The following is a 72,089-nucleotide window of genomic DNA, read 5'->3' on the forward strand; positions in this document are numbered from 1 at the left end:
TTTAAACATGAAACTCAGTAACATTAGATAGGCAGGGGGGTACTACTGCAATATACGCGCCACGTAGCTTACCAGTAATAGGCCAAGACCCGAAAGTAAACCATGACACAGTACGTGCCGATGTCAGACGTCTGACGTCATCCCTTATACTTACACAGCTCACAATATGGCCACTGTAAGAAGCAAAAGCCGGCAGCGGTGTTCACAAGGTGCACCTACAATGCAGCCTTTTCAATGACCTAAAGAGGACAGGTAAGCACCATGACAAAGGAACATCCAGAGTTTTGGATTGCCAAACGTATAACAAGTATCAAGTGTATGCATATTTGTGTTACTTTGATGTTGCAATTCGCTCACGACTTTGGCATTTATATATTTATTAACTGAGAAATTAAGGTATACTGTTAAGCATAATCACCATATAGTCAATACACAGGATAACTTTCTATCTAACAGGCACTAAATATTCATAACATTAATGTATTTACAGGAAAAATATCATGATGCTCAATGTGGGCTATATTTAATTGAGGGAAGAACGATTTCCCCTAATCCAGGGAATGTCCAGATGTTTACCACCAGGAGACAGTTGCTTTGACTTAACATGAAGAAGAATATGGACAGAAATATAAATAAGTGCACTTTTACTAAACTTCCAGAGGCATACAACCAGTAAACACTGGGCAAGAATGATCATTTCAATTACAAGCATAATGGCATTGGATTTACCTTAAAAGGTTTCAGTACAGGGGGGCATCCTACCCTTTGTAGTACAGTGTTTGTCTTCATTTAAGCAAACAGACTCATGTTTTTGTCATATGTGTACACCTTGGCTTCAGTGAACTATGCACATTATTTGCAATATTTCAAAGCGAACAAACACAATTGACTCATTCAAAGATGCACCAACATTTATTATTTTGCTGTAGATTTTCTTTTAGTTTTGCCTAGCTTTAGGTCTTATTTTAATTATTTTCATGATTTAAATGAAACACTTAACAGTAGGATACATGTTTAAGTTTGGATCTTTACCACAAGTTTTATAAAGTCAGTAATACGTAGTGAAATTTGTGATGAACCTTCACCTCCAGTGACTTGTGAATATAAACAATTGTACAGAATTCCATAACAGTCACATTTCCGCAATCTATGTGGATATATAGTTGCAATGCCAGACACATAAGAGTGGCCTAATAATAGGTCTCCGTCAGGAATCGAATCAGTAATTCAGGTGTGGTGGGAAGCCTATACATAAAATAGTAATAGGTCGCTGGACGTTTTGGCAATTTAAGTTGGTGAGCCTTCTTTGGTGGACTGGAAAAGGTCTCCCTAGAGGAGGAACATATAAAAAGACTAGCATTAGTGGTGTCTAATGTATGTTTGCTTAAAAGGGTTATATATACATGACATTAAAAGGAAAAATAAAGGATAAATCTAGTGACACTCAGAACATTGGGGTATACTGGTAGTCAGGCACTAACCTTCAATGTGTTCTCACTAGGATCTCTCTCTGTGTAGTTCTTCAACTAACTGACTTCAGGGCTTAATCCTAAAGGACTCACTCCACTGCATTAACGCTGTAAGGAGACATATGGAGGAGTAGTGCAATAAAGCCATCTGTAATTATGTATCAGAATGTCTACTACGGGTATTGAAGATATAAAAAGTTATTACCTTATAAGTAGACACTTGCAGGTAGGTGTTGGCGAAGTGAGGTTCTAATCTGGGGATTTAGCAAGCCCCCCACCCCCCGACATCATCACTGTGCTAGCAAGCTGCCAATGGCCGGTACGATTCGTGATGGTGCCTCACGGGTGATGACAGCTATTACGTTGTGGAGCAGTGATCCCAGGGTCCTGGAAGGGAACCTATATGAGTGTAAGAGGCGGCGGTTTCATTTAAAAAAAGGGCTGAATAGGATCACGTTCAGGGCTCTTACCTATTCAGGCAGTACTGTCTCCCCGAGAAGGTGGCTTCTGCAGTGTGCTTTCTCAGTGCGGCTTAAAGGGAGACGCAGTAGAGAAATTTAGTTGTGTCATGGACCGCAAGTACGCATGTGTCTAAGCTTGGAGTATCCATGTTGCGCGCATGCGCACTGTTCCCAAGTCATGTTGCTATGGCGATGTCTTCCACTCGTATAGAGATGGTCGTGTTCGTAAGGGCTAGTGGCAACTGCAGTGAGGCAGTGCTCGCCCTAAATCGTATAATAAAACAGATGTGTACCAGAAACTAGGTGGGCAGGCTGATTGGGTGCTCGATGGGGCAGGCAGCTAAGCGATGTAGGCTAAATGGAGGCTGTATGTATCGTAAAAGGGAGGCTTAGTATGAGAAATGGGCCCCAGTGTTTAAACTTAGTCTGTCACAGTTTGAGGGGGAAGCAGAATGTGCTGGTCACATTAAAGGTAGTATACCCATGAGGGGCTGAGGGTGGAGAGCGTTAGTAATTTAACCATATGGACCACTGGGTTATGCCTCATTGAGACCATTGGTTATAGAGTTTAGCTTAAACACCCACCATGCCTCCTTATGGTTAAGGGCACTGGGTGTGTTTGAGGTGGAGGGCAGAATGTCAATGACCCACCAAAGTATGGCATCTGGGCCATGTTGGAATTCAACGAAGTGAGCAACTAAGGGGGCAGAGAGAGTTCTACCTTAAAAGGTCAGCACAAGTGCTAAGGGTCAGCTCTAATTAGAAATGTATTGATTACATAATAAGGATTGTTGACACTAGGCACAATGTACTTATGAATAATCTTGGGTCATGGTTGCATGATGTGGCATCACAGTGTTGACCCAGTGTCCCAACACTTACTTATAAATAGAGCAAGCTCACGGCATGTAAGGTATGTAAGGTGAAAAGGTCTAAAGATTAAGATGTATCAGATTCACCCTCACTTGCAGTAGTACGATTGCATGGAGCAGTGCACCAATGCCAATGGACATTTAATTTATATGGTTAAAGGGTTAAGAACACTAAGACTACGTGTTAGGATATAGTTGTGTTATCATGCCAGCTGATCCTCCCAGCCTAACCAGTGTTTGTTACTTTCTATTTTGTAACAAGATTGTTCGCTCAAGTTCCATTTCTTAGAGAACATTAACACTTGTGAATTTTAGAATATATGTGATTACTGGCCCAGCCTTGGGAAAGAACTACAGCATAGTTGAAACACATGTTGGGTGAAGGGCAATATAAGTATAGGTACAAGGGCAATCCAAGCACATTGATATCAACATTGGTAATCATGTATAGAGCAATAAATTAATATATTATGACACCCCCATCTATTATGTGAAACACTGATATGAATTTGTATGAAGCCAACAGGCTTAGAATCTATATTTGACTGCTGCAGACTCATATGTGATAAATTGTTGTATTATTTGGATACATATGAGAACAACTCATAATTAGTGTTTGTACAGGCAGGCGGAGCTGCAGTCAACAGTTATGTGGCAAATTCCTCATGTTTGATTTGGTTATTTAAGTAATGTTTATGTAAACCTATGTATCACACAGAATATTAGTGATACCCAAGAAATGATATGATATATATGATACAATATGATATTTTATTTTTATCACGCTCAATGCACAAGTGTTTTTCAGAGCACGACCAAGCAAAGGGAGGGGAACAAGGGAGAATAAAAACAACAAACTTACTGGGGGTGGTTCTCCTCAAGTTTCAAGGTGGCCGGGAGGCCGTTCCAAAAGGAGGCCCCCACTGAAGTCAGAGATCTACCCCCAGCTTGTTTCTTTGAAAAACGACTGACCCTGTGGGAGTTAGAATTAGAGGAGCCAAGGGCTCGAAAGGGGAGGTATTTATGGTGGATAGTTGAAGGTATTTTGGACCCAGGCCCCAGAAAGCCTTGTGGACAATACAGAGGGTTTTAAATGTAATCCTTGCGTCCACTGGGAGCCAATGTAGGGCTTTCAGAGATGGAGAGACACAATTCCAGGGCTTGAGGTCAAGGACAATGTTTGCAGTCCTGTTCTGGATTAGTTGTAAAGGGCGGAGAGTGGAGGCAGGTAGATTTAGAAAGAGGCTGTTACAGTAGTCCAACCCAGAGAGAACCAGAGCTTGTGAGACAGTCAGCTTCTGGGTGAAGGAGAGGAAAGGAAGAGTACCTCTAAGGAGGTGCAGTAGGAAGTTTGACATTTTAGAGACATCAGAGATGTGTGCAGAAAAGGAAAGTGTACAGTCAAAGATGACCTCGAGCTTCTTAGCCTCGCAGGTAGGGGTAGGAGGAGGGCCAAGGGAGACCGGCAAGTGAGTGAGGAGAAAGGATGGTGAAGGTCTACCAATGAGGAAGATCTCAGTCTTGTTGGCATTTAGGCAAAGAATGTTGGCGGCACACCAATTTTAATGGCAAATAGGCAATCAGAGATGAGGGAGGGAGAGGAGGTGTCAGAGGGATGTCTGAAAATGAATTGGGTGTCATCAGCATAGCACTGGAAGTTTGATCAGAAAATGGAAATGCAGTAGGCGAGAGTATCCAGGTATTGGTTGAAAAGCCAGGGCGAGAGGTTAGACCCCTGGGGAACACCACAGGTAGAGAGTGAGATAGATGAAAGGAAGGACCCAAGTTGTACCTGGGAATATCGATCCGAATGGAAAGAGGTCAGCCAGGCCAGAGCATGATCGGTGATACCCAGGTTGTCACGGAGACGGTTGAGCAGGATGGTATGGTTGATCGTGTCGCAAGCAGAGGAGACATCAAGTAGGATGAGGACAGAGGGAATGTTAGAGTCAAGATTGGAGAGCAGGTCTTTACGGATGTTCAGGAGAGCAGTTTCCATGCTTCTGGCAGCTCTGAAACCAGATTGGTGGTCATAGAGAGAGCCAACAGAGTCAGAATGAAGATAAAGCTGCGAGATGGCAAGCTTTTCCAGGAGCTTCCCCAGAAAGGGAGTAATGGCCATTGGGCGATAGTTAGCAGGAAAGGTGGGGGGATCAGCTGTAGGTTTGAGGAGAGGATGCACAAGGGAGTGCTTGAGAGGGGAGGGGAGATATCCAGAGGCAAAGGAATGGTTACAGAAATCGGCAAGGGCTGGAGAAAGGGCATCAATGTGGTCCTTAATGGTTTTAGAGGAACAGGGAGGTACCTGTTTTGAAGAGGCTTTCATAGATCGGAATTATCTAGCAACCTCATCCGTGGAGAAAAAAGGAAAGGAGGAGAATGAAGGTGAGTGGGGTGTCTGAGTGAGGGTCAGCAGGCTAGGAAGGAGAGGGGAGAGGAAGATGCATGGAGGATAGTGAGGACACGATGTCCTGAGTTTTGGAATTAAAGTGAGAGACAAGAAAGTTGCAAAGAGCCTGACAGGCAAGAGGAGGTGTGAAGACTGCAGCAGGGTTGGCCAGTTCATTGCAGATTTTAAAGAGTTCAGCTGAGTTGTTGGATTCCGCAGAGATGCAGGCTTGAATGTGGCCTATCTTTTTAGAGCAGACAGCAAGACGGTATTCCCTTGGAGCAGGCAGAAGGCCGGTTTGTCTGAGGATGAGCAGGAAGCCCTACATTTCCTCTCACCTGCTCTACACTTACGTTTAAGTGTAGCCAGGTCATACCAGGAAATACACTTGGCTTTGGACTTCAAACGTATCCTCATGATGGGGGCAAGAACATCAAGAGTAGCAGAGATAGAGGAATAGCACCGGGACAGGGCTGTGTCAGGGAGTGAGTCAGCCTAGCCTGAGGTGGAGTAGGGTGGAAGAAGGTGGCAGCAAAAGCATCGATTGACACACGCTTCATGGGCCAGATGTCCGAGAAGGTTGGTGGAAGTCTTGGGGTAGGGTTGGCCTGGGGTGAGGAGATGGAGAGATGAGAGGAGAGGAGGCAGTGATAACTCCAGGAGAGAGGAGTTGTCAGGGGAGCAGAGAGGGGGAGGCCGCAGGAGATCAAGATATCAAGTGTGTGACCGGCAGAATGAGTAGGACCCAAGGGGAGGATGGAGAGGGAGATTGAATTGCAGAGGTCACATAAGAGCGCAGATGAGGAACAGGGAGTATCAAGATGGATGTTGAGGTCACCTGAGAGGATGAGCTGAGTGGTTGATGCCAGGAGGGAGGAGGAGAGGTCTTCCCACACTGAGAGAAAATAGGTCATTTGGCCAGGGAGCCAGTAGAGAGTAGCAACAGTGAGAGAACGGCTAGGCAAGAGGGAGAGCCTGCAGACAAGGCATTTGAAAGAAGAGTAAGTCTGAGTGGGATTGACAGAGGCAGAAATCCAGTCATTGAAGATCAGGGCTACACCCCCTCCAGGCAAGTTGGATCTGCGGGCTGAGAGTATCTTGTAGCCGTCAGGGAGGAGAGTGTCAAAACTAGTAACAGAGCTGGCCGTGAAGCAAGTCTCGGTAAGACCAAGGACATCAAGGTCAAGTTCTTTAAGGGGGTGGCAGATGCAGAGGAGTGTTTGACAGCAGAGCGAGAGTTGAGAGTTGCAAGATGAAGAAGGTTGCCAGCCTTAAAAACCTTCATGGGAAGGGTACACATCAGGGGTACGCCCTGCGGAGGTGGGGAGGGAGCTTGAGATGGGCAGATGCGGAAGGAGAGGAGGGCTAGGTAGCCAAGGGAGGAGGTTAGGCGACAGCTGGAGATGAGAGATGAGCGGAAGTTGATGAGGCGTGGGAACCGTCTGTCAAAGAGAAGGAGATTTGCCTGAGGGCCTTGCACCATGACAGTGCCATTCAAGTAGACATTAATGATGACTCTGGAGGAGTCATAGAAAGCCATGAGGACTTCCCAGCATGTGCCACCATTAATGGGAGAGGAGGCGACAGGACAGAGCACAGAGATCGTATGAGGGGTCCATAGATCTGGCAAAGGAACGAAAAAGAGAATGTCAGTGAGGGTTTGTCTGGTAGATATGCTGGAATAGGTATCAGCGATGGGGAGGCCTGGGTTGGAAGCCACAATATCCTTTTTGAATTTCTCCTTGCCAGACTTGGAGTGAAGGGAAGGATAGTTAATAGAAAAGCAGTTAGAGTAGATAGGAGAAAGAGATCGCGCCATGAGCAAGTAAAGAGAGGAGGCAGTAGGAGAAAATATGCAAGTACAGCGGTATTGAACAGTCACTGGGCTAGCAGGTACAAATGAGGGCCTAGGTAATGAGAAAAACAATCCAAATTTGAATTACAAAACACACCCAAAGTTTCAGTTACAGAAACAACCCAAATTTGACTTTCAAAACACACCCAGATTTGACTTGCAAAGGCAGTACCAGGGGAACATAAGTGAGGGAAGTGAGGTATGAGTCAGAGGCAGGTACTGAGACTATGGTGTTTGAGAGCAACCAAGGAGACCAGTTGTAATAAGCAGAGGAAAGAGTAAGGGTCAATGAAAGGGTAGGCAGCCGGACGTAAACTAACCCATGGAGAGGGAAGTTCAAGAGTCTTGGTAGTCCAGAATCATGCTTGAGTAAACTGGCAGTGCATGATATTATATTACAATTAAAGCTTCATAGTGGCACCTATAAAGGTTACTTGTGATTTAATCGAATCCCAAAAAAAGTATGCAATTACAGCAAATACAAAACAAGGAATTCCAACATAACAAATTCTTTGTTGTTTTCGGGGGGTTCTCCCCAAACCCCCCTTTTTGACTAATAATTTTCCCCCACACCCAAAACCACTATTCCCACTCCAAACCCCAATTTAAATGTTTTCCCCAAATGTGTTATTTTAGTTTGTATTCATTTGTATTTGTTGTAATTGCATTAGTTATTTTGTGATTCCATATAATCACTGCATACCCCTAAAAATATCTGGCCATATTAGACTCTTCCTTGACAAAACACAGAGCTGCCTAAGTACAACTTACATTAGGCTAAGGGCTGGGTTTATATTTCATTAACATACTTTAGTATATCCCCTTCTTCCTGGTAATCCGACAACACATGTCTGCTCATAATGTCAGCAACGTCCTTGCAGCATCTCTCTAAGCTCCTCTCTCTCTCTTTATTTCTGTTCCTGCTTCCTATCTCTTTCTCTGCCTGGGAGGACATGTCACCTAATAATATCAACTTCTTTTTGTAGCCTTTCCACATCGCGTTGTCTCTCCCTTTCCCTTTCTTCCTTTTTTCCTTTCTCTTTCCCTCTCCTCACTTCTTAGTTTCTCATTCTTCCTTTCTTCTTCTTGCCTCTTCTATCTTTTTCTTTCTGCTCCTGTGCCCTTTGCTCTTCTTCCTCTTTATCCTGCCTTTCTCTAACTTCCCTTTCCCTTTCCTTAAAATCATCAATGCCCTTTCCATTTAATCTGAGCATTTCATGTCCTCATACTACCCTATTTGGTACAATCACAATCTCATACCTGTTACTATGCCTGCCTCTCTCTTTCTCTGGATCTCCTCCTCTCATTCTGTCAGTTGTGCTTGTAAATCGCGGCACTCATCATATTCCATGTTTGTGGACACTGGTTGTTCCTTACTTATTTTTTCTCTACTTATAATATATTTGGTACTGTACGCGGGGGGCACATATGTGGGATTAGCGTATCCTGCTGCTGCTTTTAATTCTCATATTAGATATAATCCCTATGCTTCCGAAGACAGATCACTAGTCTGAGCCAGAGGAGGAGGAGCTGTGGGTGCTCTAGCCCCTTTGTCACATTCATTATGCATCCATTCCTTCTCAGGTGTCTCCTCTACCTCCTCTCCATACATTTTCTATAGTTCCATTGAAAGACCAAAAGAAATATTGAGGCTTAGTACCACCCAAATGAAATACGCCAATCACGATTTCAGAGTACATGTATATTCCTAGTCAGATACAGATAGCTATCTCGCTCCCAACACCTCACAGTGTGTACCTGTAGACACCGTGAGGGGAGAGAGTGCTGGACATCACAAAATAGGCATCTTTTATACACAATCCCGGTTACATCATCCAGCCTCTTTTCAAATTAAACATTCGCTAGGGTTCGTACCCAGGTTACATGACAAATACAGCAATATTGTTTATAAACACTTAACATGTTTTTCCTACACATAAAATACAATGGTGTCAAACTTTGTTCTGTCTGGTCATGTTGAGTTTTCCTTGTTCTCAAGCTTAAAGTAAGTCCAGTTTCAAGAAAAGAACACAATGGGTTTCTGCAGGAGCACACAGTTTTAGTTGTTCAGCATTCCGTTCCACTATTTGAATAAGGATGAAGCTATTGGTGCAGACAACACCTAAATTGCAGTTCATTTCAGCTCCAAGGTTTCGTGACACAGGACAAACATTCTGCTCTCGTCAGTCACAACATGTTGACATAGTCTAGAGTTCAATTTGCTTTGCTGGAGCCAAAAAACACATTGGGCCTCATTACGACCCTGGCGGAGTGGGTTTACGCCAGCGGTATTCGCGGCGGACCCGTCCGCCCTACTACGAGTTCCCGTAGCGCCATGGAGCGTTTTCCGCCTGGTTTTTCCGGGCGGAGAAATCCATGGCGCTACGGGACCTTGTTGTTAATTACGCCACCGTATTTTACGGTGGCGTAATTAATGCCTTCCCCACTCCCATTATACCCTATGGGGCAAAAATGGGAATGGGGAAGGGTAAAATGGGGAATGGGGATTTACCGCCCCGCCAAGGTCGGAATGGGGCGGAAAATCCGCCAACCCCCATGGCGCTATCGGCAGCTTTCCGCTGTGCTCCATGGTGCATTTTGCACCACGATTTCCGCCAGGGTCGTAATGAGGGCCATAGTTCAATTTGGGACAGAAGGCAAGAGTAAATCAAAATGGCGGATGTTTCTAAAAATGCAGCGAAGTTGGCTTTGATTCAGGTTTATCCAGACGTAGTTTTTTAGTGCAATGCAAATGAGCTTAGGCCAATGTTCATTATAAAATGGAATTATGCAAATATGGTTTAACACCATAATGGCTAGTCGAGTATGTAAATGTTTTCCCTCATACACAGTATGTAAATGGTGGGACATGTGTTGCATTACTCTCCTTGCGTGAGTGCCTTCTTGTTGCCATGGCAAAAACATTTTGCCTGCCGTGACCCGAACCCAATGTGTGTGGTATTCAAGGATTTTGTCCTTATACAATGGTAATGTTTTGCACACATGAATAGTGGGAGTATCCCCCATAATAATGTCACACTAACTTACCAATACCTACACATTTTTATTTCAATACTCACTCACACTCTTTTACCTCCATGTTAAACCCTTCTGCAATAATACTTATTTTCAATTAATACTTATGTGACTCTCTCTGAGACTATACCTCCCTCCAATCTTTCTGATTGACACCACAACCGTCACTCAAGCTCTGAACAGCACCACCTCACTGCTACAACACCAGACCACACTCCTTGGTCCACATCACAACTTTGTTTTCCACAATACACACAAAATTCCACTTCTACAAGCCCCAAGTTATCTTACGTCATGAGGCTGGCACCAGCAGTTGCTGCACAAATAAATACACTCCAGCCATCTTCTGAACTCCAGGTGAGGTATTCATCTCTTTTGTTATTGCCCTGTGATGAGGCTTACCACATGATCTTTCCTGGCCCTTGTCATGAGCTATCTCTATATCATTTATCTCTTCATTTCATCACAATCCCCAATATACAAACAATCCCCTCCCCCATTTTGCCAGCCCAATGTCATATTTTCTTCCATAGATCTGCTGAAGGTCTTCGGTGTCAGATTTCACCCATCAGCCTAATGACCCTTCACGCCCCACCGAGCTGCTTCGGGTAACCGGCCAGGACTTTCTCCAAAGGGGGCTCCTGTTGACCTCTAGGTGTTGTGTGCAATCATGTTCTACACAGGTCATCACCACAGGGTCCAGGGACGCTGCAGGACTTCCTCAACACTGACACCTTCCAAACCATCTTCCGCTACCCATCAGTTGAAATGGCCCAAGAAATTTCCAGATTACACAGAAGATATAGACTAGGCTAAATGATGAAAGTAGACAGAGTGCAGGGCAAAACCAAGCTATACTGACATCTGAAATAAAACAGGGACAGCATACAAGCATAACGCTCTCAGTGGTTACATAAACAGCAATGGATTAAATACTCAAAACCCATCATTGCTGACAATAGAACAGAATCTCATGATACAAAATATACGGGAACTGGAGATTGGACAAGGGAATTGGCTATATTCACTCTAAAGGTGTTAAATGTTTCATCGGGTGACAATAATCTGATGGCTCCACCTGGGACCACCTCTAAATTGATAAGGTTGAAACTACATAATTTCTGCAATTAATTATTGATTGGCCTAATATGTAATGGCCGCCAAACACCAGGGGTTTTGATTGGTTGGTTTTCAGCTACCCAACCTTGGAGAATTGACAGGTCATCAAGACACGAGCCAGACAGGAGTAGGGGGAAAGAGGTGTACGGACTGTTTTCCTTTAATTTATAAAAGATACCATCCGTTATTCCTAGGCAATGTCCCAGGGTGAATTCTTTGTATTTTGCCTCTGTCTGGGTGTATGTGTAGGGAGTATAACAGGTGTTTGATCGGTGTTGGTTCCAATGAATAGACAGTGTTCGACAATTATGGGTTTGTGTGAAGGGACCATGGTTGGAATTATTTTACCCTGAATTTATTAGGATTTTAGCTAATATTTAATGTGAGTGTTATGGTTTATTTTACCACTGGGGATACTATTGAGTTATTCTGTGTGGACTCTCTTGGCTTATAGTTTACGTAAACCTGGCTAAAAATGGTTGGTTGGGCTCTTCTAAACTTTAATCAGGGATTACACCACTTGGATCATGGAAATTGCTATCTCATGCCTTCTTTGCAACGTTATGACCCTCCCTTGTTGTGCAGCAACCTTGACTCTAGTCGTCAACTCCTGTCCAAGCTCTTCATGGGTCTGTATGTCAATGAGTACAGCATTTTATATTCTCTCAAAGTCTTGAGGCCTTGGTATATTTAAAAACATGCTGCTGCTTCCATTTTGGAGATGATGAATGCCCATTATACTTGTATTTCTATGTTAGTGGGCTATATTCATTTGCCGTTCATGTTGCATTTAGCTTATATATTGCTTATGTTAGTATTCTTCATGTCTTGTGGTTTCTATGTTAATATTCTTTATGTATAAATGCATATATTACGTAGTCTATGTTTTCTTCATGTTAAGTGCACATGTGTCGAATTCATGCATATGTATGGTTACAATGTTAGTTTGGCTGTTCTTCCCATCTTTAACCTTAAGCTTTCTCTACGATTCCCTGTACCTGCATGGAGTAAGGGCGGTACGGATGTCTCAAATGGTAATGCTTCTCACCTGTGTGGTAGTTGGCTGGAGGAGGTGCAGAAGCTATGGATGATGTATTCATCTGCCTCCCAACATCGCTCTGCTATGAGTGCAGTTACCTGATATATCAAGTCGGACTCTAACAGAAGTTTCGTTACACAGCATTTTAGTTCAATCTATCAATGTATCTTCAAGACCACCTTAGCACAGCTTATTCCATAGGCAGTTATAGCAAATTATTTGAAAAGCTGCAGGGAAATCTATAAATCCCACATAAATGGGAAAGTGTTTTTTTAGGCAGGGTTTTTTAGTCAGTATATTAAAGATCAATAGGTTGTGAAGTAGAGCAGTTTCCTTTTAAGCCTTCCAATTGCATTGGGAACAGGTTGATTTCTCTACCCTATTTTTTTAATCTATTCAGGAGTATAGTAGCAAAGATTTTACTGACGCTGTCTATTAGGTTGATGAGTCTGTAATTGTTGGACTCGGTTCTTAAGCCTTTTCTAAAGATCAGGATTAGCATTGCTGTTCTCTAGGTTTCTGGCATGATTGTATCTGTTATATGTGTTCTGTACAAGGAAACAAGCTATTCTGCCCATAATTCTGAGTTGGCTTTTAAAATCCCATTAGGTAGACCATTGTTCTGACTTGAGAGTCGTGTAGACCGATGAGACCTCCGTCCCCAAGTGACGCACAGGGGAACAAATAGAAACCCGCTGTGCGACCTTTGAGGCCACAGGTGAGAGATGTCTTCCCAGATCCACGGAACCTCTGGAACACCGAAGCTGCTATCAAAAGGGAATGAGGTTAGGTACCTGGCAATTACAATACAATCAGATAAACAATAGGATCTAAAGAGTCTTACCTATCTGGTGTTGGGGAAACCCAGGTAACCTAGTAGAGAGGTTCGAGACTCAGATGATGCGACGGTCCCAGGAATAGTAGAACCGCAGGTGAGCGTGGATGTAGGGTTAACCACCTGTAGGAGAGAGGGCTTGACTTGAATCCCAAGGAGGGAATTGGCGTAGAAGCTCAGCAAGGTATCAAGGGATGATCCAAAGACAAGTCGAAGTGAAGTCCAAAAATCCGGCAACAGGTAAACAGTTCCAAGCAAAGGTACAAAGGGGTGTCCGAAGGAGTCCGAGGTAGAGTTCCGTGATCAAGGTAACAAGGAGTAATTCGTAACGCCAAACAGGGTCTGAAGACAGCTGAGAAGCAATGAGCATTCTGTCTCTCAGACCTTTATACTGTGTGTCTCTGGGTCATGTGACGTCCACCAAGGTCACGTGAGGAACGCCACACTGGATCACGTGACCGACGTGAAGACGTAACGCCGCCCTTTCTGCTATACGTTCTCCAAGGCAATTGCCAATGCAGAAAGGGTTGCAATCGAGCCCGTACACCAAAGCTGGTACGGTGCTTTCGGTCCTTTGGGTTCACCGAATCACTTGAGCCTCGAACCGTGGGAGGAGATGTTGGGGGAATGTGCGCAGTGTTCTGATGTGGAGTGGACTGGTGTGCAGAGGATTGCCTAACATAGCCCCCCCCCAACGGCCCACGACCCCGTGGGCAGGACGGATGATCCTTATGGAAGCGGGCCACCAACCGAGGGGCGTTCAGATCCAAGGCGGAAACCCATTAACGCTCCTCCGGGCCGTAACCCTTCCAATCCACCAGATATTGGAGCCTACCCCTAAACCATCTGGACCCTAAAATGGCCGACACCTCAAAGACATCAGGAGAGATCAGGGACACCGGCGCAACAGGGGCTCGAAGACGGACGGAATCAGGACAAGGTTTGAGGAGGGAGACATGGAACACAGGATGGATACGCCAAGAACTAGGAAGTACTAGAGGAAAACCACCGGATTCACCACCTGAGAGATCACATACGGGCCGACAAAACGAGGTAGCAATTTCCGGCAACCCACTAGGCGAAGAAGACGTGAAGACAACCAGACCCTAGAACCCACCACCAGAGGGGGAGCAGCTCGACGTTTGCCATCCACACGGGCCTTCATAGAAGCCTTTGCTTCAGTGAGATGAACCACAGTACTAGCATGTACAGCAGACAGATCCCTAAGACATGTCGCGGCCGCAGGATTCGAAGAACTAGAAGCATCAGGGACCGGCAAGACCTTGGGATGTTGGCCGTAGAGGGCGTAAAAGGGAGAATAACCAGTAGCTGAATGAGCCGCATTATTGTACGCGAACTCAGCAAGCCGTAAAACGGCCAACCAGGAGGTCTGATGTTGCAATATAAGGCAACGAAGGTACTTCTCCATAGATTGATTCGTCCTTTCGGTCTGCCCATCGGTCTCAGGATGATAGGCCGAAGAATACCTGGTATCAATGCCCAGTAATTTCGTCAACGACCTCCAGAACCGAGAGGTGAACTGTGATCCTCGATTGGATATAATGACCGAAGGAAGGCCGAATAACATGAACACATGTTCAAAAAACAAGTCCGCCAAGACCGGGGCCGAAGGAATGCCTTTACAAGGAACAAAACGAGCCATTTTTGTGAACGTGTCCACCACTACCCAGATGGAATCAAAGCCTTTTGACTTGGGGAGATCGGTAACGAAATCCATAGTCAACGTATGCCAGGGCCTGGGAGGTACCGGAAGCGGAAGTAACAACCCAACCGGTCGACCCCTTTGATGTTTAGCCTGAGCACATACTGCGCACGAATTGACATAACATTCTACATCGCGCTTCATAGAGGGCCACCAACACCAACGCTTGAGAAGATCTAAAGTGCGCTCTTGACCGGGATGGGCATTAAAGGGAGCATCATGAGACCACTCAAGTGCCAGATTACGAGTGTCAGGTGTGGGAAGGAACAGACGTTCATGTACGAAAGGTAATCCATCAGAATACACTGGGTCCCATTCTCGCAACTGACCGGAATGTTTGCTAGTCCAGGATCGGACCGAGTCTAATAATGACAATGAGGGTGTACAAAGACAAATCACATGACTCTTTCCGAGGACAGTGTCAGGGAAGGTTGGTAACTCGACCCCCCCCGGGGAACGTGACAAGGCATCTGCTTTTCCATGGGAAGTGCCAGGACGATGCATAATATGAAAATCAAAAGAGGAAAAGAAAAGATGCCATCGGACCTGTCTGCTATTAATGCACTTCAAAGAAGCCAGATCCTGTAAATTACGATGATCCGAGTATACAGTGATGGGATGTTTGGCCCCCAGAAGATGATGTCGCCAAACACGAAAGGCATCCATGACAGCCAAGAGTTCCTTCTCCGTAACGGTGTAATGAGTCTCAGTACTGGAAAACTTACGGGAATGGTATGCCACTGGGTGTAACTTGCCTGTTGTAGGACATGTTTGAGACAGTACCGCACCGAGAGCAAAAGAAGAAGCATCCGCCTCAACTATGAACGGAAGATCAGGATTGGGATGCTGGAGTACCGGTGCGGTAGTAAAGGCGGTTTTCAAAGCCTCAAAAGGCTCCTGATGTTCTCTCTGCCACCGATAGGGTATCTGAGGACTGGTCAGAGCCGTGAGCGGGGCAACAATCGTGGAAAAGGAAGAAATGAAACGTCTATAAAAGTTGGCGAATCCCAAAAAGGCCTGCAAGGACTTGAGTGTTTGAGGTACTAGCCAATCTAATACTGCTTTGACCTTAGATTCGTTCATGGATAACGCCCCAGGGGTAATGTGGAAACCCAGAAACTCAACAGACGTTTTATGGAACTGACATCTCTCAGGTTTGGCGAATAAGGAATGTACTCTCAGACGGGTTAGTACTTCTCGGACATGCTTTATATGGTCATCAAGACTACGAGAAAAGATTAAGATGTCGTCCAAGTACACAACCATGTATACATCCAGAATATCCCTGAATATGTCATTCATGAATCGTTGGAATGTGGCCGGGGCATTACATAGGCCGAAGGGCATGACTAGATATTCATACAAGCCGTAACGAGTACAGAAAGCAGTTTTCCACTCGTCTCCCTCGCGAACGCGCACTAAATTGTATGCGCCGCGTAGGTCAAGCTTGGTGAAAATAGAAGCATGTGATAAGTGATCTAGAAGTGGTGTGATTAACGGGATTGGATATCTGTCCTTTTTTGTGATAGCGTTAAGACGCCGATAATCCACACAAGGACGTAAATCCCCCTCCTTTTTGGGTACAAAGAATATAGGGCTTGCCGCTGGTGAAGTAGAGGGGCGGATATGTCCTAAACGAAGGGCGTTCTGTACATACTCTTTCAAAGCTTGTTCCTCCGAAGGGGACAAGGAATAGATCCTGCCCGAAGGAATAGTGGAATCAGGGAGTAATTCGATTGGGCAGTCATATGGTCTATGTGGAGGAAGTACCTCGGAAGAGCCACGATCGAAAACTGATTCGAATGCTTTGTACTCAGGTGGAATTCCAGACACCAAGCCCCCAACAGTATGTGAATGCACAATCTCTGGATCGTCAACAGTCAGCGTGAGTTGAGCTAAGGCTCCCAAGGCCCGAGAAGGTGTGTCAGTGGTTTGATGGACCGGGAGACAATAATTCTGACAGACCTCGGACTCGAAGAGCACAGTGCCTGACTGCCAATCGATCAGCGGATTGTGTTCGCGTAACCATGGAATCCGTAATATGATACCGAATTGAGGTGTGGTAATCAAATCAAAACTTAAGATCTCTGTGTGAATTTCTTGTATGTTCAACAAGAGAGGTGCAGTTTGGTGTCTAACAGGACCAGAAACTAACGCAGAGCCGTCTACGGCTTGGACATGTTCAGGTCGTGTTTTTACCACTAGAGGTAGGTTGAGGGAATGGGCCAAATCAATGTGTATGTAATTACCAGTAGCACCTGAATCAATGATGATATTGACTGCATGAAGGAGGCCTGTAGAGGGACATAAAGTAGCCTTTACAGAGATAGGTTGAACACGAGCAAAGGCAAGAGGGGAACCCGGAGAGGATGACGGAACACTCGATCTGTTCTCCGGATCTAAGGTCGAGCTGTCCGAAAAACCTGGCTCTTCTTGGGACGTCGAGGACACTCTTTCACAAAATGTCCAGTGGTACCACAATAAAAACAGGCATTATCCACCCTCCTACGTTCCCTCTCAGATGTTGTAATAGGACTACGTAAACCTCCCACTTGCATAGGTTCTTCTGTACTGGGAGCAGGAGTACTAGCAAGAGTAGGATGGGAAGAGACCCCCAATTCGGCCCCTCGCTCCGATCGCCGTGCATCTATCTGCAGGGCGAAATCAACCAATTCCTGATACTGAGTGGGCACAGAAGGGATTACTGCTAAAGCATCTTTCATGGTGTTACTCAACCCCCTATAAAAGACCACCGCCCGCTTGTTTTCTGGCCATGATGTTTCAGCAACTAGTTGATTGAACCGGGTGATGTAGTCTATCAAAGTCTTTCTACCCTGAGTTAATTCTAACAACTCCAAATCCCGAGACTGTGCCTTGTGTCGGGTATCGAATACTCGAGACATTTCCTGAACCATACAGATCAAAATCATAAAGGACTGGGCTATTATTCTCCAGCAGGGGATTAGCCCAAGCGGCAGCTGTCCCGGCTAAATGGGAAAGGGCGCAAGCGGCTTTAGCAGTGGAAGTAGGAAAGGCCAAAGGTCTGCATAAGAAATGTAACTTGCACTGATTAACAAAGGTTCTGAATTTCATGGGGTCACCTTGATAGCGTTCAGGAGCAGCCAGGGGGGAAGGGGCTGGGAGGACCACTGGAGTTGGGACTGTAGTAGTAGCCAAGGGAGGGGGTGTAGTTGAGGGGCTAGCATCTCCAAACTCAGGGTCTGTGGGAAGAGAATGCTGAACACTCTGTATGGAATCTAACCTTTGGTGGATCACCGTGTTCGCGGCGGCCATATCTGCCCTTAATATTGTAATTGCCTGGACTAAGGCAGCTATGGGTTCTTCCGTGGATCCCTGCATCGTCAAACACGACTAAACGGCTTCTCAGTCTGTTCTGACTTGAGAGTTGTGTAGACCGATGAGACCTCCGTCCCCAAGTGACACACAGGGGAACAAATAGAAACCCGCTGTGCGACCTTTGAGGCCACAGGTGAGAGATGTCTTCCCAGATCCACGGAACCTCTGGAACACCGAAGCTGCTATCAAAAGGGAATGAGGTTAGGTACCTGGCAATTACAATACAATCAGATAAACAATAGGATCTAAAGAGTCTTACCTATCTGGTGTTGGGGAAACCCAGGTAACCTAGTAGAGAGGTTCGAGACTCAGATGATGCGACGGTCCCAGGAATAGTAGAACCGCAGGTGAGCGTGGATGTAGGGTTAACCACCTGTAGGAGAGAGGGCTTGACTTGAATCCCAAGGAGGGAATTGGCGTAGAAGCTCAGAAAGGTATCAAGGGATGATCCAAAGACAAGTCGAAGTGAAGTCCAAAAATCCTGCAACAGGTAAACAGTTCCAAGCAAAGGTACAAAGGGGTGTCTGAAGGAGTCCGAGGTAGAGTTCCGTGATCAAGGTAACAAGGAGTAATTCGTAACGCCAAACAGGGTCTGAAGACAGCTGAGAAGCAATGAGCATTCTGTCTCTCAGACCTTTATACTGTGTGTCTCTGGGTCATGTGACGTCCACCAAGGTCACGTGAGGAACGCCACACTGGATCACGTGACCGACGTGAAGACCTAACGCCGCCCTTTCTGCTATACGTTCTCCAAGGCAATTGCCAATGCAGAAAGGGTTGCAATCGAGCCCGTACACCAAAGCTGGTACGGTGCTTTCGGTCCTTTGGGTTCACCGAATCACTTGAGCCTCGAACCGTGGGAGGAGATGTTGGGGGAATGTGCGCAGTGTTCTGATGTGGAGTGGACTGGTGTGCAGAGGATCGCCTAACAACCATTTGGTACTGGGGCTTTTGATCATTTCTGGGATTTAATTACTCTCCAAACTTCCTCGCAAGTTCAAATAATGTGGTAGTACGGATAAAGATGAGGTAAAAAGGTATATGGTTAACATGCTGTGCTCTTCAAGTCAAACTAAGGTGGTGGAGAAAAAACAACCTGATGAGAACCAAAACATAATAGATTAATGGGAAGCATTCCTTCAATAATACATCAAAAGGAATATTTATTATATATACACGTAAAAATTGATTGGTATTTAGGCAATAAGGTATATTGTAACTATGAAATGATTTAAAAGTCATGTTAATGTTAGGCCTTCTGTAAAGGTTATCCATGAATGAATCAATAACAAATGAAGTGAGTGCTGTGGGCATACATTTGCAGAAATTGCAGATTATATGAATCAAGTTAAAGATGTGAGAAAAATTGGTTGTTGATTGAAAAAGTTTAGTTGATGTAATAGTTTTGGTGAACATGAAAAAACATGAATTGATGCAATAATTTCTGCAAAAGTGAAGAAATTAAACGTAATAAAACTCAGCACATATAGTCAGTTTCTGAAATTGTGCAAGTGAAAGTTTCATCTTATTATGACTAGGGCAAATTTTGCCCTAGTTAAAACAAATGGGGGCATATTTGAAAACATTTGCACCTTGATGAGCGCCATTTCTCATGGTATAAGCACTAAGGCAAATATTGCCCCAGTAAAGAGAACTTGCACGTTCAATGTATTTTTAAACTGAGCATAGTTTTCCCTATATCTAATAGAATTCTATATTGCACTGGTGCAAAGATTCTATAAACTGGCCCCTGGTGTCTTTCTTGCACCACCTCCATTCATCCCCGCCCTTCAAAATTACACTGTCACATCCCTCTCTCTCCCTGCACACAACTATGTGATATGAGGGGTCAGCAATGTGAGGCGGGCAACTTTTGGATGATTGTTCAAAATATGCCATTTTATTAAATTATAAATGTTATCAAATGCCTCACTATCCCTACTCTGATGAGGATTTTCCTGCCTAACAAAACTAAAGGGAAACACTATAAAACAGGATGTCTGGCCCTCACACTTAAACATCAAAAACACTAAGAAAATATATGGCAATTGAAATAACATCAACAATGATATTCATACTTTCTTGATAACATCGTAGTAACTTGGGTGAGCGCTCTTCCACAGGATTCAAGGTAAAATCAGTTCCAATGTTCAACAAAAAGAAACAAGAAAATCCATGTAGGTAATATAGTCTCAATTCAGTTCTTGATGTTTCAATGTCAATGTAAGGTTGTGTTAACTAAAGTTCCAACAAAATCAAAGCTCTTCTTCTTGGTGAAATAAGGGCTGTCCACTTCCTTAAAATAGCACCAATGTTATTCCCAGACAAGATGCTTTGCCACCCCTCCCAGTTATCCAAGTAGAAATATCACATTTGAAAGGAAATGCTACTTCTGCAAATGTTAGTTATAGTTATATAATTATAAGTGTTCACTTATAATGCACTTAATACCAACAAGTGGTTTCTACATGCTGGATCAGGATTCAAACCTGTGTTGCACTGCTTTGTCTTGTTTTCAAGACAACATGTTGCCCCTGAGCTAACCTTCATAGCCAACACAATTCTTGGTTAAAAGTTATTATGTCTCTCTTTATAAGATAAGGATTCATAGTAGGTTTCTTTGTCTGGATGACTTCACAGCACTGCTACTTCTGCTTCAACAACTTCAGATTCTACTGGCGTTTTACCATGAGGGCACACTCCTTTGCCGCATAGTATTCCACTACATCTGTGCTACTGAAGTCTCATCACTACTGATAACCAGATACACCACCAGAGTGTGGTGGTGTATCTGGTCAGTACGTTGTGGCTTTAAACAGATTATGACAAGATTCACTTTCAGGTACTTCAACACTTTCAAACAGACAATGCACTCTTCCTCTGAACATCTCTTTTCAAAAGCGGCAGCCTCTTTGCCTCTCGTGTCTGTCTGCCCCAACAACAAGCTTGGATTTCCTTTAGGACCCACTTCTCTCTTTCTGCTACAGTCTTTGGCAATATACGTTGTATCAACTTCAGATATTTGTAAATAGCAAGTTTCCATTCCACAACGTTGCCTTCATCTCTCTGCCAACTGTTAGCCACAATAATTAACCAGAAGCTTGGATGCCACTCTCTTGGCATCAGGTAATGCTTGCACAATTGTATCTTAAGCAATCCAGAAGTTCAATTAGGCTCACAGTATTGTTTAGATTGTTCTCTGGCAATGCAAAAGGCTGTGTTCCATCATAATAGGGGAACACTCTTGGCTTGGGCAATGCTTGCTCTCTGCTATTTTAAATACAAAGCTTAAACACTTCACATCTCTTTATTAGCAATTGTTTTCTGCATTAGTAATGATTCATAGTTCACTCTTCCTTTGAGAAACATAATTAGGTACACGCAACCACTTGTTCATAGGTTTTGCACATTTTAAAGGTTTGGCAATTGCCTTTTGTAGCGTTTGCTCTTCACGCAAGTGAAAAAGAAATACGCGATCACATGTGAGTGCGACATTTCAACTGTCCCATTGTTAAATAGTGAACAAACAACTTCACATTGCTTTTACTCTTACGCAAGTGATTATTAAACTGCATACTGTTGCCGGCAATGCTCAGGCAAGGAATCATAATGACAGGTTTAACTCACCAGCTTCTGTTTTCCTTCCTCCTCTTGCACAACTTCTATGACTTCTGGCTTCACTTGGCACCCACACCGTTCCTCGCTGTAGGTGTCTCTGGTCTAGCCGCCAATCAAGGAGCTCTTCTCGCTTCTGAGACCCATGGCTTCAAGACAGCTGCTCACCACGGTCTCCGACACACTTCTTAGTGCACAGTCTCTGCAATTAGGCTCACATGGGGAAATGCGGCCTTCCTGCACACCTTCCGCTGCCAGCCTCTGGCAGCATATTTTGAGGGAACAAGACCTTCATAGGACAAGCAGGTGAATTCTGCTGCATCAGAGACCCGGCGTCTCTTTGCTTCTCCCACTTCTGCCTGGATTGCGAACAACATGCCTTCTTCCTTCTACCACAGCTACTACTGCATACACTCCAGTCACAGTTCCAGCTTCTTCCTATTGTCTGCACCTGAAGGGGCCTTTTATGCATCCCAAGTTTGTTCAGGTGTGGGCTATTAGGCTTAATTGCCTGAATTCTACTATAGCATGACTCTTCAGTCCTGTTCCTTGTCCCAGTACTTATGGGATTATGGAATTTGTATTCCTGAACAACAAAATGTGTTATTTTACATAACTTCTTGGTTTTAAGCATAGATTTATTTCCCTTGGAGTTATTTAAGGATGATCCATTCTAATTTGTTATTATAGAGGAAGACAGTTTATGTAAGGCAATATTTCTAAATTCCTTTCCATTATACCTTCGGGAGTAGCAGAATTTTTATCCTGAAGAAACTTGATAGGTATTTTTGGTATTGATGCTTGTTCAGGTTTTATGGAATTTGTGCTCATAGTTAAAGATTTTATTTGTGGTTCAGATACATTCTAATGACAATAAGTCATTACTTGTTCGGCCACCCTGGAAAGGTTCTCCCTTTCAAAGGATAAAATCTGTGTCTAATCCCACAGAAAGTCCTCATCAATCTGGCCTTATCTCCTCCCCGATGATGCTCAGGCAGTACCCTACCCCCAGGGTCAGGATCAGGAAGCGTCTGCCTCTCCCTGACCACCTGGGAGGAGACTTTAGGCAGGGATTCAGTGAGGAATCCGTAGGATTCATCACAGAGATGTTCACTGGAAGGTGAAGAGGCACGAACGTGAATAGGAATTTTTGTAATTGCATGTAACTGCATGTCGTAAGGACCTTTGCTTGAAGATAGTGTTATATATCCCCTGACAACATCCCAATCACATGTACTGCAGGTAACTGAAAATATTCCCTGTTGACATGGATTGCACAACTGTTGGAGACCCCCAAACTGAAAATGAAATCAGTAAATGATGCTCATGCAAGGAAAAGGAACACAAGTGAGGGGGATTTTGGCATACTTATAGCAAGATTAAGGTGTCTCCACAGAATTCAGGTATCCCCATTTAGAGCATTGAAATGGTGGGAAAATAGTAATGATATGCTGAAAACTACACATCCTATGATTAAGGAATAATGTGCCAATTCCAACAGTAGTTTATATTGAGGCAGACATAAATCATGAAAATGTGGAAGAGATGAGATGGAAGCATCTCTTTACAGGAACTGCAAGCTAATTTAGTCTAAGGGTATTCATGCTAACATTCAGCACAAACCTCACACCTTGGCACATAACAATATCACATACAGAACTGTAATGAATAGAGCACACACATTCATGTATTGATCCATGAATGTTCCATTTCAATGCCTGTGTTTCCCTAGTAGCAAACTGAAATGCTATGCAACTACTGACACCACCCATTCCTCTTCAACTAAAAACACCTCCCCATAAATATTATCCAAACTCATCCAATCTACCCTCCACCTACCACTCCCTCCCCAAGTGTGCTCTCCATACACATAACTAATACCCTCTCTCCAGAATACCGGCCTGACTAAAAACATCACTCCCGCTAAATCTATCAACTACTTCCTAACAATGCTCATAAGTGGCCTTTCCTTCCTCAGTCCATATTTATCACCATCTCGTAGTATGATTGGGGAAGATCTGACGCAGTCTGGATCTCCTTAAAGGGCTTGCTGGTAACAAAGATCTACTCAGGCCTCCTGGCACAGTTGTAGTTGTTGCTTTGTTCACCATTCTGATTGACTGATCAGTGTTGTTAGACATTAGGATTCTAAGTACCTCAGCCACTATTGCCAGAGGTCTTGGGGAGGGAAGCAGCAGAAGAAGTGGGAGGTGGAAGAAAAGGTGCCCTTAGCAACACTCTTTTGTGAGAATTCTGTTGATTTGAACCTTCTGTCCATCTGTATTGGCTGATGCTGCAGGTGTAGGTCTGAAACTAGGGTGTGTGGCAATTATTTGATAGTAATGTAACAATGTTCATTGAACAATGTGCAATTTTGAAGGACTTTGCATCGAAATAACATGCAACTTAATGTTAAACATGGAAATTAAATAAGCTAATGCAAAATTGTTTCTGTTTATATGAAACCATGTTGCAAGAGGACTATAATAAATTATTATAGGTTATATGATAAATGGAGCTAATTTGTTGGTATGTATACACTTAAGTAAATTGTCATTGTACATTTACAAGAAGATAGCATTGTCCTTTTACATGCAACCTCAAAATGGTCAACTTAGTATGAACTCTGAAAATAATGCTATGCAGGGATCAGCTTACTGTCAAATAGTCCTTATTATCCACCACTTTGACCAAGCCATTAAAGAGATTAATAGACACAGCTGTATGCAACCAGGAAAACAGGCATTGCTTTAAAAGACCAAGTAAATTGAATTCAATGTGAGCTGTACTGTATTCAGCTTATTGCAGTGGACTTGTATTTCTAAGAGGCTAACATATGTTCAGGGTCGGGTGAACCAGAAATGGCAACTTTGTCTGAGGCCTCGAGCAGACCCTGAACCCTGACCAAACAGAGCAATAAAGCCTAATCCATTGTGTGTCTCATTCATTCAAACAGCCTGTAAAATGATTCCTTTCTTTCACAGGATATCTGTCTCATCAGATGTTTTTTTCATAACATAAAGGTTGAAATAAAAAAGGGGTGAATTTAGTTACTTTAAGTGGAGTTGCGAAAATGGCAAATGTGCATACAACCTTTCCCAAATGTTATTAAAAGTATATCCAGTTGTACATACTGCCCTGGTCACTGCACATGAGTCTATATTGAGGACCATTCACTTCTGTTTCAAACTCTGTCTCTCCACTTCAGCGGGTGGGACGAGCTACCAAAGGGCGGCCTCAGTGCTGATGTTTGGGTGCACTGCAGTTCAGTTTTGTTGGATTGTGTCCAAAAGGTTTCACCTCTCTGTTCCTCATTGCTGTGAAGTGACCTTACTGTGGCACGAAGGACTGTAGAGAGAATTGCATAACCTCATGTTAACAGTCAAAGTTTAGTAAGATAACATGAGAGAAGGTTGCTAGTCTCTGACTGCATACAGAAGGAGAGCTATGTTGCCTTTCTCTCCTTACCTACCCTAACCTATGCCTTCCAAACATTCTAAGGGTATCTAAGGGTATCATCCTCCTATATAAACAGCTGAGGCTATATTTCCTCACTAAAGAAGACAAGGTATTACCACACGTTGATGGCCAACATCCAAGTAACGCAGCACCCTGCCTCGCCTTGAACTAAAGTATAGTCTAGCATGTTATGACATGGAACATAATAACATAATCTTAACAATAAACTCTCTGACATCAAGGTTCCAAGCTTTTTTTTGGCCACTACTTCCTCTTAACTTGTATTATCACCAGCACCTTTACACACAGTCTATCTAAAAATATGCCACTCTGTCTCAGGTTTGGCAGCCAGAGAATTAGCCTTCTGGTGTTTGATCTGGGGTACAAAGTATAAAGACGCCCAGGCAAATAAGCCATCAAACTTTCAGGAATTCCTGAGCAAACCCTGAAGCCCCTTGTGTATTCAATGCTACATTGCATACTAACTTACAACTCTCCAAGCCTGCCTGGGAAACACACTACAATTATCACAATGATTTAGGACATATCCGTGTCCTCCCTTTTGGAGAAACATGATCCACCTAACAAGACTGACAAAACGCCCATGCTATCACAAAGCTTTATTCCCCACTTCCTCCCTCCCTCTCTTTGTTAGTAGCAGGTATTTCCTGTTTTACCATGCTTTTACCTTGCACTTGTTCATTTTCTATATTCCAGCGTATTCCTGAATACCCATGTGGAAGCACAGTAAACCACTCTACGGGCAATCCTGCATGCTCTGAGACTACTAAGGTTGTGATTTTTTGCTTTATAGAAGCCTTTAATTATAACATAATATACCAAGATCTAAACAAAACATGCAATGCACAGCATTGGACGGTACGTCTTTTTAAAGAGACAAATAGTGAAATATTCAACTCTTATTTATTAACCCTTTATTTAATTTATAAACTGAGATTCAATTGAATTCAGGAGCGTGAACCCAGTCACGTGGAAGTGAGAAGAATGTATTAAAATATATAAATTATGAATAAACACACATATATTTGAATAACTCTGTTAAGCATGCAGCTACAGAAACATTCAAGATGTTTTTGAATTCAGCATTATCTGCAAAATAAATAGTTCTTATTAGTGGCATATGTCCATGCAAGATGTTTGAATGGAAAGACATATTTTGTCAGGTTTCTTCACATTTCCTAAATTGTGGGTTATCTCACAGCTAAATGAATTCACTTATGACCAAATTGCACTGTCAAATGGTGCTGCACAGGGAGAAAGTACTGGGTATTTAAAGTCAAACACAGATGAAAATAAGGAGAGTCTTTGGGGACTCAGCAGAGGAAGAGAGCCCACCCAATGGGAGGAATCTGATTTGGGTTTCATCTTAAAGGAGCTGATGGAAATTCACCTTAAGAACTCATTTTCCAAAGGTAACAGAATGCAGATGCGTTTCTCAAGAAAGAAACAGATTGCCTGAGAGGCATTTGGAATCATCAAGACAAACTGAAGGGAAGAGCATGTCTGGTGGATTTGCCCGAGCTGTAGATGCCCCTACCTGTCCTAGGCATTTGATAACAAACCAGAAAATAACTCCAGGGCATTTAGAAAATATGCTGTCTCACAGATGTGCGGGGATTGATAAAGTTCTTGGCCAATAAAAGACACAGGCCCTCATTACGACCTTGGCGGAGATCCATGGTGCTATTTGCACCATGGTCCATGGCGCTAAGCTGCCAACTCCGCCATGGTGGTTGGCGGACTTACCGCCCCATTCCGACCTTGGCGGGGCGGTAAGTCACCAATCCCCATTTATCCTTCCCCATTCCCCTTTTTTGCCCCTTAGGGTATAATGGGAGTGGGGAAGGCGTTAATTACGCCACCGTAAATTACGGTGGCATAATTAACAACAAGGTCCCTTAGCGCCATGGATTTTACCGCCTGCAAAAAGCAGGCGTAAAAATCACCATGGCGCTACGGGAACTCGTACTCAGGCGGAAAGGGGCGCCATGGTTTACGCCGGCGTAAACCCCTTTCCGCCAGGGTCGTAATGAGGGCCACAGACTTATTTTAAGAAAAATTCTGAATATACTTTTCTACTCCTCAGTTTGGAATAGGAAGGTGGTTCGTTTCTCTAAGTCATTTCTGAAGAAGTAATGTCAATTTAAATCAGCATAATTTTCCCAAGTAGCATTGTACAAAAATAGGTCTATTTCTTAAGTAGGCTCCTAAGTCACTGAAAAAACCTTAGTTATGGTTTAGTTGTGGAGATTTAATGCAGCAAAACCCTTAAAATTCAGAAAATGTGTGTAGTCATGAACAGCTTAACTCATTGGGTGATATTTCTAGCATTGAAAGTTACGTAACCAGCTTTAAGATTTTGGGTCTGGAATTATCATGGTGGTGCGGGGGGTATTAGATCAGGATTTGTCCCTGTAAATAAAGTCAAACGTTAGACATTTCAGGCATATTCTATAGATAGAAGTCATTACAGATGTAACCACTGGATGGTCGTGGTACTGGGAGTAGTGTTAAAAGAGTTGTCAATGATGGCAGTGCTATTTATAGTAGTTGGCAGTGGTGGCCTCTGTGGTGGATGTAAAGGCAGTAATTGTTGGAGCAGTGGCGCAGACAAGTGATCTGACAGTGGTACCCGCCACATGGCTTGCACTGATTACACTCCTGTGAGAATAGCAAATAGCATGCAATTTTAGCTATACAATGATGGGACAGAATGTGCTTGGCACTAATGTCATTTGTAGGCGACTCAATCTGTCCTTCTAGTTTAATGTTGGGTCTGTAGTTTTTGCTAGGGTGTGCTCTATTTGGAAACAATGTTCTGTTAAGTGCACAGATTAGTGTTGTGATGGAACATTATATTGCTTACCAATGAATTCATGGCATTGACGACATTCATGTTTCAGGCTTGAATACTTGAAGGGACAGTCATGTTGGGATGCATGATGACTTGGCCAAACCTCAAATGCATCAGTTATGTTTTTTTGTAAAACATCATTTAAAGGATAGTTCCGGGACTTTTTTTTTATTGTCCCTACGGTTCGGCCATGTGTTTTTAAGCATAAATCGGTAGATCGTAGAAAACTTTCCTATGGACCTTACCCGACTTTTCGTCCATTAACACACTCGAAATCAGCCGCCATTTTGTGATAATCCTATCATTTCCCCCCATCGACCTGGCTCACCTGCGTTTGCGGCACTAAATCATATCCCCCGCCCCTGAAACAGACTTTATCAAAACATTCATATTCCCCGCCTCTATCCGTGACGTGACTGTGCTGCGTAGGCAAACGCGCCCAGGCATCTTCTACGCGACTCCACACAGAACCCGGAAACCAACACAGATCAGCTCACAACACAGCGCGCCACAATTCGGAATATGAAACTGTACTTTTAAATCAAACCACAAGATTGTAAATTTGGTAAAGGACATTTATTTGACATCAAATGTTTAGAGAATATTCAGCGATTTGCATTTTTATTTGCTCTCGATCCAAAATAGTTCGTCTTGAGGCAAGCGATGTTCGTGTGCAGTACACAGGGTGTTGGTTTACGATAAAATAAGCTCTTCGGTCGCATGGCTGTTCCAACAACGAGGCACTAGGCCACCACAATGGTATGTATGTTGCATCTAGCCATTAGTACCGCGTAAGGGCATACTTGTACTTGGCGATCGGCCCATAAAATGGTCAGGGTGGTAACGTTGTTCACGCGGAGAAGCAACTGGCGGTTGTAAAAGCCATCCGCCGGTGTCTGGTACTCGTGACACAGACAATAATGAAGGATGTACCTGTTTTAAAAACATAAAAAATGAAATTAGTCTCACCATCAGATCTTTATTAAAATTATTCATTTTATATATTAGGTCGGGAAATTATTTCATAGCTAGGACAGTGCAACTGGGTATTATACGTCATTTCCAGTAACCCACCCCCTCTCCTCCGCCATTTCAGAGCCGCCCGAGCGCCAGTGGACCACTTCGTCACTGATATGATATAATATGGCATTTGCAACGCGCCTATACACAAGTGTTTCAAGGCGTGGCGAGGCAGGGAGGGCGGGGGGCAACAAGGAGAAGACAGACACCGATCCTACTAGGCCAGGTGTCATTCAGATCGCGCAAGTGCAGGGGTAGGGGGAAGGTAAAAGTGCAAGGGGAAGGGAAGGGGGGAAGTGGAGTACAAGGTAAGTAGCATAAAATAATAAATACATAGGGCCAGCTGGTGGCGAGTGCAAGGTAAGTGCAGAAAAAGTGCTGGGAAGGGGGGGCTGTAGGATACTGAGACAGTCCCCCAGTGCAGGGGTTGACAGGGAGGCAGTGCAGGTGGAGAGTGGAAGGGCCCAGGACCGTGGTCGCAGACAGTGGACCAGTTGTAGCAGGGGAGAGGGAGAGAGAAAGCAGAAGCAAAGAGGAAGGTTTTGAGGTGCTTCCGTAAAAGGAGATGGTTCTCCTCAAGATAGTGCGCGGTACAAAACAATATGCCACATAGAACGAACAAGTACAACTTAACCCGTCTTTAAAGCTACTGTATAGTAATTAAATTGCGGTATAAACTCATCTAAAGAGTTACTTACATTATATTTGCATTTTCCATTGTGTCTGTGCGTAGGGCAGCCCCGAAATACCACTCCTTCTATGCCGACGTTATTTCTTCTAATGAACGAACATTAAATGGCTATTGTTTCTGAAATTTTATTCATTATCGTTTCTTACGTTATTGCACCACACCCCCAAAAAGAAGTCTTTCGGGATGGTCCCGGCCTGTCAAGGTCAAATAACAATAGAACCTTATACTGAGTTGTGGGCCATTCCGGCACCCGAGCAAAAAATCAAAGCAGCTGACCTTCACTTTGAACGAGCACACATTCCTAGTTAGCTACCTTCAGTGTAAGGCCATCTCACAGGACTTGAAATTTACACTCCATCTTTGCATTTTGTCTGCGTGCTTTGCAGCCCCAGAGAACCATAAATACGGAGACATTCTATATTTTTTGCTTTATAGAAGCCTTTAATTATAACATAATATACCAAGATCTAAACAAAACATGCAATGCACAGCATTGGACGGTACGTCTTTTTAAAGAGACAAATAGTGAAATATTCAACTCTTATTTATTAACCCTTTATTTAATTTATAAACTGAGATTCAATTGAATTCAGGAGCGTGAACCCAGTCACGTGGAAGTGAGAAGAATGTATTAAAATATATAAATTATGAATAAACACACATATATTTGAATAACTCTGTTAAGCATGCAGCTACAGAAACATTCAAGATGTTTTTGAATTCAGCATTATCTGCAAAATAAATAGTTCTTATTAGTGGCATATGTCCATGCAAGATGTTTGAATGGAAAGACATATTTTGTCAGGTTTCTTCACATTTCCTAAATTGTGGGTTATCTCACAGCTAAATGAATTCACTTATGACCAAATTGCACTGTCAAATGGTGCTGCACAGGGAGAAAGTACTGGGTATTTAAAGTCAAACACAGATGAAAATAAGGAGAGTCTTTGGGGACTCAGCAGAGGAAGAGAGCCCACCCAATGGGAGGAATCTGATTTGGGTTTCATCTTAAAGGAGCTGATGGAAATTCACCTTAAGAACTCATTTTCCAAAGGTAACAGAATGCAGATGCGTTTCTCAAGAAAGAAACAGATTGCCTGAGAGGCATTTGGAATCATCAAGACAAACTGAAGGGAAGAGCATGTCTGGTGGATTTGCCCGAGCTGTAGATGCCCCTACCTGTCCTAGGCATTTGATAACAAACCAGAAAATAACTCCAGGGCATTTAGAAAATATGCTGTCTCACAGATGTGCGGGGATTGATAAAGTTCTTGGCCAATAAAAGACACAGGCCCTCATTACGACCTTGGCGGAGATCCATGGTGCTATTTGCACCATGGTCCATGGCGCTAAGCTGCCAACTCCGCCATGGTGGTTGGCGGACTTACCGCCCCATTCCGACCTTGGCGGGGCGGTAAGTCACCAATCCCCATTTACCCTTCCCCATTCCCATTTTTGCCCCATAGGGTATAATGGGAGTGGGGAAGGCGTTAATTACGCCACCGTAAATTACGGTGGCATAATTAACAACAAGGTCCCTTAGCGCCATGGATTTTACCGCCTGCAAAAAGCAGGCGTAAAAATCACCATGGCGCTACGGGAACTCGTACTCAGGCGGAAAGGGGCGCCATGGTTTACGCCGGCGTAAACCCCTTTCCGCCAGGGTCGTAATGAGGGCCACAGACTTATTTTAAGAAAAATTCTGAATATACTTTTCTACTCCTCAGTTTGGAATAGGAAGGTGGTTCGTTTCTCTAAGTCATTTCTGAAGAAGTAATGTCAATTTAAATCAGCATAATTTTCCCAAGTAGCATTGTACAAAAATAGGTCTATTTCTTAAGTAGGCTCCTAAGTCACTGAAAAAACCTTAGTTATGGTTTAGTTGTGGAGATTTAATGCAGCAAAACCCTTAAAATTCAGAAAATGTGTGTAGTCATGAACAGCTTAACTCATTGGGTGATATTTCTAGCATTGAAAGTTACGTAACCAGCTTTAAGATTTTGGGTCTGGAATTATCATGGTGGTGCGGGGGGTATTAGATCAGGATTTGTCCCTGTAAATAAAGTCAAACGTTAGACATTTCAGGCATATTCTATAGATAGAAGTCATTACAGATGTAACCACTGGATGGTCGTGGTACTGGGAGTAGTGTTAAAAGAGTTGTCAATGATGGCAGTGCTGTTTATAGTAGTTGGCAGTGGTGGCCTCTGTGGTGGATGTAAAGGCAGTAATTGTTGGAGCAGTGGCGCAGACAAGTGATCTGACAGTGGTACCCGCCACATGGCTTGCACTGATTACACTCCTGTGAGAATAGCAAATAGCATGCAATTTTAGCTATACAATGATGGGACAGAATGTGCTTGGCACTAATGTCATTTGTAGGCGACTCAATCTGTCCTTCTAGTTTAATGTTGGGTCTGTAGTTTTTGCTAGGGTGTGCTCTATTTGGAAAAAATGTTCTGTTAAGTGCACAGATTAGTGTTGTGATGGAACATTATATTGCTTACCAATGAATTCATGGCATTGACGACATTCATGTTTCAGGCTTGAATACTTGAAGGGACAGTCATGTTGGGATGCATGATGACTTGGCCAAACCTCAAATGCATCAGTTATGTTTTTTTGTAAAACATCATTTAAAGGATAGTTCCGGGACTTTTTTTTTATTGTCCCTACGGTTCGGCCATGTGTTTTTAAGCATAAATCGGTAGATCGTAGAAAACTTTCCTATGGACCTTACCCGACTTTTCGTCCATTAACACACTCGAAATCAGCCGCCATTTTGTGATAATCCTATCATTTCCCCCCATCGACCTGGCTCACCTGCGTTTGCAGCACTAAATCATATCCCCCGCCCCTGAAACAGACTTTATCAAAACATTCATATTCCCCGCCTCTATCCGTGACGTGACTGTGCTGCGTAGGCAAACGCGCCCAGGCATCTTCTACGCGACTCCACACAGAACCCGGAAACCAACACAGATCAGCTCACAACACAGCGCGCCACAATTCGGAATATGAAACTGTACTTTTAAATCAAACCACAAGATTGTAAATTTGGTAAAGGACATTTATTTGACATCAAATGTTTAGAGAATATTCAGCGATTTGCATTTTTATTTGCTCTCGATCCAAAATAGTTCGTCTTGAGGCAAGCGATGTTCGTGTGCAGTACACAGGGTGTTGGTTTACGATAAAATAAGCTCTTCGGTCGCATGGCTGTTCCAACAACGAGGCACTAGGCCACCACAATGGTATGTATGTTGCATCTAGCCATTAGTACCGCGTAAGGGCATACTTGTACTTGGCGATCGGCCCATAAAATGGTCAGGGTGGTAACGTTGTTCACGCGGAGAAGCAACTGGCGGTTGTAAAAGCCATCCGCCGGTGTCTGGTACTCGTGACACAGACAATAATGAAGGATGTACCTGTTTTAAAAACATAAAAAATGAAATTAGTCTCACCATCAGATCTTTATTAAAATTATTCATTTTATATATTAGGTCGGGAAATTATTTCATAGCTAGGACAGTGCAACTGGGTATTATACGTCATTTCCAGTAACCCACCCCCTCTCCTCCGCCATTTCAGAGCCGCCCGAGCGCCAGTGGACCACTTCGTCACTGATATGATATAATATGGCATTTGCAACGCGCCTATACACAAGTGTTTCAAGGCGTGGCGAGGCAGGGAGGGCGGGGGGCAACAAGGAGAAGACAGACACCGATCCTACTAGGCCAGGTGTCATTCAGATCGCGCAAGTGCAGGGGTAGGGGGAAGGTAAAAGTGCAAGGGGAAGGGAAGGGGGGAAGTGGAGTACAAGGTAAGTAGCATAAAATAATAAATACATAGGGCCAGCTGGTGGCGAGTGCAAGGTAAGTGCAGAACAAGTGCTGGGAAGGGGGGGCTGTAGGATACTGAGACAGTCCCCCAGTGCAGGGGTTGACAGGGAGGCAGTGCAGGTGGAGAGTGGAAGGGCCCAGGACCGTGGTCGCAGACAGTGGACCAGTTGTAGCAGGGGAGAGGGAGAGAGAAAGCAGAAGCAAAGAGGAAGGTTTTGAGGTGCTTCCGTAAAAGGAGATGGTTCTCCTCAAGATAGTGCGCGGTACAAAACAATATGCCACATAGAACGAACAAGTACAACTTAACCCGTCTTTAAAGCTACTGTATAGTAATTAAATTGCGGTATAAACTCATCTAAAGAGTTACTTACATTATATTTGCATTTTCCATTGTGTCTGTGCGTAGGGCAGCCCCGAAATACCACTCCTTCTATGCCGACGTTATTTCTTCTAATGAACGAACATTAAATGGCTATTGTTTCTGAAATTTTATTCATTATCGTTTCTTACGTTATTGCACCACACCCCCAAAAAGAAGTCTTTCGGGATGGTCCCGGCCTGTCAAGGTCAAATAACAATAGAACCTTATACTGAGTTGTGGGCCATTCCGGCACCCGAGCAAAAAATCAAAGCAGCTGACCTTCACTTTGAACGAGCACACATTCCTAGTTAGCTACCTTCAGTGTAAGGCCATCTCACAGGACTTGAAATTTACACTCCATCTTTGCATTTTGTCTGCGTGCTTTGCAGCCCCAGAGAACCATAAATACGGAGACATTCTATATTTTTTGAAAAATGATTTATATTACTGTTTGGTTTAATTTAATGCGCAAATGAACAAGGTTGGATAGACACATTGCATGTACACTGAGCAATCACTTTTATTTACACAATACATAGCTACACATATTCAATGGGCCTGCGACATGAGGAGACTCGAGAGCAAAGTCACAGGTGACACCCGGGTGGTTCGCACTACTGCACGGTGAAGGGAGGGGCAAGGGTGGAGAGACACATTGCATGTACACTGAGCAATCACTTTTATTTACACATTACATAGATACACATATTCAATGGGCCTGCAACATGAGGAGACTCGAGAGAACAGACAATCAAATTACAATCATTTAAACCGTGATGTGTATTTCTCAATGAGCTCTGCTTTAGGTGGACATGGAACAGAGGCAATGTTGGGTGGCAATGCAGTTGTCCCCTGCACAGGTTCGTTCACAAGTCCATGTATGTGCCTATCTAGGACATCAACAATAAGTCTCTCAATAAACTCATATTGCATTTCCTCAAACACTGGTTTGATCACCCATTGTTTACTTCTTTTAGTGAAGGCCTTATTGTAGGGAAGCGTCCCTAAAGTTCCGGTCGTCCTACTTTGTTGACGGCCAACATTATGGTTATGTGCCAAGACCGCTAGAAGAGTCCGATTTATCATGCCCTCCATGCCAAAATACAATCCTTTTGGCCTGTACTTTAGGCACATATTGTGGAACACCTCCAAATCTCCTGTGTGGCAGAATTCCGTGAGTCCCCTCAAATCTCTTGTTATAGTTTTATCAAATACAATCTTTTCAATGGCTTTGTGAGTGGGTGATGAAGGAATCAACCACTTCTTCTTCCGTGCCTCCTCTGTGGACAAATGGCCATGTTCACAATTGTGGAAATGTTGGTTTGTGGTCCAGCGCTGAACGTTGCTACAGTGTAGCATTACTGACCGCCATTTTTCCAGTAGAATTTCCAACGACCCTTCACATGTTTTTGAGCTCCACCAAAGATGGTTGCTGATTGACTTGGACCACTGTGAAATACCTTGCATATCTTTTTTTTTACCTGCAGCCGACATTTTTTTATTGATTGTTTTTGCAAGATGCCATACGTCAAATTGGTGATTTATATTTTTGTACTCTTCTCTCATTGTCTTGGCAATTGAAACGTGTCTGTCCGTGGCTATCAGGTCGATCACCATTCCCCGCGATTGTAGTTCTTGCAATGATGCTACAAAGCCAACTTTCTCCATGGCCACTGAGGATGTACTTTGTGACACCTGCACGACCACCGAACTCATAATTTTCTTACTTTCCATGTCCTGAAAGTGGTAGGTGCAGTACTTGGCTGAAAATCCTGGGCTGTCGCACTGTCCATCACCGGCTAGCCTGAACCGTTTGCCCGCGAATGTACTTTCAATAGACATTTTTTCCATTCTCCAAGCTTCGCTAATGGCTGGAAATAGATAATCGGTTTGGTATTTGTAGAACTGAGTTTTCGCAATGAAATGGATTCCCACAAACTGAAAGAAATATTCTAACTTTTTAAAACTTGAACCACTAAAAAGTGTGGCCGCTGCACAAAGTAGATTGCCTGCTGGCAGTTGCCCCAGCATGGGTTGTGCAGACCATGAGAACGGATGATATTGTGTACAGGTGGCATGTATTTTAAGGTTAGTGCCTCCAATTGCACGAGTCACATTAATCAATGGCTCCCCACATACTTCCCCACCAACCGAATGCCCACATTTCATCTTAATAATAATATCAATCAAACAACTATCGAATACAATGAATTTGGCCTCTTTTCTTATACTGTCACTCTGCATCCCAGCTGGTTCGGCCTGTAACGTTGAGGACATGTCACTCACATTAAAGGTACAATCTCTGATATCGTCTTCCGCTATGTTCAGTGATATTGATGGTGTTTCATTGTCGTCCATTTCATTCTCTTCCATTGCAACATCTGTTCCTTCTCCGGCGATGGGAGAATAAAACAATTTCTTCAACTTTCTTGCGGTCTTAGTTTTTGCGGGTGTGGATTCTGTGAATTGATCTCCGACTGCATCCGAACTACTAGGAGGACATTCACTATCAATGGCTGGTGGTGGTATAGCTCTGTTGTCAATCACTTCATATTCTTCCCATTGGCACGATGCATCTCCAGTCTCAAGTCCCTGGCAAAAGGTTTGACAAGCAACATCTCTCGTTCGCTTCACTGTCTGTGTAGATCTAGTTCGTACACCCACTCGCAACTAGAGGACAGATTATTAACAGTGAAAAACAACATAATATAGTGACCAGGACACTAACCTTCTTTTGCTTTCTTTTCTTTGAAACTTTCTTGCCTCGAACTTCAACATCTGGACGCTGTTGCTCCGACTCGTGTGTGCATGTCTCCACTTCCTCTTGCGCTGCAACGACTATATTTTCATAAGCACATCCATCACGCACTGACGCTCCATCGACTCCCTGAAACATCGAACTTTCATTAGTATGTATAATAATATTGAAAACACAAAATGTACTTGGGGACCAATACCCACGTACATCTCAATAGCAAAACACGAATGAACGCATTGTGTAGAACATTCAAACGGCAATTATTCACGCATTGTTGATCTAGTTAGATGGAACTGTCAAGATCCATACCTCGGGCTCCGCATAGACTTCCATTGATGATATTATTGAAGATGATGCTTCATCAGCTCCCTGAAACACAGTAATTGCATTAGTATGGTTTTCTATTTTGTTAAAAAACATAAACTTTGTGCAGGCGTCAACGGCTCATATAAATAGACCTGCACAAATGATCAGTTGTCTAAAATAAATAATGGATATCTAAATATGATTCGATTTGCTCGATCGTTGGAAGTGTCACCACCCAGAGATCTGCATCAACTACTAGGGGTGATGTTCTTGTAGAAGAAGCTCCGTCATCTCCCTGAAACATAGTACTTGCGTTAATAAAGAAGGAAGTATAGTGGATGTAATCACGTCATATGATCTCGCTAGATCGAACTGTCAGTATCCATACCTCGAAATGCATAAGAACATCAAGGGACGCTGTAACTGCGGTGCACACTTCTGCAAGCTGTTGCGCCGACCCGTAACTGCATGCTCCCCCTTCTTCTTGGACTAATGCTCCATTGACTCCCTGAAACATAGGACTTTCATTAGTAATGAACACAATATTGAAAAAAGAAGACACATAGGAGGGCGACGACAGAAGGACATATCAATGGCTAAAAACGAAAGAAACATTGTGTGTAACAATCACGCTACAAGAATGCAAGATCTGATGATCTCCATCGATGGAACTGTCCGGAAACGTACCTCGAGCATCTGAGTGACATCAACGGTTGTCGTCAATGCGTTGGACTCCTCAGCATCTCCCTGAAAGACAGTACTTGCATTATTTTGGATAACAATAATTATAACTGAAAACAAAGACTAGAGGACGAGTACTAGGGTGTACCATTAGGTAAAATAATTACACGATAAACTAAAACTATTGATTTACATGCCTAAAACAAGTCAGTGGCAGAATAGCTAAGTAAGATTATCCGATAGGCGCTTGAAGTGGCTGATGACTGCAATAACGACACGGATGGAGAATCTTCCGCCTTCATATTGAGTGGATACATAAATGGGGAAATTATTGTTAGCTAATGCTACACACTACCGCAAGGCCGAGAGCTAAATCCGTAAACTTGACTCACCAGTGGAGGGATGTGGACGAATAGAGTGGGAATAGCGGTTGAGAGCAATTTTCGCGTCGCTCGCGGTGTTTTCTTCTTTATTAGCAATGATGTGGAGTACATGTCTGAGCTAAAGTGCCTGCTGCAGATGCGGTATCGATCACCCCTCTTGTCCGCAAAGACTTCTAGGACTCTACTTTCAAGCTCAGACGGTGGATATCCGCAATATCGGACCCATTCTCTTATCTGATCTATTGTCTTAGGGAAAACATGCATTATAGTACCTTCAGATTTATTATGGGTCTTCGAAGGGCAACCGCCAATGGAACAGGCAGGCATTGTGGAAAGTTCTGAAAAGTAAAGATCAACAATTCTCTATGAATACCAATGTGTTAAAAAATTAAATGACACATAAAAGGTTCAATGCAAGGTTCGTTTTGGTTCTTGGAACTATACACGTTATTCACATGCGGATAAGTATTTGAATAACTTTAAAAAAATAGAAAAATAATTTGACTAAACTCAGAACATGTGACTAGTTCCTTGCATGTACTGTCTTGAACGAAAAGAAAACATGGATGCAATTTGATGACTACTAGCAAATAGATATAAATTAAAAAATTGGACGCAAAATGATTATGGTACATGGCCTTACCTTGAAGAACAAACAGTTAGATGCAGGGATCAGAGTAGTTTCTTGTCGTAGAACAGGGAGCAGTTCACAGGTTGCAAACTGACGAGTTTGCTCGAAGTGGTCACGGAAGTTCACAGAGACGAAGAGCAGATAACCAGCACCTTCACGGGTTGACTAGCAAAGCGCAAAGAAGTTCTCATTAGAAATATGAAGTGGGTTATAAAGAATTCGAAACAGGGGTGTGTTTGTGAATGAATGACGTGTATATGTCGTGGCATTATGCGGTTTGCAGGGGGGCGTCCAGCGTGAGGGGGGATGCTTGGCAGGAGACACGGGGTCTGGAGGTAGACATGGGAACAACAACGCATGCTCTATAGACCACTTTGAAGTGTACATGGTCTTTGGCACCTCTTGGCCTTTATCGCTCCCTGACAGCTCCACTTGCCAGCGCAAGTACCCCGGTGCGAACTGCCTTTGATAGGGCGGGGGGTGGATTGGGGCGGTGGTCGTGCAGACAAGACACAGGAAGACTTGTGAATGGAGACACACTTATGTGGATTGCAGGGGGGCGTCCAGCGTGAGGGAGGATGCTGGCCGGAGACATGTGGTGTGACAAGACAAGGCACAGGAAGACTATTCAATGGAGACACACTAGATTCATTTAAAAAATCAAAACAACCATTGTTAAAATATATGTTGGGTTTTATTTTAGATCTTAATTTCAATTGAACATAAATAATAAACATTACACATTGTAAAGTTCCGGTTGCAGCACATCCAGGGAAAATCTGCGGTATTGTCCACTGTCGCTGGGGAAATGTTGTCTAATGGCAAGTACCGCACAGGCAGGTATTACTCTCCGAACGCGGTGTTCGAGCCTCCCGTGAAGCCACCAAGTGAAGCAACGATAGGCCACCAGCCTGTACCACCTGTGAAAAAGAAAGATGCAAACTGTATTAAAATGACAAAACTTTCTTATCAATGTCGATTCAGGTAAAAAATGTCATTCTGCTTTGAAAAAAATTCTATCTAGAAAATGCACAATATGGAACCAATTTACATGCGTTCGAATGATATGTAGATGTAATTTTATATGTGGGAGACGACCATGAAATAGTAGTGGCATCACTGACATCACAACCAGAGTATACTTACTCGTTACTCGGATTACGCGGACGAACAGTGCCGCGAAGTTCGTGCATAAGCACCATCATCATCCTCAACACGGTCCGTGAGAGGCAGGCTTCCCTGAACTCTGGCAGCTCGGTGATGCATTGCGGACTTGGCTCGCCTTCCGAAATGTAGGCCAAGCACCTGGAATTTTCACGGCAGCAGCAGTTCTCCTCCTCAGTTGGCATTAGCTCGCACCGATTGCACGTGCACCAGGTGGAGATGCCGTCCATGCGACATGGTCCAGGCTCTTCATCCGTTGACTGGTCCTCCCAACTGCCGTCCGAATCCCCATCGTTTTCGCGTGCTTGCCTTTCCAGTAGTTCCTCCTCGGTGTACTCGGGCTCGTACATATACGCCATTATTGTAGCCATTGTGTGGTAAAGAAAGTAAAATAATTTACAGAGATGGTACAGGTGTTCACAAGGCCTAGAAGCGGCGAAGGTAGCTGACCAGAGCACAGAAACGAGTCACAGAATACTCAAAGTAACACAGAGAGAGTAATGGAATCGAAAATCTGCTGCTGTGTGTTGTGAAACGGTGTGTTTATACTTATTGAGGAAAGAGGAGTCCTGCCATTTCCATGGCGACACTTCATTAGCTGAGGCGCAGCGATTGTTGACACGAAACGTGCTTTGGCTTTGGGAAATGGGCGGTACGCGTCTGCTGATGTCAGGCTCAGGGGCTGTATTGTGAGATGATCTAAGACCCTGTGTACAGCAAAGGAACATCGCGTACCTCAAAACAAACTTTTTGGAACGTGAGCAAATAAAAATGCAAATCGCTGAATATTCTCTAAACATTTGATGTCAAATAAATGTACTTTACCAAATTTACAATCTTGCGGTTTGATTTAAAAGTACAGTTTCATATTCCGAATTGTGGCGCGCTGTGTTGTGAGCTGATCTGTGTTGGTTTCCGGGTTCTGTGTGGAGTTGCGTAGAAGACGCCTGGGCGCGTTTGCCTACGCAGCACAGTCACGTCACGGATAGAGGCGGGGAATATGAATGTTTTGATAAAGTCTGTTTCAGGGGCGGGGGATATGATTTAGTGCCGTAAACGCAGGTGAGCCAGGTCGATGGGGGGAAATGATAGGATTATCACAAAATGGCGGCTGATTTCGAGTGCGTTAATGGACGAAAAGTCGGGTAAGGTCCATAGGAAAGTTTTCTACGATCTACCGATTTATGCTTAAAAACACATGGCCGAACCGTAGGGACAATAAAAAAAAAGTCTCGGAACTATCCTTTAACTTATGCAAATGCTTAACAGGCTAGCATACAACAGTGCCATGTACCGGAAATGCTCATTTCTAGCTGCGTCCTTCTGTAATGAGGCCTTTACAGTGTCTGCTTGTACTGAACTGGTTGTTCACCAAATACTGCATCAATGGTAACATTCCTTACCATGTGAGTAAATGTACTGCTTTGATAATTGCATTCTGATAATTATACTTTTTCTTGTTTCATTTACAGGATGGCATCACTCAGAGCGCAAAGGATCAGCACTGCTTCCTAGGTTGACCCGTGTGGTCACAAGCACATTTTGCAATGATCATAGAGTTGTTTGACAACAAAATGAATGATTTGTGTTTGTATTTGTCAAGTTGGTAGGGATGCTTGTGATCTGGTCCCAAATTCTGCCTACAAATTCACCAGCTATGTCCTTGATAGATGTGGCCTTCTCTTCCCAGGAGTGGGAACGCCGGGGACACTTCCCACCCACTCAGAGGCTTTGGACTCTGGTAGTGTTCAGCCATTAGAGTCCACACAAGCGAGTTAAAGTCCTGCCACCACTTCTTGATGCCATAGGTGCTTAGAAGGTTGAAGGATATAGATGCACTTTTCTTGCTGATCATGATGCATAGCTGGCCTTTCTTCAGGACAGTGGTTTGGGACAAAAGGCATCCAAAGAGACAAGTTGTATCCTTGAACACCTCATCAATCAGGACTGTGAGATTGGCTCAGAGAACTTGACTGTGTTCAGTTGTCCAAGGTCTTTCAACTGAAGGTGTTTGGCCAGACATTTTCGATGAACGACATTACTATGACAGTGATGTAAAATGACTTATGTTTACATAATGCTGCCACATTTTTTATTGTTTTGCCTAAATACGGTAACAGTATTGCCACATGCTGTAACAGTTTTTTCCTATTACAAAATGCTGATTTTTGTATATTTTGCAGGTGCAGATTTTCTGTTAATGCTCATGCAGTGGCAATTCCCTACTTATGGGAGACACACAGAATATCACATTCATTCGTAGTAACCACCATATGTGGTCATTCAGAGGGATAATGCACCTAACTCATAACAAGGGACTATGGGACTTATTCTGAGTTTGCCGGTATTCTGGCAGTAGAGGCAACAGAATAGCGGCACATGTATATACCATTTCTGGCAGTCGGTCTGGCAGCATTGCCGCCGGATTACAAGCACCAAAGTGACGGTGTAAATCCCTATTCATGGAGTCCAATAGGACTCCATGAGGGGATTTGCCATGATTATCGGCACCGGCAATGCAGGTGCCTGTAATGAGGGCTTTTTTTGTTGGTAGGTCACCTGCCTTCCCTCCGGTAAAACCATAGTCAGCTGATCCGGTAAAGTGCTGGTATCTACGAATACTGTCACTTTTTTACCATCAAGCTGACATAGGGGGTCATTCTGAGGTTGGTGCTAAGGGAAAAACGATGCCGGTAAAGGATTACCGGCATCGCTTACTGCTACGGGCTATTCTTACCAGCCAAACCACTATTAGCGGCATCGTAAAGTACGGTGCCGCTAATAGCAGCATGGCCGCGGGCACGCAAGCCAGCATGACAGCAATAGCGGCATGCCGTAAACTGGAGGAGATCACAAGTGAAGCTGAAATGCAAATAACGGCATCATGAAGGCATTAAAGGTGGTTACCGGCATGCCATAAATACCGGCATCTCCGACCTACCGTAAAATGCACTGAGCAGTGTTCCCAACTGCCACAGGTGCACACAATCAGCACAGGTGGAGGCAATGGAGTCTGACCCAGTACAAAAGGAGCACACCCACACACCATATCCCCTCCCACACCAAGATGATTCCAACAATAGTAGCATTACTGGAGCTGGAGACATGCTTGCATTGCCACAACATTAACAACAACAACAGCCAGCACCACAGAGGAGACGCAGGAGGAGAAGGAGGGTGAGACAAGCCCAGCAGGCCCCACCAGTGCAGCCACCGTTACCATGCAGGCAGCCCCCAATCCCTCGCATCAGAGCCAGTCCTTTCAACCTAACCCCTGAGCAGATCCACACCCTGTACCATCTGGACCGGGACACCATCACCACCATTGTGGACCTGATACATGACAACATTGTCAGCCTCATTGAAATACGCACCGCCATCCCCCCTCTACTGAAGGTAGTGTCTGTGCTCCACTTCCTTGCCACAAGCACCTACCAGCACACAGTGGGGCACATGCATGGCATATCACAAACCTTATTTTCTCGGATTCTGAACCAAATGCTGGATGCCCACCTCAAGCACACAAGGGACAACATATCTCTACCACAGACTCCCCAGGAGATATTTGATACAAAAGTTGGCTTCCATGCACTGGCAGGCATGCCAAGTTGTGTAGGTGCCCTCGACTGCGCCCACATGGAGTTGGTGGACCCGCATGCCGTGGAGGTGGTGTACCGCAATCGCAAGCAATACCACTCCATCAATGTGCAGATGGTATGCGACGCCAGCAAGATCAAAACACATTGTTGTGCCCGATATCCCCGATCAACTCATGACTCTATAGTCCTGCGGAACTCCACACTATCATGCTTCATGGAGCGACATGCTGGACGATGTGCCTGGCTGCTTGGTAAGTTGCAGGAGTGGCACATGGCATTGACATGGGGGAGAGATGCACACATCACCATGCTGCCAATGTTGATGTGATTGCACGATGTGCACATCACCGAACACTGTGCCCCAAAGCATCACAAACGGTACATGACACCCAAATCCCATTGGAATGAAGTAAGGTCAACACCTATCACTACATGACTAACAGGAAACCACCCCACATCCCACAACACGTGCACCACCGCGGCCCTCACCCTCTGTAACGCCATCCAGCACCATGCAGTGCACATTCACTATGTTTCTGTGTCCAGCAAATCACCACACAGGACAAGCATCCCTGGGAGTGCATCAAACTGAGCCAACTAGGGAATCCACTGTTTGTCACAGGGCCGCCAAAACCACAGGAGTGCTGCATTTCACCATGGGAATGAACAGCGCTGATTGGCCAATATTGCACAGACTAATGCCAATGCTCCCTCTAAGTAAATCTCACAGAACACAACACATCACAAATGTGACACAAACACAGCTGTATGCTTACACGATGCATGTGCAACACAACCTCGGTGCACACCATGTATCATCTTGAAGATGTAACCCACACCATTAGTCCATGGCACAGGACACATTGAGGAACTGAAGATGGCGTAAATACATCCAGGGACATGTGCATGTGGCCAACGATAATCTGCAGGCATGTGTGACCGGTACAGCTGTCCATCATGAATCGCCTAACATTTACCATTCAGTGCCTCTCATGCAGGTGATAGTGGCCATCCCTTGAAGCCGAGGCTCCTCGCCCCTGTCCGAAACCCGCAGAACCGACACGAGGAGGACTACAATCATTCCCATACCCGTACCCGTGTGGTCATCGAGCAGACCTTTGGCCTGTTGAAGGCACGATTTCGCTGCCTCAGCCGGTCGGGTGGGGCACTCCTCTACAGGCATGAGAAGGTGGACAAGATCATCATGACATGTGTAATGCTGCACAATATGTGTATCCGCCAGAACGTGGCCCTGCCCCCTGACATTGAACTGCTACCACCTGATGATGATGAAGGGATGAAGACGATGTGGCTGGACATCATCTTGGTACCGATGCACAGGAGGGACGTGCTGTGCACCAGTCAGTGATAGCACAATATTTCTGACACACATGGCAGCAGAGAGTGACAAGATAGTTGGACAGAGGGCACTGGGTGTGGGGGTAAATGTACACTATGCACTGTATATGAATAATTGACACATGCGCAATGATGTATGTCCACTCAGGTCTTGATTTTCACACAACGGGTGTATTAAATATAACAATGATAACAAAAGTGCAAAAACCCTCCACCACCCTCAGCCCCCTCCCCCCACAACTCCCCCACTCACCTTCACCCCCTCCCTCCCCCACATCTCCCCCACACACCCTCACCTCCTCCTCCTCCCCCCACAACTCCCCCACACCTCCCTCCCCCCACATCTCCCCCACACACCCTCACCCCCCCTCCCCATCCCCCCACAACTCCCCCACATCCCCTCACCCCCTCCACCTCCCCCACAACTCCCCCACACATGTCCCATTGAGTCACCAATGCCTACATGAGGCTGCCCTGATTATCAATTGGCCCTTACTGGTCCTGGTGATGGCATGTCTTGCCGGCGCAGGGTACGTGCCGACCTGCAGAGCAGGCTCGTTTGGGTCGAACTGGATGATGACGGTGTGGCCGCCTGCTGGGATTGGGTAGCCTGATGCCCTGCCTCCATGCCATCTGCCATGCGGCCTAAGACCTGGCAGAGGGCCGAGACCTCCTCGCAGAGGCGGCTGGTGTTTTCTGCAATGGATTTGGCAATGGAGGTGGTGCTCTCCGTGATGGACCTGCCTAGAGAGGTGAAGTTATCACGCCACTCCTGTCTGGCCAGTCTGTTGTCCTCGACAAACTGCTGCACAAGGGCAGTTAGCTGTTCTGACCGCTGCGGCCGTGCGGAGGTTGATGCTCCCTGGCTGTCCTGCTCAGCCTCCACACTTGGCAAAATTGAACTGATGTTCCCTTCCATCAGCTCCTGACCAGACTGCTCCGGGGTGGTGTTGTGCTCACTTTCAAGGGACGATATTTGGGGGGATGCCGGTGGACTGGGCCTACGGACCACTTCCGAGACATCGTCCTCAACGGGCACCCATATGTCATATGTCGTCCTGTGGGTCCTCCACATCCTGGGGTGCTGTGGCTGCCACCTCCCCAGCCAAACTGGACTCCTCTGAATGTGGTGTCTCCCTGATTCCTCAGGATGGCCAATGGGTGGTGGTGGTGGTGCTTCGCCCTCTACGGGCCTTGGCAGCACCAGTGTGATGGCTACCTGGGGTGTCTTGCCCGTTGGTGCATGGCGGCCCCTGGGTTGTCTCCTCGAGGTCGAAGGGCAGTTGGTGTCATCCCGGGACCTCTTCCGGGGTGTGGTCTGTGCAGGGGTTGCGCCCTGCCCATCGCTATCATGGTTAGAGCCTGTGGGGGTCAAAGAGAGGGACGGCATTTGTGATGTTTTGATAGGCATCAGACATACATTTGGACAATTGATCATTCACACAATTGGGGATAATAGGCATTTGTGTTTGGATGAGCACGTTGTTTGATACATGGGTGGGTTATGCAGGCATACGTCGGCGTCACTCATGTTGGCCAAGAGCAAAGCTATCTGACATGCACAGTATATTGGGCCTGCATGCTATGTGACTCATGGCATTTACATCTTTGTGTGGTATGTGTCAGGTATGGCATTGCCTTGCAGCAGGCATCTGCATGTGTCTGTGATGCATTCTCCTACTTTGCCGGGAGTGTGTGTGTGTGTTGGACAATGGCTTGACTCTTTGGACTGACATATTGGTTGACTTTCATCAGACTTGGCATTACAATATTTTCTTAGGCCACTCAACTCTATCGCCCGATGTTGTGGCGCCACACTCCATCTCGCCAACACCTTCTATCCCCTCCATTCCTATCATGCTGGCACAGATGTCCTCCCATAGGGTGAGCTTAATCGGTGAGCTGGGACCTCCTCCTGTTCCCATTGCCTGGCTGGGTTCACTGAGACAATATTTCAAACTCTCAGTAGCAGGTCATCCCAACGACAGTCTTTGATGGTGCGTGGGTTGTTCCCAACAGCACTGACCTTCTGAGCAAATAGTGCCCAGATCTCTTTTTTCTTCAGTATTGCCTCCCTCTTCACGTTATTGGAGAAAACTATGGCAGCATGCTCCTGCAGTGTGTCAACCAGCATCTACAGCTCATCCTCATTAAATGTGTCTTTCCGCTGGTGGGCAGCTCCCTTCTTCAGGGCCTTAGGCATAATGGTGTAATAGGAGAATGTTTTCACGACAACAGAGAGTCCAACGAGTACTGTGTGGTTTGGATAGCAATGGATTGTGTTTTTAAAGATGCCCGACGTGCTCCTTCCCGTTCCTGTGCGATGACGCTCCTTCCGGTTCCGCTTATTAGCAGTGAGCGTTATTAGCGGTGACCGTTATCAGTGGTCATCGCTAATAACGGTCACCGGTAATGCTGCATTGGACCTTGTCAATAGTGCTATCAGAGCTATGCTTGATGCCGCTAAGGGCATTTAAGGTGCCTTTAACGGCTTGTTGGTAATGACCTTACCGGCATGGCGTAAAGATCGTGCCCGCGAAGTCGTAATAGTCCTCTATTAGCGGACTGATGATTGCCCGGACACGCTATTTACGCCATGCCGGTAAGGACCGTTACTTACCTCCAAACTCGGAATGAGGGCCATAGAATGAGGCTGTATGGTCCTTAATACAAGGTTGGTAGTCCAGTAAGAATGTGGTGGTGATTCTATTACTATCACCTTTTGGTGGTAACATAATTACTACCCCATTTACCACACCGCCTGATACGGGGTTTGGCCTTTCGGTGGATAATTTATCTCAAGCATCTTCCTGGGGGTAAATCCTCCACTTTCAAGCCAAACATCTGCAGATTTACTTTATGGAACTACTGCTCATGTGGAGGGTCAATAAGACCACTGATTCACCCCAAAAAAGCCAATGTCATCATCGAAATTGTTTATTTCAGATTTTGTAATCGGTAAAACAACACATTCATTAAAATGCAATAACGATACATATACAATGCAGAAATACTGCATGCACAATATAACACCCACAGAACAAAATAAAAACTGTTAAAAACAGCAATTCACTTTAATACCTGTATAATAATGAATGGCCAGCAAGCAGTTGATGAAAATGGCACAAATAATTAATAAAACGTTATGTAATGAATGTGAGGAGTAAGTGTCTGCGTTTCCAAGCGAGTTGTAGATAACATGCAAGTTTGAAGGCAGACTTTACATCATAAAGAGACAAAGCAGTAGATATGCGGGTTTACACTGTCTGATTCTGCCTTCTCTGAGAAAGTCAAGTAGATAACGTTTACTCAAATCACCATAGAGTGGGCAGAATAATACGAAGTGCGTTAAGGACTCATAAGAAACACATAGACAGCTGACATCGTCCGCTTGCCCTAAACACAACCATTTCTTGGTAATGGCTTTTACAGGGATGACAGTTAGTCTAGCCTTGGTCAACAATATACAATGGGACACATTTGTAACCATATTGAGATAACAAGCTGCCCCCGAAACCAGAGAAAGAGGAAGAAAGAGGCTTGCTGAGGACTTAGGCAGGTTCAAATCTGCAAAATGTTTTGAAGATGTATATCATTTGGGACCGCAACTGTATTGCTTTCACTAATACATAATTTGCACATACTGGCTTACGCGAAATTCTAACTAGCCTAACTTGACTGACTCTTCAACAGTCAGAGGTTTTCCTCTCACCACACAAACTTAGTTCATTCCTGGGTCTCCCAAAGCACATAATGCTGGTTTTCTTTGGGTTTACTTTTAGACCTTTATCTGCTATTTTTTGGCTAATTTCAACAGAAGTCTCTGCAGGCCCCTTTGGGCCGTGTCCAGAAACAGAAGGTTGTTGGCGTAGCTTAGCCAGTAGCATCTCTCATTGCCTCACGTTGGGGACACAAGAGTACTGCACCAAATCAGATATATATAGGTTGAAAGAGCAGGGGGTGAGTATGCACCCCTGCCTTAGGTCCCTTGCTGTAGATATTGCCTCTGTTACAAGACCCTGCATTTCCGACCTCACTTGAATTGCTGTATGTGAGTGGATGTGAACTAGGATGTCCAGTAAATGTTCTGCGAAATTCAAACTTTGGAGTTTTCGGCACAAGGTGTCCCTGTCGACCATGTGGAAGGCCAGACTAAGGTCCAAAGTTGCTAAGAAAAGGGGATCGGCACCTTTATGCCCTGCTTGCTCAATCAATGTGTTTATAACCAAGCCATTAGCATTGGTGCCGGTACCCTTTCTGAACCCTGTCTGGATCTCCAACAGTCTACCTGAGGCCTCAAACCACACCTTTCTTTCTCCTGGAGCAAGCATGCAGAAAAGATTTTTCTTTCAACGTCCAGCAGTGCTATTGGACGATAGCTCAATGAGCTTGAACGGTCCCCTCTATTACAGACTCCAGGATGCTGGGAGCTTTTTAGCTTTTAATGCATTCTCAAAAAGAATGGACAGTACAAGAGCCCACATCCATGAGTCTGATTTAAGAATCATGTTACTGAGGCCATTCGGGGCTGAGGTGATTACCAAGAGGACTTGATCCACGGAGATACTATCCTCCCATATGCCTTTAAATTACGCTTGCCGTTTAGCCATCAGCGGGGCCTCATATCATTTCTCAAAGTACTCTGACCATTCTCTTTCGGAAATGGACTTGCTAAAGCTTCCGGTTGACTCCCTTCCAAGTTGTTTATCATAGCCCATCCTTGTTGTTTATCATAGCCCAAACGCTTCGAGCGTTGTTTGCTATTATTGTATGAAGCATGTTCTCACTGTCTCTGTGTGCTTGCAACAACCCTGTTGTCTTTTATCCAATTTGTGTACCCTGCATCGGCTTTTTTATTTCTTTAAATTTCACTTCTGACTCCAATTTACACTAGTTGACAGTTTGAATGTCTTTACGAAGGATTGTGTTTCTCCTTTGTCTTTCAATATTATCGCTGGCATTCGCTCTCAGAGAGCTGCCACTTCTTTTTTTTAATAATGTTCGATCAATAAATGGTTGAACATGCTCCAATGGAAAAAGAATAGTTTTGTCTGGGAATGTGGTGGAGTCTAAACTGTGTGCAGCTCTGTGTTTAAGAAATTGACCACCCCCTGTTTCCAGACAATACGGTTCCCATTCGCATTAGTTTTAATGTTTATGCATGAAAATTGCGAGGTTGGGTTTACAGATACATTTAAGCCCGTTTTTATTTGAAAATGATCACTGACACTAGGATGAACAACTCGAACACAAAACATGCAAATGATTAGAAAGGGCAACTTAGTCTATCCAGGATCTCACACCCTCTCTTTGCCAGGTTCTATCAGTCAGGTATAGCCCCTTTTACTTGATCGCTGATTTGGTTCAATTCCCATGCCGAGCAAAATTCCCTGCAAACAGCACTGTATTCCTTCTGCTTCTTCTGGTAGTCAATGACCTCCTCTAAATCCATAGTCTGTTCTGCGGGGAAACAGTTGCCATTCCAATCCCCAAGTATAATAATGGCACCCTCTGGCTCCCTGCTTTTAAAGACTCCAAAATCTCACAGGTTGCTTCAATGAACTCAGTGAGTGTAGAATCGAAGGGTGCCTATAGATGTTAATGACCAGTATCTGGGCCACATTAGTGTCCTTGGGCGAAGTGAGTTCTATCACTAACAACCATGTTGGAACCTCCCAGTGAATCCTAAGGAGATCTTTATTGCGGTCAGTAACCCAGTAACCCACGCGACAGGCTTCCTCCCAAGATGCTTGTTGCCAGTTGTGTAAATCTTAAATAGGCATCCCAAACCATTGGCTCCAAGGCACAAGTCTCTTGGAGTACCACCAGAGACGTTGCTGGGGGGGGGCTGAAGGGGCTATAGCCCCGGGTCTTTTGGTTGTAGCCCCCGGATAAAAGCTCAGGTGCTACCTAGCTTCTCCAGTCCCGACATTAGCTTAGCCCCATATCTTTTCCACACCTAGCCACATCCCTGAGTACCACTATTGTTATATTAGGGCAGTTCACATCGAAACGGAAAGCATTATGTTATGGGTTACCTCTTGCAGCAGGACTAACAGATCGAATTTGCAGAGGGGGAATGATACAATGGTATGTTGATTCAATTTGCATGGTGTCTCGTTGTGGATAATTAGTATCCTGGTATTTTTTCTCCCAATGATTTTGATGGATAGTTATGAATACTTAACAGGACAACTTTATAATTATGACTTTATAATTGTATCCTTTTTTGGGAACTGGATATTATAAGAGCATATTCTTTTTTTAAAAAAATAAATGGAGCAAACTTTGTATTAGGAATTATAGTGCCATTTTATATGAGTGTATATGAATACGGGTATTTATTGTGTGCTTTGATTAAGATATAGGGCCTCAATACGACCCTGGCGGTCTGGGAACTGCGGTACCGGTAAGCATGCTGGTACTGTAGTTCCCGGACCGCCATACTACGTGCTCTGCTCGCGGGTGCCGTTTCACCCGCCAGATTTTTCCTGGCGGGTGTAACGGCACCCGCGAGCAGAGGACGTCGGATGCAACGGCACAACTCTGAATGTGCCGGTACATCCGACGTCCTCATCCCCATTCAGCCCTATCGGGCATAATGGGGATCGGGACGCCCTTGATTCCGGCCCCCGAAAATGGGCAGTTACCGGTTCCGCCGAGCTCGGCATGACCCGGTTCTTGCTCATTGACGGGTGTCGGAAAAAATGCAACTCTGACGGCAGCCGTGCCCTTAACAAGGGCACGTCTACTGCCAGAGTTGTAATGACCCCCATATACTATAATTTAAAGTAAAAATAGCCATTTGATATAATAGGACTCATATATAAATACATAAAACACTAAATTAGGCAGGTGGATAGGTACCTCTTATTTGGAGAAGAGGGCGTTGACCCCATTGGTTTGAAAGTTCTGAACCCCCAGCTTATACAATCCCTAATGCATGAGATAATCAAGCACATGAAACGCCCTTCTTTCAAGTAAGCCATCCACCAACTTTGGTTACAGATACCATTTAGACATATCCCAGTACTTTTGTAGTGTGTTACCAAATGTTACTTCCCATTTTTTACCCTTGAACGGTGGCTTTAAACAATGTATTCTGGGGAAGCATTGCTCCAACAATCATTCTTTCTGCCATTGCACCACAGGAACAGCTATTTTGACTTTGAGGCCAAGGTTGGCTATTTGCTGGTTTGTCTCCTGTATCTGCATTCATCTTTTAGGATTGATGCATTATAACTCTTGATTGTTATATGCTGGACATTAATCTATATGAACCAATCTCTGCTAAAACTAAGTGATCTCCGATGTGCACATTCACACAAGCTGGCTTTCTTGAATACATGTACCAAAGCTTCAATTCAGAGGCTTGTTTGCAATTTAAGATTTAAAGACATATTGTGGAGTGTTTTTTGTTTTATCTGTGTTTCATTTTTTAATTATATTTTCAAATAACCTGGTTTCTATAAATCAGAAGATAAAAATCCTTTCCTTAAAGAGTATAAAAAGATAATTTCATATTGAATGTTTTTTGGGGCGTGTTTCCTGGACCCCAGAATAAATAGCCCAGAGAAGACTGAACCATAGAGGAGAGCAGGATGTTGGGTATTTTGTGTAGATTTCATATATTTTTGTGTATTATAAACAATTGCATTTCAACACCATCTTACCCTTTTTACAGAAATAAATGGAAATTGCAAGCAACAGCATTATCTGTAACAAAATGAGAAGAGAATATTCAATTTGCAACATTAGACATGTTGATTAAACCCAGGAATGTCCTCTTCTACTCTGCCTGAATAGGTTTCGCACACACACACACCGCCCCCGCACTCTGCAAGATAATTACCAAGCTTGTTCTGAATGCGAATTCCTCAGGCTGGTCGCCTTCTGGAAATGGCGCAGTGTTCCCTCTTAAATCACCCCAGCGAGGACGTGCATCTGCCGTCACTCAAGCCAGGGCTTATTGACTGGAATTTCCCAGCCTGTGACCTTCTTCTCAATCAGGAAACTCCCCAGCCACACCAGCCAAGTCTGTCTCCGAGCTGTACAAAATGTCTTCTAACTTTCTTTCCTCCCGAGATTCTTCAGAAAAGCTCTGTTACAGCCTACAAATCGAGTTCAACCAATAAGATTCTATCATGTCCTACCCTCCTTCTCTTGAACAATGGCTTGGCTTATACAGTTTAGAAACTGTATCTACTCATTTCCTGGCGCATATTTTGCATCCTGCAAATACTGTGGACAGAGCAGAGAGAGAGAAAAAAAAAAATCTGCACACAGTCTAGTGTGAGTTTCAGCCTGCCTCATTTTGCACTGGAAAACACATTACAATATTAAAAGTTAAAATTATGTTAGTACTGTTAATGGTGTTAATTCATTAATTCTCTAATGTGTCCCCTGCAACATAGGCATTTCAGATGAGAAAAGAAAAAAAATGTGCATTTTACATGTTAAAAAAATTGTTTGCATTTTAGATGTAGAAATCATTTTTGACTGAATAGCCTGTCTTCATATACATATCCATGTCACACTGGCAACACATGCCTTACTGTACCACAATATAGCAACGCATTAAACCCATGCAATGGCGCTGCATACAAATGCTAAATAAAATAGTCTTACATATTCCCTCCTTTTTTTTTTTTTTTTGAAAATTCGGCTATAATCCAAGCAAATTGGGGAGAAAAAAAACAACTTGCTCTTTTTCTTCTTTTAAAATGTATGCGTATTGGGATATCTTTCTCTCCCTGTTGTAGTTACTAACATTAGCAACATTTTCATTTTTATTGATAACACCATCAACCATCCACCCATGATTAGGACCAGGACAGCTAAACCCACTATTGAACGTTCCTTCCATGTTCCCCAATTAAACCTTTCCACTTCCATTATAACCAAGTTACTAACTGTAATATTGTTTTTTCTTAGATTCATTTTCATTACATGTTTCTCTTTATGATTCAATAAAAACTCCACATCCAGGTCTATTGGAAATGCATCCCTTTGAAAAAATTCAATATGTTCTACTTGGCTTTCCCAAATATCATTTGTCACGTGGAACAATGTTAACCCTCCAATTGACACAATTGTATCCTTTGGAACCTGTAAGTAAAAAACATTATATTTCACCTGTTTAACCACATATGTTCCATGATTCAAGTGCACTACTGTCATGTTACCTCTGACCATCTTAGCCTGTGCCAGTTCTTCACTCCCCATATTGCTAATGATCACTTCACATCCTTCTGATATAATTGGGTCAGATTTCAAACCACAAATAGCATCTGTGGCATCAGGAACAAATGGTTTACCTGGACACATATAATTTTGTTCTTTAAATTTGACACAGATTTCCAAGTTTGGTATCAAGTAAACTTCAGGCTCCCATGACTGGAATGCCACCACTTCTGGAGTCTTAATCTTAATAAATTTGTCCTCTTACCAAAACCCCACGTTGTGTACCCACTTGGTTTGATAAATAAGTTCAGGAGCTACATATGGGATGCATAGTAAAAAAACAATCTCCAACCTTTCCAAGTCCACATATAATGGCATTGCATTACCCATTTCAAATGCAATTTTTACCTGTACCGCATCAATTTCCCTCCTCGTCAACCTTTCTATCATTTGATGAATAATATCCTGCGAAATAAAATACAAGGGAATATGTCCTTGAATCAATTGTGAAATTGCAGTTTGAACTTCTCTCATATAATTCGTTAATAGCCTATCAACAGGACTCATTATATTCAATATTTCATTTAAGGTTCTGTCATGCTTAATAATTAGCTTAGTCGCCCGTTGCATCACATCCGCTTGTGCATTCAGTACAATTGCAGTTTCATTTATGAATCTTATTTGTTCATCCAATCCTCCTCTAATCCCATCTAATGTTTTTTGCATTTTTTCTAGGTCAACACTGAGTTGTTGTGCTTTAGTGCTTAGTGTCCCTACTGAAATGGCATTGGCTGTTGATATTGTGGTACCAATTATGGCTCCATCTATAGACATTACCAATGTGATCGCGAGCATCACCGCTCCTCTTTTTCCTCTCCTCTTCTTAATGTCTGCTGAATTCACAAATGTTTTTTCCAATTGCATCAATATATCTCTTATTGACTGCTTAGCGTCCTCTTTTCTTGTTTCCAACCACTCTTTAGTCTGTTCAACCTTAATTCCAGTATGGTTCAAATGTTTTTCAATCAAAATCTCAGGATTCAATGGTACGTAGATATTCTGGAAAATCATCCTCCTATCGCTCATGATGAATCCTGGTGTCTCTTCTACCGCGATACCAGATGCTAGTCCAGGCTCAATGACAACCGGTGCTTCTGAATTTTTGAAGTTCCCTCCGAATATCATCATCATTAACCATATTGCTGGTGTCATCTTCAATGATGATTGCTTTGCAGCCTTGGTCTTCGCCCCCTTCTGGGGCTTCTCCGGAACCCGTCCATGTGGGCTCCAGGACTCCATCGTCTCACGTGACCTCCGGTACAAATATGTTAATATTCTAAATCAAATAGAAAAAAAACAAATTAAGTATATAGCACAATACTAATTTCACCCTTTTGCCAAAAATAAAACATGTTTTGTAAAACATTTCGCCCTTTTTCTTTCGCCGTCTGAAATTAAGCACAGGTTAAAAAGAAAACAATCATACATAAAACAGCATTCAAAATTTAATACATTTTCATTCTGCACACCAACTCCATAAACTTCAGCTTCTTTTTTTTATATATGTATATATATATATATATATATATATATATATATATATATATATATATATATATATATATTACAGTGTTTATGTGCCATTATAATAATCAACCATCTTTATTTAACTTCTCTGTCGCTACCTTCTGTCTGGACCCACTTATTTCACTTTTCAAGTTCAAGGGACTTTATCTGTTTCTACACGCTCAAGGCGTTTAACTTCATGTCTGGGATGGCATGGCTTAATCTCATTCACATGTACAAACTGTTCTATTGCTGTTTCACCTTCAGTCTTTAACATTTTATAAACTACAGGTGAGATTTTATCTATAATTAGGAATGGCCCCTGCCAGGCTGCTAGGAATTTGGAATTTTTCTGTTTACTTTTTCCAAAATGAAATTTAGAGACCTGATCCCCTACACAATATTCCTTTACTGTTGACTTTTTGTCATAATATTATTTGGCACTGTCAGCAGCTCTTTCTAGATTTCTCTGTACAAAAGCAAATGCATGTTGTAAATGCTTCCTCAGTTCATCAATGTATTCATGAACTGTGGATGCACTCACAAGTGTCTGCTCATGTGTTCTGTATAGCAGGTGTTGTGGCAACACCATTTTCCTACCTGTCAAGACCTCATGGGGGCTAATACCTGTTGCTTTGGCAGGAGTTGATCTGATTGCCATCAAAACCAAAGGTAAACGTAAATCCCAGCTAGAACCTGCTTCTGCCACAAATTTCTTTAATATGTCCAAAACCGACCTATTGCCCCATTCAACTCCACCTGAAGAAGCCGCCCGATATGCAATATGTAGTTTTCTTTTCACACCCAGTATTTGCCATACCTTACTCATTAGAGCACTAGTGAAATGACTTCCGCTGTCTGATTCAATTCTTTGTGGCAAACCGAACCTTGAAAACACATGATTCACTAGTAATGTGGCTGCTGTTTGCGCACTACAATCTGGTGCAGGAATACACTCAATCCATTTCGACATCAAACACACCACACTTAAAATGTAACGGTTCCCTCTCCTCGATCTCTTCACAGGCCCTCATAGTCTATTTGCAAATCTGACCATGGAAGAGTTAGGCCTCTTTTCATTAATGGGGCTCTATGCATTGGTGAAGCAGGTTTAAATTGGGCGCATACTAGACATCCTCTAGTATATAATTCTACATCTTGGGACATATGGGGCCAATAAGCATAATCTTTTAGTATTTCCAATGTTTTCTGTGAACCTCTGTGGCCTGCAGTTATAGCATCATGTGCATGGTGTAGCATTAGCCCTCTGAATGAAAGGGGTACCACCCATTGTATCTGTCCTGTTATGGACTCTCTAACCATGAGTCCATCCTGTAATCTAATTCGTTTTTTATTTTTTAATAGCACCCTCAATTCTTCTTTTCCCACACAATCATTTTCTGTTAAAGGATTTTGTTCAGGATCAAGCAAATGATTATAATAGATTCCCAAAATTCGATCATTCTTTTGTGCCTCAATCAAATCTTGGTCTGGTGTATTGTAACTCCATTGTACCACTGGTTGCTCTGTCTCCTTTGGTGCATTAGAATGTGTTACTGCATCAATCTGTATTTCACCCAGTAAATGTTCAATAGGTAGTAATTCTCCCATCACAGCCCCAATTTTAGCCAGGTGATCTGCCTTATCATTTCCCTCCTTATCCTCTCCTCGAGTTTTTAAATGCCCACAGATTTTTCTCCAGTATATTGTCAAATCATTTTCTGACACCAATTTATCTATGGCTTGTATCATTTTCCCATGTTTTAGTGGCTTTTTGTTGTATGTAATCATGCCTTCCTCTTTCCAGCCAGGTAAATATTCCACAAAACTATTTTGTGCATAGTCAGAATCAGTCACTAGGACAATTTCACTGAATTTATTATCAACTGTAGTAGCAATTACTTTATAAATGGCTGCCAATTCCGCTACATGACTGCTCCTAGCTCCAATTCTCATCCCTATGCTGGGGATGCCTTCACATTTCAACCAGACATTTCCTATTACTGACACCAATTGTTTATTACTGTCATTTTCAATGTGAAAAGCACAACCATCAACATATACAGTTGTCAACTCCTTGCATGTCTTTTCATCAAAAGCTTTGTGTGATGATTGTTCAAATTCCTGTAAGTTAGGTTCCACTTCTAGTTCGTTTGATACTTGTTCAGCTGCACAGTCATGTAAATCTGCTAAATCTTGAGCGATTGGGTTCTTTTTATTTTGTCCATATCTCACTTCTACAGGAAAACCCTGTAATGCCAGCGTCCATGAAGTGATTCTGGACTGCGGTAGATTACCTGACCTAATTCTTTTACTCTCTAAAAATTGCAAAGGTTGATGATTTGTTTCAATAATCACCTTTTCTCCCTGAACAATGGGGCGGAAATGCTGTAGCACCCACACAGTGGTTAATAGGGCGTTTTCACATTCATTAAATTTCATTTCAACTTGGTAAAATGCCTTACTTGCATAGGCAATGGTTTTGTGATTCAAATCATGTTTTTGCGATAATACTGCTGACATACAATGTTCAGATAAACCTATTTCTATAAAGAAATCCCTATTCTTTATGGGGTATGCTAAACATGGTGCCTTTACAAGACATTCCTTCAGTTTGGCTACTGCCTCAGACTGTTCTTTCTCCCATTTCCAGGGCATATTTAGTTTTAGCAGTTTAGTCAATGGTTGAGTGATTTCAGCATAATTTTCAATGAACTTTCTGTTAGGCCCTGTCATTCCTAATAAACTTTTCACCCCTTTCACATTTTTAGGGTCTTTTAGTTTTTGTATGGCCTCTATTTTCTTCTTTTGTGGATTTAGTCCATGTTCAGTTACTTCATGGCCTAGAAAATTCACTTTTTTCTTGCACCATTGTGCTTTTTGTAAAGATACTTTGGCGCCTGCTTTCTGCAATTGGCCAAGAACATGTCTTATTTCATCAAAATGGTTTTTCAAGCTTTCATTTTTTATCAGGACATCATCCACATAAACTATGGTTCCTCTTTCCGCTGCATCAGGCATGGCCTTCGTCAAAAAATATTCCGAATTCATTCCCACTATTAAAGTACCCGAACGGAGTTCTAACCCATGCGTATTGAGTCCTGTCAAATGTAAAGGAAAATAAATTCTGTATCTCTTCTGCCAATGGCACGCACCAATATCCAGAGGTGAGATCTAATGTGGTAAACACTTTCGAACCATGTACCTGAGCTAGGCTTTGATCAATGAATGGCAGTGGCCATCTGGACACTGGTACTCTTTTATTTAACTCCCTCAAATCTGCAAATAGCCGCCATTGACCATTTGGCTTTAACACACCTACAATGGGTGTGTAGGATGTGCTATGGATAGGCCTGATGATTCCCCGCGATTCTACATTTTTAATAATCTCTGCCAATGATTCTAAACATGCCAGCGGTAGTCTATACTGGCGCACAAATACTGGACTTCTGCTACACCCCGGAAGTGTGGCCACATGTAAATTAGTTAGCCCACAATCATAAGCATCTTTTGCAAATACATCTTTAAATTCCATAAATATCTTCCTCAATTCATTTCTATCCTCATCGTTGTCACACGCATCCGCTAATAAGATCTGCTCCTCTACCATTTTGGAAAATTCTGGAAAATGTTCTGGTAGGGGAATCTCAGCGCTTTCCTCTAGCTCTGTGGCTGTGTCTCTTTGTAAAGCTGCCACTTTTACATGTTTTGGCATGTCAGCTTCCATTTCAATGGGCTGATTTTCCATTTCATTTTCACTTAAGTCAAATGTTATACAATTCTCTTGATAACAGCACACTGTCTCACTTGAATCATAAGGGTACACAGAATGAATTTTAGATATTCCTTTGGGCTGAGAGTCCAGGTATTCTGGCAACTCACCCTTGGCATCTACATACTTTTCAAGGATATTTCCAATCACCATGTTATTTAGATCTGCAGTATAATGTGATTTTTGTATGGCCATTCCTAATGGGGAATTTTCCTCTAAATGAATATCTTGGCAACTTTTATTTTTAATCATAATTTTTACAGACCCTTCACCAATATCTACCAATGGAATGTATTCATAATCCAGGCCTTGCTGTTTTATGGATTCATTCAGGCACACAAATGCATCAGAATCTTTCATCTGCTGTCCATTTTTGCATTTCAGTGTTATTGCAAACTGTTTGGTAAATGCAGGGATAATAGTATCTTTCCTCATTTGTAATTCAATTGCATAAGGGACCAGTTGTGCACAGTGATAAGCCCTTCTTTTGTCTTCAAATTCAGGTACAGGCCCACCTAGGCGTGACCATATTTTTTGATTAAGGAAATCTAACACCATACACATTCTGTGCATGATGTCATTGCCCATGTAAAAGTCATTTTGTGCTCCACTCACTATCCATACATTATGTTAAATTGTTTTCTGCCCAATACTAATTTTCAGCATGCATCTGCCTGCAATTCGGTTTTCAAAGTCTGGACTGTCCAACCCAGAAACATACTGGTTTTTAATCCTAAATTTCGGGATCCCCTCCCTCTCCATTATTTTTTGCAACAATTTCTCATTAATGAAGCTCCTTTCCTGTTCAAGCGCTAAAGTGGCTTTTATTGTTTTAAAACCGTCACTTATACCAACATGAACCCATGGTTGCTCATCTTCCATGTGTATTTCAGCAAGAGTGGTAATGTGTTTTTCTGAACCTACTTTGGGAGCAGTATCCTGTTTGCATGTCTTTTCCTTTAAATAAAAACGTAAGGTGTGCTCATCTATGGCAGTCTGCCATTTTTTCCTTGGGTCCAAGTATATTTGTACAGGTCGTTTTTCATTGTCGCTCTGCATTTTGTCTTAACACATTAATATAACAGTGACACTAGGTATGCAACTATTCTGGAGATATACCTCCACTGCATCATTTGTTTTGGCAACGGTGTGACATTCATTTATGTTGCTGTTTTGTGATTTTAGTTTCTTAGGTCTCAATGGTATTTTGGATAAGGACCACAGCACTCCATTTACCCCATCTATGAGAGGAGACAATCTTTTCAGGCAATCTGTCCCCATCAGAAAAGGAATTTCACAAAGAGATGTGATTAATACCTCTTGTTTCATTCAGTGTTTTCCTATTTTTATGTCAACCTCAGTTATACCTATAATGGGCACCTCCTCCCCGTTAAAGTTATGCACTGCACCTTGATTTTCCTTCACGTGATCTGATTCTGTGGGGATCTCCCTTCATTGATACTCTTTACTAGCTCCTTAGACATAATTGTGGCCTGTGCGCCAGTGTCAATCATTGCAAATGTTTGGCATTTTTCTTCTACAGTGATGGGAGCATAATACCTGTCTTCAACTTCCTCTAACACACATAAGAAGTGTGAATTCTTACTGATTTCGGGGCTCACCTTTCTCAGGCCTTTTTCACTTTTGGTTAAACACATTGGTAAATGGAAAGACATTTTTCCCTCCTTTTTGTCCATTTCTGCGTGGTAGACTTTATTCATTTCTCCATGTTCAGAGGTTTTTTGGAGTGTGGCCACTGTTCGCCTATCCATCCAGGTATCATCAGAGGCCACATTACAACCTTCCAACTGAACATGTGTAACAACATCATTCAGCAATCTGTCATTGTTTAATTCTGTGCATTTGTGATCATTTAGTGTGCTACCAGCCCTTTCAGCCTCTTCAAAAATATGTGGCTCAAATAATTCTTCAGGTGATTGACCTGTACCCTCCTTTTGATTATTTCCTTTTTCTACATGTGTTTGGTCATTGTTCTGAGTGTCCAGGGAAGAAATTATAGCATCCCCACTTACTCCCTGTTTACTGGTATTCCCCATGCATGAGTCATTTTTTCTTAAATCTGTCTCTTTGTTCTTTTGGTGTTTCAGGTTTTCTTATTTCATTTGTACAAATCTTCAATGTTTGATTTAGCTCTAGGTTAAACCATACCTCTCTTTCAGAAGTATTTGCACTTTCTGTTACATGTTCACTTACTGGCATTTTCATTTTTAAATCATTATACATCTCAGAGTCATTATGCGAAATTACATCCGAGCAATCTGTCTTTTCGCCGCTGTAGGCATCCTGAGTACTTAGTCACTTTTCAGAAGCTGCTCGGTCATTGCTATGGCCATCTGCCCCCTCCTTTGATGGCTGTTTTTGTACTGTACAGAGCCTTCCTATTTGTTCAGTCAACATCTTCACTTGGGCCTCGATACAGAATACTTTCAGACGTATTTGCACTTTCTGTTACATGTTCACTTACTGGCATTTTCATTTTTAAATCATTATACATCTCAGAGTCATTATGCGAAATTACATCAGAGCAATCTGTCTTTTCGCCGCTGTAGGCATCCTGAGTACTTATTCACTTTTCAGAAGCTCCTCGGTCATTGCTATCGCCATCTGACCCCTCCTTTGATGGCTCTTTTTGTACTGTACAGAGCCTTCCTATTTGTTCAGCCAACATCTTCACTTGGGCCTCGATACACTGGAATCTTTCCATCTCTCTAGAATCCTCTCTCTGTGGCCTAGATCGATATTGGTTGTTTTCTTCCTGATTGGATCTATTCTGATACCTCTCAGGTGAGTGATTTCTATTGGGATGGTTTCTGAACTCTTGATTCATTTGTGGAGGGGAGCGGGGTGCGCCCATCCTTTGGTTATAGTCCCCTGGTGGGGAATCATTGTACTGCCGTGGGGTGTAATTCATGTTCTGTCTCATGCCCTGTCTCTCATGTTGTGGGTACTGGCTCCTATGTTGATTCCCATTATCAGCAAATCGATCCACATATCGGGGTCTATCCTGATTACCATATATCATGGTGTTGGGATCAAATTTGCTCTGTGTCCCCAATGTCTGGTAGGGACCATCATTTCTTTGATCTTGATTTTGTCTCTGGTTATTGTTCATATTGGACATATCAGGCCGATAGCCTGCCCGGAGCCTATCTCCTAAATATCTAGGGCTGATGTAGCTCTCCCTATTACTAGGATCATGTGATTGAAACATTGGTGCAGAGTGTGATGACCTTTGTTGATTAATCCTTTGTTCAGGTGCCAAATTATTTTTACCTAGACTTTGAGGAGACTCAAGGGACATTTTGGCTGACCTGATTTCCATCACTGTTGCTGAGGGTTCTTTAGATTTAGGTCTAGTATCTTTCATTTTATCACTTTCTCTGCCCTGACAATAGAGTACCTCACATAGTTTTGTGCTTTGATGCACAATCCACTCAAGTGACTTGTCACGATCAAATTCACGGACCAATTGAGATATGATGTCTTTCTGTAGCCCATAGAAGTAGGCAGTTTTAAATTCATTAGAATTGGGGTCAAAAGATACATCAAAGCGAGAAAATGCTCTTTTTAAATCTTGTAAAAACTGGCGAGGGGATGTATTAGGCCCAGCAGTGATTGTGTAAGCAACTTTCTTTGCCTCCTGTAATGACTGGAAAGGAGAAAAATGACGCCTAATTTCTTTTTCAAACTCCGCCCATGTCATATTCTGCTGTTCATTTAATCCCCTTATGATGCTGGCCGTCGGAGCATCTAAAGTTAAATGAAAATACTGCCTGTACTGTTCCTTAGGGATCTGGAGGGCTTTAAAGATGTCATGAACCGCTTCTAAGTGATCCTCAATGCAGCACTCCCCTCTTTTTTTAAATGGCTTGATCAGGGCTTTAATAGATTTCATTATCTTTATTGGGCTACTGGTTGCAATGCATGGAATTGCACTACCTGGTGACTCAACCCTGGTTCCAGGTGTATGGGATTGGTGGCGGCCCCCAATGGGAGTATCCAATCCCCCAAGGGTGCTGCAACCAAGTTCAGTCACCGGCCCAGTCACTGGAGCACTAGCTCTTTGGGTAGAAATAGAATTCACCTCCACACCATTGAATGTAGTACCCTGCCGCCTCTCCTGGGAACTGGGAATGCACATTTGCTGTTCTAAGTCCTTACACTTTTTAAGGAGCCTGTCGGCTTCGTTTTGCAAATAGTTGTTTTCGTCACTCATTTTATTAATTACCTCCTGCATGTTGCACATTTGTATTTGGCATTCATTAAATTCCGTATTTCGCTTGTCTCTTTCATGAAGCATTTTAATCACCTGTTGTTCTACATTTTGGAGGTCACTTTCTTTTTCAAAATGTTCTTTTTGTAAAACATCTCTGAAACCACCTCATCTTTATCTTGTCTAATGTGGTCCACTAATGCTTTTAAGTGTACCAACTCTTGCTCACTGTCCTCAAACTGTTTCTTGCTTTTGGACAATTGAGCATCAAAGTCTCTGCATTTTAACTGCATGTCTTTTTGGCATACATCCAACTCTGTTCTTAAAATGTCCTCTTTCTTATTTGCCCCATCTAAGTCAGTCTTTAACCTGTTAATTAGCTGGGTATCATTTTCCTGCATTCGCAGGGACCTATTCAAAATAAACCAGATCTTGGCGCATAGCCGTATTAGACAATCTTTCTCTGCATTTTTATCGGCTGCATTCAATAACCTTGTAAGGCAGACCTGAATTATGCTGCCTTCTGCAAAAATATTGCCTAGTTTTTGTTTCTGCACCTCACCCTGAATGCGGTCATGCCATTCTGAGGTACTACAACTTTGCCTCTAAATATTGCACTAGGTCTGAGAATGTGGTTTCCCTTTGTGACATTCAGAAATTTGTTTTTAGTGACACACTGCTATTATGAAATGGATTCCCTTTTATGTACAGATGGCAGTGTGAGGCACAGTTGCCATGCCCAGTAGGTGCTCTGTGATCACTTTCCCAGCCTGCAACGCACCATAAATATGTTGGGTATTTTGTGTAGATTTGGGGCCTAGCAGTATTTTCTTACCCCCAAAAATAAAATAATTCAGTAATAATCACTCCTTACCTTTAGATTGGGTTGGTATTATGGTAGTATAGTGGTGAGCATTATTTCAGTACACAGATATATTTAGTTGGTATACCTTTTGTTGGTGGTTGTCGGTGGTATTTCTGGTGAGCATAATTCCTTTGTTGTATATGTGGCCCCAATATCCAGAACCCCTTACTTTTGTTTAGATTGTTCGTGTGATCACTAGAGAGACCTCAGGCCTACATTTCAGAAACACCACATTTTCATATGGAGTGCCACCTTGGGCTGTTCTCACTGATTTACCTACACCAGCGAGTTAAACATGTAGTATATCACTAATTTATTTACATTAGTGAGCTATATCCAGAAGTCTCTCTTTCTGCTGACTCATTTACCTCCAGCAGACTATGTTGTTATGTTCCATTCAGAAGCCACACACACACTTATACACTGCTTAAATCTCTTCCCCATATTACCAGTGCTATAATGGTAGATGCACTAAGAAAAGAGAAAAACAAAAATACACTACACATCTTATTTCCTATATTTTTGTGTATTATAAACAATTGCATTTCAACACCATCTTAGCCTTTTTACAGAAATAAATGGAAATTGCACAGGAACAGCATTATCTGTAACAAAATGAGAAGAGAATATTCAATTTTCAAAATTAGACATGTTGATTGAACCCAGGAATGTCCTCTTCTACTCTGCCTGGATAGGTTTCTCGCGCACACACACACACCGCCCCCGCACTCTGCAAGATAATTACCAAGCTTGTTCTGAATGCGAATTCCTCAGGCTGGTCGCCTTCTGGAAATGGCACAGTGCTCCCTCTTAAATCACCCCAGCGAGGACGTGCATCTGCCGTCACTCAAGCCAGGGCTTATTGACTGGAATTTCCCAGCCTGTGCAGCAGTGCACTGGGACCTTCTTCTCAATCAGGAAACTCCCCAGCCACACCAGCCAAGTCTTTCTCCGAGCTGTGCAAAATTTCTTCTAACTTTCTTTCCCCCCGAGATTCTTCAGAAAAGCTCTGTTACAGCCTACAAAATGAGTTCAACCAATAAAATTCTATCATGTCCTACCCTCCTTCTCTTGAACAATGGCTTGGTTTATACAGTTTAGAAACTGTTTCTACTCATTTCCTGGCGCATATTTTGCATCCTGCAAATACTGTGGACAGAGCACAGAGAGAGAAAAAAAAAATCTGCACACTGTCTAGTGTGAGTTTCAGCCTGCCTCATTTTGCACTGGAGAACACATTACAATATTAAAAGTTAAAATTATGTTAGTACTGTTAATGGTGTTAATTCATTAATTCTCTAATGTGTCCCCTGCAACATAGGCATTTCAGATGAGAAAAGAAAAAAAGAATGTGCATTTTACATGTAAAAAAATTGTTTGCATTTTAGATGTAGAAATCGTTTTTGACTGAATAGCCTGTCTTCATATACATATCCATGTCACACTGGCAACACATGCCTTGCTGTACCACAATATAGCAATGCATTAAACCCATGCAGTGGCGCTGCATACAAATGCTAAATAAAATAGTCTTACAGGAGGGATGCCCAGCTAGGCTGGAAGAATTAAGTGGATGAGCAGGTAAGTGGGTTATTTGGGGTACAAGGGCATGTTGGTGGCTGGAGGTGGTCGATTAAGCAGGGTTGTCATGGAGTAGGGGAGGAGGAATGTACACAGGCTTGGCAACGCGATACTGAAGTTAGTACCCAGCGAGGAAGTAAGGCAGGGGTGGAGGCATACGACACGGTGGGCTGAGGGGGCAAAATACCCCTGCCATGTCAAAATGTAGCCGTTTTGTGGCCTCTCTAAGGCGGTGTAAAAAAGGTTGTCTTTTTGGGAGTGGCCTACAATGGGTAGGCTAATCACATAGAACCTATTTTGTACCAATATGTAATTAAACAATGATACAAATAAAAATGTGTTAAACATAAATAACATCTTAAATCAGGTTAAACAGTCCCTTTATCAGCTAGTGGATATCCAGATCAACTAAAGAATGATGACATTGAAAATTCATAAATCTATGCAAGTAGTATACCGGCCTTTCATTAATAGGTGCAGTGCCTAGGTTTTACTTTATACTATTAAACAAATAGGAAATGGAAAGTGATGTTTTTTTTAATTGTAGTTACCATAGTAAACACTGCAAAAGGGCTTAGTAATCACTCATAACATGCTATGACACTCCTCAAAATCTAGAAGTAGAAAAATTCCCTGGTGCTGATAGTTCACCATCTTCAATCTTCGGTAGTTGATGGCCACATGCATCTCTCAACCTCCCTTAGTAATCTCTGCAGTATTACATAAACATGCAATGTCCTACTATCCACCCCTACAACCCTTATCTCTGCCCTCCCTCCTAAATGCCAAATAAATATCAGGTGGCCTGCCATCTTCATGGATCTGCCTCAACGTTTTCTTCTTCTAATTCCTGTTGCCGCCTTTCAGAGAGCTGTCCAAACTGACAGTGCATGAGGCTGCAAAACTGTCAATGTTTTGTGGCTCCAGTACTGGGGTGTTGCTAGGTCTGGAAAAGATCTGGGGCTACACTAATGTCAGGACTCGGGGCTAGCTAACCGTTTTGTTGTAATTCCTGAACTTCTATCCAAGGCTGCAACCAAAATACCTGGGGCTATAGCCCACTCAGCCACCACCTAGAAATGCCTCTGACTGCCAGTACGGTTTCAGGTCTTTAGACAAACTGCTGAGCACAGCAATGCTCCCTCAACGTTTCTTTGGCATCCCAGTGGGCCTATCACTGTTGCAGAGCAGAACTATGCTTGGCAATTGGCCTCTGAACATTTTAGGTCTGCAGTCTGCAGCCTCAGTTGGTGCAAGCTCTGTGAGAGTGTCTGCTTTACTTCCCTCGGATATCCAGAGATCTGGGGGAGGCAGAGACATTCCATATTACCTGTTTATGATGTCACATTTTCCATTGTTGCGAGAACACAGTTTGGGAATTCAACAATTAAAACTATGGATTGCTGATATTGGCTTTCAATAAATGCAAAACACACACAACACTGAATGTTTTATTTGTGTATTGTCTTTTCTGGTAAGAAAGCCAGTGGTAGGGGATTACCTATAATTACCCAGTTTAAAGAAAATCCACTAGTTAGTATATTGTGTGTGTGTGTATATATATATATATATATATATATATATATATATATATATATATATATATATATATATATATACAAAAAAACTTTGTTGAGGGGACGTTATGGTTAAGTTGCCCTACCAAAAACCTGTGCAGTTCACTAAAAAAATAATTTCAACCTCCCCTTTATGGTTGAAATTAAAACCGAAAAATCCCTGAAATTCGACAGTTATGGTAAACTAAGCCCCCAAACCTGCCACCGCCCCTGTGCACTGCTAACACTAACATCACAAACATCATTGATGATATCACTGATGGCATTACATGTGAAAAGAATGTTGATGAAAAGGCCCTACCTGCAAGGGGTGCTTTCTATCATGTTGGGAGCAAGATGTCGGGGTGATTATGTAATGTTAAAAATATAATAACTAGCTAACAAATCATGACTTAATACACACTTGTGCTAGTACAAACAATACATATGAAGACCCAATGCATATAAATGAGAGGCACATACAGGGAAACTGAAGTAAGGAAGAAAGAAACAGCATCATGAGAAAGTTTATCTTACTGTAGACAAATTAATTGTGTGTTTGAGGCCTGCTACTGCCCCATGCATGTGTATCATGAGCTGAGACCAGACCCTAAGGAAAGTACTTTAAGAAGACACGACAAGGGTAATGTTTAGATATACATTACCTTTTCAATTGTTATATCGTGATTGTCAGTGAATAAAACCACCTGGCCTACATTTTTCAATGCACAAAATTAAGTGAGGCAGACAGGTGATGTCATGAGTGATGTCATCAATGATGTTTGTGATGTCATCTTTGATGTCCTGGGTGTTAGTTTTAGTAATGTGCCTAGATGGTGCGAGTTATGGTTGCTTAGCTTACCATAATGGGGGAATGAGCAGTGGTTTTTGGTTTCGCTGTGAAGTATAACATTTCTTTAACAAAGTTTTTTTACTGAATGTACATATATATATATATTCAGTGAAAAAACTTTGTTAAAGGGATGTTATGGTTAAGTTGCGCTACTAAAAACCTATGAAATTCAGTGAAAAAATGTTGTTAAAGGGACGTTATGGTTAAGTTGCCCTACTAATAACCTATGCTCCCAAAACGCTACGCTCTCCCCACAACCATCTTAATGATGTTGCATAGTACAAGTGTACCAACAGCTGTGATATGATGCAGTAGTTTGTAGCCACAGGCTACATAGGTGAGTTTGAGGCCATAGCATTATGAATGTATTTGTATACAGTATTTAAAATGCACAGTTACTTACAACTGCAGTGCTTATTACTTTGTTCAAATACTCTGCATCCTGGCCACTACTACCACACCATATGACATCCATTGTGGCATATAAGTACACTACGAACAAATGTACTTTTGGGGGCATGGCCTTTGGCCATGCATCCATGATTGCAGCCCCCCCCCATATCGTACCCATAGTACCTTGTAAGTACACTACATATAACTGTGCTGTTGGGTGCATGGCCTACGGCCATGCACTCATGACTGCAGACTCTCCCCACACCACTGCAGTGATGTGTGGTAGTGGGGGTTTTCTATAGGTGTGGTATCTTTCAGTGCTTCTGGCCAGAGGCTTCACTCCTAGCTGTATGTCCATAGATCTTACATGGGATGGGTGTGCAGTGGCTTCCATGTCTAGTACTTATAACTTCGGCCATGGCCATGCACCCAATACTGCACGCACTCCCCACAACTTGCCAATCGAAAGGCAATACTACGGGTGTATCCATGGGTGTGCATGCTGCAGTGGTTGTGCCTTCGGCCGACGGCCATGCATCCAAGACTGTAGGCCCTGGCCACAACCACTGTAGCATGTGACACCATTGGCAGCGTACTAATGAATATAATAATAGCCATCGGGAAAAGTAATGCAATGACAGCATTTTGTCAATTTCAATGTTGGCTACCACTACACGTGTGCTTTCAACAGTTAGAAGTTTCCTGTCCACTGCATGGACTGAAATACTGCCCTTATTGGACCCCTCATTTTCTGTGCGTACAAGGCGGGCATAGGAAATACATCATGAAGAGATTATAACTGTGCTATTGGGTGCGCACCCATTTGATAGGTACACAACAAACACCAATGGGGTGATGTAACACTGGATAATATCTTTAATACAAAAGGAGTAAGTAGTAAGCAAAACAATTCAGCACAGAAAATAATACAAATAGCACTGTGGTTAGAGGTCCCCCCTGCACACCCCTCAACCCCCAATAGATAATGTAAAGAGATAGGAGGAGAGAGCAGGTATTCAGGAATGGGAACAGAACATCAATCCCACTTTCCCCCTTTCAAATACAAGAAAAAACAGACTTGACTGCCAAGCTGTCAAAAATGGCTTTTAAAGTTATCTTTAGAATGGACTAGGCAAAAACACCAAATATGATTAAAATTGCTGAAATGGTTGTAAATTCTTATGGGAGCCGCTTTGGATAGTTGCACACAAACACAAGCAATGATTTAATCCCAAGAAAACATTTGAAATATTAAAATTCAAGTTGGAAGCAATTAAAAGCTGTTTTCCACGTGTAAATATTTCCCAAAACGAAGATTTGCGGCAAACTTTTCACTGCGCGATATTTGCGATAACGGGAGAATCACACTGATTTGGAAAGCGTAGGTGTGATGGATAGATATGGATGTTAGCTACGAGCAGAAGTTGAAATTTTGTTTCTAGCACAAAAACTGAGGGAGTTTTAGTGGAGGTCGTTTTTTCGAGATAGGCGCCCAAATGGAAAACAGGAATGCGCTTTTAAAATGACAAAAGGGTTTCTTACACTATAGGATGACTATGAACAAAACAAATACCGCACAGGAACACAGTCTCTTGATCAGGGTGACTGCCTGCTAAGGAAACTCGCCTTTTTCAGATGAGAAAAGGATCAGCGCAAAGATAGTTTAATAATATAAGTTCTGGAGGGAAGATAGGATGGTTTGGAGAGAGGTTTCAGACAATGCAAATATACTCCTAACAACACAGGTTCTGAATACAAGATGGGATGGGTCTAAAATAGGGATAAGACTATGCAAAGTACATATGCTAGTGACACAATTCTTCCTATTTATACTCACTGGATACGTTTTTACCTGGAACCGTCAGTTCTGGTCAGGGAATTGAATCTGGTTCAGGACAGATGGCTTGGCACATCGGACGGGACAGAGTCAGCAAGGTGCTATGGTCACAGCATGGTACCAGACTGGACTGGATCTGCAATGCACTCTGGTCACAGCACGGCACAGGACTGGCTCGGATCTGACCTTCTTGGTTTTGAGGATATTTATTTTCAGCAGGTAAGCAGTAACAGCACAGCCCAGCTGTATTATGATGCTTCCCCTTAGGCTTGTGGGGTTCTGTTCTGAGATTTGAGGCCTAGCTAAGAATGGTTCAGCTATGCAGGGGGGCTTTTGCTTTTTCCAAGTTTCTGGAGTCTGGAGGAAGGAAGATGTAGAGTTCAGCAGCAGGGTGCTCTGCCAGCAACAGGATAGTGAGTGAATCTGTTGGTCTTTATGTGTGGTGAGCTGTCTCTATTTATGCTATGAAATTACATCATAAAGGGGGTGTGTGGGCCAGTTTAGCCTAAGCTTGCCCCTTTGAAAGGTGATTGGGTCAGAGTCTACTCTCGGCCTTGATGGGATGAGAGAAACAGAACGTCATCTTTATGGTGTGATTTTATGAGGCTGAGAATCCACCCTGAGTCCCTGAAACACAAAATCTACCAATGGAAAAATACATATTTCCACATGTGCAACCTCTATTAAAAAATAAAAAAAAATCGCATAAACAGATTACGTATTTTACCTAGCAGCTATTCCTCAAAACCCTGTAGCTGTGGGATCTTGTCTCTGCTTTTTGCAGAATTTTTCCCTTTTCATTATGAACACAATGTCCAATTTTTAAGCAAATATCTACAAGCGTGCATGCTTAACATGGGAATGAGTGTATAAAGTTTCACAATTCTAGTGGAAATACATTTTGCGGAAAATCACATTTCTTGCCATTGCTGTCCAGAACATGTCACACAGTTCTGGCGCCCATTCAACACAGCAGCCAGAAATTCAATTAACATCGCTGTTATTTTTATATTTTTCACAATTTTAAACAGTAAGTTATCAGTCTTTTTCAAAATATGTTCTTTGTCTGTGTTAAGCAACAAATGGTTGTTGGGCTCCACTCCTTGGTCTCTCCCTGGAAGCCCAGGAGCCATCCCCCATGTTTGCTCCTTGCAGAGGCCATTTATGACTGTCTTCACACTTCGAATTTCCTGAGTTGCAGCTGTTCATTGTTCCTTTTGCCTCTCGGTGATTTCCTGCTGGGGGGAAAGACCTTCCTTCTGTGAGAAAAACCTGTTATTCAAGTTCTGCAGCTTCAGCCAGGTTTAAATTAATTGTTAAATACTGTTGACTTTTTCTTAGCACAAAACC

Source organism: Ambystoma mexicanum, chromosome 12 (assembly GCF_040938575.1).
Source record: "Ambystoma mexicanum isolate Mex_15411 chromosome 12, UKY_AmexF1_1, whole genome shotgun sequence".
NCBI classification, from domain to species: Eukaryota; Metazoa; Chordata; class Amphibia; order Caudata; family Ambystomatidae; genus Ambystoma; species Ambystoma mexicanum.